The following is a 72,089-nucleotide window of genomic DNA, read 5'->3' on the forward strand; positions in this document are numbered from 1 at the left end:
GGTGCCCCTCATGTTCTCATGGAAAGATCTGATGATGCTGAGGAGCCTGGGTGGGCATCCGATCTTGAGGAGGATCTTGAACAGGCCATCCCTGCTGACGAGGTCGAAGGCCTTCGTCAGATCTATGAAGGCTACGAAGAGTGGCTGCTTCATTTCTCCTGCAGTTGTCTGAGGAAAAAGACCATGTCGATGGTGGACCTGCCAGCTCTGAATCCGCATTGTGATTCTGGATAGACTCTCTTTGCAAGTACTTGGAGCCTCTTCAATGCGACTCGAGCAAACAGCTTTCCGACAATACTGAGGAGGACGATTCCACGGTAGTTGTTGCAGTCGCCCCTGTCACCTTTATTCTTATACAGTGTGACGATGTTGGCATCCCTCATGTCCTGTGGCACCTCTCCTTCTTCCCAGCAGAGGCAGAGAATTTCATGCAGCTCCATGAGCAGGCTACCTCTGCAGCACTTCAAGGTCTCAGCAGGAATGCCATCTTTGCCAGGAGCTTTACCAGAAGCAAGGGAGTCTAGGGCATCGCTGAATTCTTCCAGGGTCGGTTCGCTGTCGAGCCCCATTAACACAGGCAGACACTCAATGGCGCTCAGGGCATCTTCGGTGACCACATTGTCCCTGGCGTATAGCTCAGAGTAGTGCTCGACCCAGCGCTTCAGCTGCAGTGTCTGGTCCTGAATCACCTCGCCAGTGGCAGATTTCAGAGGAGCGGTCTTCCTCTGGATTGGGCCGAGGGCCTGCTTGATGCCGTCATTCATTCCCCTTACATTGCCTGTATCCGCTGCAGTCTGTATCTGGGAGCAGAGCTGGAGCCAGTAGTTGTTGGCACATCGCCTGGCGCTCTGCTGCACTTTGCAGCGGACGGCCCGAAGGATCTGTAAGTTGCGCTGACTTGGGCAGGCTTTGTAGACTGCCAAGGCGTTTCTCTTCTCTTCGATTACAGGTGTCATCTCTTCCGAGTGAGCCTCGAACCAGTCCGCCGACCTGCTGGTCTTCTTGCCAAAGGTGGAAATGGCAGCGTTGAACACAGCGTCTCTGAAGTGCTCCCATCTTTTACAGGCAGTGACCCCAGCTGGGCCAGGGAGAGCTTCCTCGAGCACGTGTGCAAAATCTTCCACCTTGTCCTGGTTGCGGGTCTTGGTGGTGTCGATGCGAGGTCTGCCCGCCTTTTTCGAGTGATGAATCTTCTTTGGTTGCATCTTGACCCTGCTACATACCAGGGAGTGGTCGGTGTCACAGACAGCACTCTGGTAGCTACCCGTAATCTTGACGCTGGGTAGACTTGCACGCCTGGTAAGAATCAGGTCAAGCTGGTGCCAGTGCTTGGATCTGGGGTGTCTCCAAGATACTCGGTGTTGAGGCTTTGTGCCGAAGAACGTGTTGGTGACACAAAGACCATGAAGGCAGCAGAGTTCTAGCAGACGTTGCCCGTTCTCATTCATCCTTCCTATGCCGAGTTGACCCAGGCAAGAGGGCCAAATGTTGTGCTCGGCACCCACTCTGGCGTTGAAGTCGCCGAGGATGAACAGTGGCTCATTTACAGGGATTCTCGCTATGACTCTGTTGAGGTCATCGTAGAATTTTTCCTTTGCCTCTGCTGGAGAAGTCAGGGTTGGTGCATATGCACAAATTACATTGACTGGTCCTGTTTGGGAGTACAGTTGCAAACAGAATTTGTTCGGTTTCCCCCATCGGTGGCATAATGTGTCCCAACAGTGCATTCCTGACGGCAAATCCCACACCATGTTCTCTGGTCTCATCTGGAGGTTTTCCTTGCCAGAAGAAAGAGAAGGTCCTCTCTCTCACAGATCCTGATCCAGGGAGCCTGGTCTCTTGGAGAGCAACAATATCCATCTGCAGCTTGCTCAGCTCCCTATCGATGATTGCTGTTTTTCGGGCATCATTGATTTCTTGCAGGTCGTCAGAGAAACCTGGTGTCAGTGTCCTGACGTTCCATGTGCCCAGCTTTAGGGCAGTTGATATTTTCTTCTTTGGTTTGGTATTGCTTGGTGCAAAGTTGTCGGGCCGCTTGTCGGTTTTCACCCTAAACCTCACGCACCCAGTGAGGTTAACGGACCGTGGCGAGGCAACACCTTATTGGCTGGGGTTTGCCCAGCTTGAGGCGGGCGGTAGCTGCCCAGTGGGGCGCGATAACCCCTTCCACCGTTGGAAGCAACCCCTGGCGTCACACTCTTCGCCAATCGAGCAGAAGACTTAAAACTGGTAGACTGTCGCTTCCTGTGTTGGTCCGACGCTGTGAGGCGAAGCTGGAGTGTCCTCTCCAGGGCGCAAAGCCTGGGTAGGTAGATATGGAGGAGAAACTGTTACCCATGCAGCAGGTCCCCCCTCTCCACGTTGCTGAAATTATCCAATAGAAAGGCAAATGCCAATACGCATGGTTAAAGCAATGTCGCAGGAGCTGCCAGAACGAGGTCGACGTCAACAATGAACTGCCTTAGGGACTCCAACTCCGGATTTTTCCTCGAGGTTGACTCTTGAAGCCTTTCCCAAAAAAGGGGTATGGCCGCAAGGCAGCGGAGGTTTAAAATCAGGGTTTTCCTTCCCCTAGATGGGCTGCCTTCCCAGGCTATCGAGTCCCATCTACCCGGAGCAGCTGGTTTTAAGGAGCCAGAGGCACGCCCTCGCCCCTTCTCCTGTCAGTAAAAGCAGTTCCGCCGGACTTAGACTAAGCCACCCGGCCAGGAGTTGGACTTGGTTGTCAGAGGCTATTTGAGACGCATGCCGTATAGGAGCATTTTATAGGTCATGGGAGCTCGTCCCCCATTACCACCCCCTGGCTATGACAACCCCTTGGAACCCTATATATATATATATATATATATATATATATATATATATATATATATATATATATATATATATATATAACTGAAAAATCACACCCCAGAAGTGACTCGAACCCATACTCCCAGAAGCAACGCAACTGGTATGTACAAGACGCCTTAATCCACTTGACCATCACGACCGGACAAAATGAGGTGATAGCCGAGGCTATATGAACCACCCCACCGCCGGCACTCGGATAGTTATCTTGGGCATAGCATTTTACCAAATCACCTCATTCTTTGGGGCACACGTGAGGAACACAAATGCGAACAAGCCTGAATGGTCCCCAGGACATATGCAACTGAAAACTCACACCCCAGAAGTGACTCGAACCCATACTCCCAGAAGCAACGCAACTGGTATGTACAAGACGCCTTAATCCACTTGACCATCACGACCGGACAAAATGAGGTGATAGCCGAGGCTATATGAACCACCCCACCGCCGGCACTCGGATAGTTATCTTGGGCATAGCATTTTACCAAATCACCTCATTCTTTGGGGCACACGTGAGGAACACAAATGCGAACAAGCCTGAATGGTCCCCAGGACATATGCAACTGAAAACTCACACCCCAGAAGTGACTCGAACCCATACTCCCAGAAGCAACGCAACTGGTATGTACAAGACGCCTTAATCCACTTGACCATCACGACCGGACAAAATGAGGTGATAGCCGAGGCTATATGAACCACCCCACCGCCGGCACTCGGATAGTTATCTTGGGCATAGCATTTTACCAAATCACCTCATTCTTTGGGGCACACGTGAGGAACACAAATGCGAACAAGCCTGAATGGTCCCCAGGACATATGCAACTGAAAACTCACACCCCAGAAGTGACTCGAACCCATACTCCCAGAAGCAACGCAACTGGTATGTACAAGACGCCTTAATCCACTTGACCATCACGACCGGACAAAATGAGGTGATAGCCGAGGCTATATGAACCACCCCACCGCCGGCACTCGGATAGTTATCTTGGGCATAGCATTTTACCAAATCACCTCATTCTTTGGGGCACACGTGAGGAACACAAATGCGAACAAGCCTGAATGGTCCCCAGGACATATGCAACTGAAAACTCACACCCCAGAAGTGACTCGAACCCATACTCCCAGAAGCAACGCAACTGGTATGTACAAGACGCCTTAATCCACTTGACCATCACGACCGGACAAAATGAGGTGATAGCCGAGGCTATATGAACCACCCCACCGCCGGCACTCGGATAGTTATCTTGGGCATAGCATTTTACCAAATCACCTCATTCTTTGGGGCACACGTGAGGAACACAAATGCGAACAAGCCTGAATGGTCCCCAGGACATATGCAACTGAAAACTCACACCCCAGAAGTGACTCGAACCCATACTCCCAGAAGCAACGCAACTGGTATGTACAAGACGCCTTAATCCACTTGACCATCACGACCGGACAAAATGAGGTGATAGCCGAGGCTATATGAACCACCCCACCGCCGGCACTCGGATAGTTATCTTGGGCATAGCATTTTACCAAATCACCTCATTCTTTGGGGCACACGTGAGGAACACAAATGCGAACAAGCCTGAATGGTCCCCAGGACATATGCAACTGAAAACTCACACCCCAGAAGTGACTCGAACCCATACTCCCAGAAGCAACGCAACTGGTATGTACAAGACGCCTTAATCCACTTGACCATCACGACCGGACAAAATGAGGTGATAGCCGAGGCTATATGAACCACCCCACCGCCGGCACTCGGATAGTTATCTTGGGCATAGCATTTTACCAAATCACCTCATTCTTTGGGGCACACGTGAGGAACACAAATGCGAACAAGCCTGAATGGTCCCCAGGACATATGCAACTGAAAACTCACACCCCAGAAGTGACTCGAACCCATACTCCCAGAAGCAACGCAACTGGTATGTACAAGACGCCTTAATCCACTTGACCATCACGACCGGACAAAATGAGGTGATAGCCGAGGCTATATGAACCACCCCACCGCCGGCACTCGGATAGTTATCTTGGGCATAGCATTTTACCAAATCACCTCATTCTTATGTCCTGGGGACCATTCAGGCTTGTTCGCATTTGTGTTCCTCACGTGTGCCCCAAAGAATGAGGTGATTTGGTAAAATGCTATGCCCAAGATAACTATCCGAGTGCCGGCGGTGGGGTGGTTCATATAGCCTCGGCTATCACCTCATTTTGTCCGGTCGTGATGGTCAAGTGGATTAAGGCGTCTTGTACATACCAGTTGCGTTGCTTCTGGGAGTATGGGTTCGAGTCACTTCTGGGGTGTGAGTTTTCAGTTGCATATGTCCTGGGGACCATTCAGGCTTGTTCGCATTTGTGTTCCTCACGTGTGCCCCAAAGAATGAGGTGATTTGGTAAAATGCTATGCCCAAGATAACTATCCGAGTGCCGGCGGTGGGGTGGTTCATATAGCCTCGGCTATCACCTCATTTTGTCCGGTCGTGATGGTCAAGTGGATTAAGGCGTCTTGTACATACCAGTTGCGTTGCTTCTGGGAGTATGGGTTCGAGTCACTTCTCGGGTGTGAGTTTTCAGTTGCATATGTCCTGGGGACCATTCAGGCTTGTTCGCATTTGTGTTCCTCACGTGTGCCCGAAAGAATGAGGTGATTTGGTAAAATGCTATGCCCAAGATAACTATCCGAGTGCCGGCGGTGGGGTGGTTCATATAGCCTCGGCTATCACCTCATTTTGTCCGGTCGTGATGGTCAAGTGGATTAAGGCGTCTTGTACATACCAGTTGCGTTGCTTCTGGGAGTATGGGTTCGAGTCACTTCTGGGGTGTGAGTTTTCAGTTGCATATGTCCTGGGGACCATTCAGGCTTGTTCGCATATATATATATATATATATATATATATATATATATATATATATGTTTCATTGAATATGACCGCATATTCTGTATTTATTATTTTCTGGTTTAGGGCTTCTATCCCTCTAACTATTTTCTTAGCATCAGGGCTTAATTGGAATAGGAGTTCTCCAAAACTCATTTTCGTACTTTTAAGGTGAAGAAAAGAAGTGATTTACTATAGAGTGTATTACACTTATTTGTATAATTTGCACGACGTTTCGAACCTCCATGGTTCATTCTCAAGTGAACAGATCTTACAATACTAGTTGATTTTATACCCGCATTAGGTCAGGTGATAATACAATGAAGGTGAAAAACATGGGGGGATACATAAGGGATAAACATAGGGGCTGCAGAAGGATATATATATATATATATATATATATATATATATATATATATATATATATATATATATATATATATATATATATATATATATATATATATATGTCGTACCTAGTAGCCAGAATGCACTTGTCAGCCTACTATGCAAGGCCCGATTTGCCTAATAAGCCAAGTTTTCATGAATTAATTGTTTTTCGACTACCTAACCTACCTAACCTAACCTAACCTAACATTTTCGGCTACCTAACCTAACCTAACCTATAAAGATAGGTTAGGTTAGGTTAGGTAGGGGTGGTTAGGTTCGGTCATATATCTACGTTAATTTTAACTCCAATAGAAAAAAATTGACCTCATACATAATGAAATGGGTAGCTTTATCATTTCATAAGAAAAAAATTAGAGAAAATATATTAATTCCGGAAAACTTGGCTTATTAGGCAAATCGGGCCTTGCATAATAGGCTGAGAAGGGCGTTCTGGCTACTAGGTACGACATATATATATATATATATATATATATATATATATATATATATATATATATATATATATATATATATATATATATATATATATTGCCACATAGGCAATATATTGCCACATAGGCAAAATTAGAGAATTATTTTCTCTAATTTTTTTCTTATGAAATGATAAAGCTACCCATTTCATTATGTTTGAGGTCAATTTTTTTTTATTGGAGTCAAAATTAACGTAGATATATGACCGAACCTAACCAACCCTACCTAACCTAACCTAACCTATCATTATCGGTTAGGTTAGGTTAGGTAGCCGAGAAAGTTAGGTTAGGTTAGGTTAGGTAGGTTAGGTAGTCGAAAAACAATTAATTCATGAAAACTTGGCTTATTAGGCAAATCGGACCTTGCATAGTAGGCTGAGAAGTGAGTTCTGGCTACTAGGTACGACATATATATATATATATATATATATATATATATATATGTCGTACCTAATAGCCAGAACGCACTTCTCAGCCTACTATTCAATGCCCGATTTGCCTAATAAGCCAAGTTTTCATGAATTAATGTTTTTTCGTCTACCTAACCTACCTAACCTAACCTAACCTAGCTTTTTTTGGCTACCTAACCTAACCTTACCTATAAATATAGGTTAGGTTAGGTTAGGTAGGATTGGTTAGGTTCGGTCATATATCTACGTTAATTTTAACTCCAATAAAAAAAATTGACCTCATACATAGAGAAAAGGGTTGCTTTATCATTTCATAAGAAAAAAACTATAGTAAATATATTAATTCAGGAAAACTTGGCTTATTAGGCAAATCGGGCCTTGAATAGTAGGCTGAGAAGTGAGTTCTGGCTACTAGGTACGACATATATATATATATATCTATATATATATATATGTCGTACCTAGTAGCCAGAACTCACTTTTTGGCCTACTATTCAAGGCCCGATTTGCCTAATAAGCCAAGTTTTCATGAATTAATTGTTTTTCGACTACCTAACCTACCTAACTTAACCTAACCTAACTTTTTCGGCTACCTAACCAAACCTAACCTATAAAGATAGGTTAGGTTAGGTTAGGTAGGGTTGGTTAGGTTCGGTCATATATCTACGTTAATTTTAACTCCAATAAAAAAAAATTGACCTCATACATAATGAAATGGGTAGCTTTATCATTTCATAAGAAAAAAATTAGAAAAAATATATTAATTCAGGAAAACTTGGCTTATTAGGCAAATCGGGCCTTGAATAGTAGGCCAAAAAGTGAGTTCTGGCTACTAGGTACGACATATATATATATATATATATATATATATACATATATATATATATATATATATATATACATATATATATATATATATATATATATATATATATATATACATATATGTAAATATACATATATATATATATATATATATATATATATATATATATATATATATATATATATATATATATATATATATGTCGTACCTAATAGCCAGAACGCACTTCTCAGCCTACTATTCAAGGCCCGATTTGCCTAATAAGCCAAGTTTTCATGAATTTATGTTTTTTCGTCTACCTAACCTACCTAACCTAACCTAACCTAGCTTTTTTTGGCTACCTAACCTAACCTTACCTATAAATATAGGTTAGGTTAGGTTAGGTAGGGTTGGTTAGGTTCGGGCACATATCTACGTTAATTTTAACTCCAATAAAAAAAAATTGACCTCATACATAGAGAAAATGGTTGCTTTATCATTTCATAAGAAAAAAATTATAGTAAATATATTAATTCAGGAAAACTTGGCTTATTAGGCAAATCGGGCCTTGAATAGTAGGCTGAGAAGTGAGTTCTGGCTACTAGGTACGACATATATATATATATATATATATATATATATATATATATATATACATATATATATATATATACATATATATACACATATATATATATATATATATATATATATATATATATATATATATATATATATATGTATATATATATATATATATATATATATATATATATATATATATATATATATATATATATATATATATATATATATATATAAATGTACAATTTATTAGTGTAAGGTTGTGTGCCCGGAGTTACCTAGTTATTGTGAATATTGATAGAGTGATCTTTATATACTGGAGTTATTAAATAGTATATTCATATGTCTAGTGGTTTATCCCTTATGTATCCCCCCATGTTTTTCACCTTCATTGTATTATCACCTGACCTAATGCGGGTATAAAATCAACTAGTATTGTAAGATCTGTTCACTTGAGAATGAACCATGGAGGTTCGAAACGTCGTGCAAATTATACAAATAAGTGTAATACACTCTATAGTAAATCACTTCTTTTCTTCACCTTAAAAGTACGAAAATGAGTTTTGGAGAACTCCTATTCCAATTAAGCCCTGATGCTAAGAAAATAGTTAGAGGGATAGAAGCCCTAAACCAGAAAATAATAAATACAGAATATGCGGTCATATTCAATGAAACATGTTTGAAATAAAACCTGCTGCCAGTATACACCAATATATATATACATATATATATATATATATATATATATATATATATATATATATATATATATATATATATATATATATATATATATATATATATGTCGTACCTAGTAGCCAGAATGCACTTTTCAGCCTACTATGCAAGGCCTGATTTGCCTAATAAGCCAAGTTTTCTTGAATTAATATATTTTCTCTAATTGTTTTCTTATGAAATGATAAAGCTACCCATTTCATTATGTATGAGGTAAATTTTTTTGTATTGGAGTTAAAATTAATGTAGATATATGACCAAACCTAACCAACCCTACCTAACCTAACCTAACCTATCTTTATAGGTTAGGTTCGGTTAGGTAACAGAAAAAGTTAGGTTAGGTTAGGTTAGGTAGGTTAGGTAGTCGAAAAAACATTAATTCATGAAAACTTGGCTTATTAGGCAATTCAGGCCTTGCATTGTAGGCTGAGAAGTGCGTTCTGGCTACTAGGTACGACATATATATATATATACATATATATATATATATATATATATATATATATATATATATATATATATATATATATATATGTCGTTCCTAATAGCCAGAACGCACTTCTCAGCCTACTATGCATGGCCCGATTTGCCTAATAAGCCATGTTTTCCTGAATTAATATATTTTCTCTAATTTTTTTCTTATGAAATGATAAAGCTACCCATTTCATTATGTTTGAGGTCAATTTTTTTTTATTGGAGTCAAAATTAACGTAGATATATGACGGAACCTAACCAACCCTACCTAACCTAACCTAACCTATCATTATCGGTTAGGTTAGGTTAGGTAGCCGAGAAAGTTAGGTTAGGTTAGGTTAGGTAGGTTAGGTAGTCGAAAAACAATGAATTCATGAAAACTTGGCTTATTAGGCAAATCGGGCCTTGCATAGTAGGCTGAGAAGTGAGTTCTGGCTACTAGGTACGACATATATATATATATATATATATATATATATATATATATATATATATATATGTCGTACCTAATAGCCAGAACGCACTTCTCAGCCTACTATTCAAGGCCCGATTTGCCTAATAAGCCAAGTTTTCATGAATTAATGGTTTTTCGTCTACCTAACCTACCTAACCTAACCTAACCTAGCTTTTTTTGGCTACCTAACCTAACCTTATCTATAAATATAGGTTAGGTTAGGTTAGGTAGGGTTGGTTAGGTTCGGTCATATATCTACGTTAATTTTAACTCCAATAAAAAATAATTGACCTCATACATAGAGAAAAGGGTTGCTTTATCATTTCATAAGAAAAAAATTATAGTAAATATATTAATTCAGGAAAACTTGGCTTATTAGGCAAATCGGGCCTTGAATAGTAGGCTGAGAAGTGAGTTCTGGCTACTAGGTACGACATATATATATATATATATATATATATATATATATATATATATATATATATATATATATATACATATATATATATATATATATATACATATATGTAAATATACACATATATATATATTTATATATATATATATATATATATATATATGTATATATATATATATATACATACATATATATATATATATACATATATATACACACATATATATATATATATATATATATATATATATATATATATATATATATATATATATATATACATATATATATATAAATGTACAATTTATTAGTGTAAGGTTGTGTGCCCGGAGTTACCTAGTTATTGTGAATATTGATAGAGTGATCTTTATATACTGGAGTTATTAAATAGTATATTCATATGTCTAGTGGTCATCTGTGTTTATGTCAGTGTAGTGATATACTGTGATCATGAAGGAATAACAGGCGCCTCACGCCAAATAGTGAGTATAGTGAGATAGTGAGCGGGCGTGGCATATCGTGTGTTGCCAAACGTTCGATAATACTGCATGTGGAGCGTGGGAACGCTTGACAGAGGGGAGTGTTGCCATCTCCCTGAGTGTTCCAGAATTGAGAAGAGGCAGAGAGGAAGCTGCTCATTTGTTCCTTTGCCTTGTTGTTGATGCAGAGTTGTGATTCTTTAATCTTTATAGGTAACTACAAAACCACCGCTGTGTTTGTATCAACCCTTCATTACCTTGTTGCTATTGAGAGTGAATAATTTAAACATATACTTACCTGCTACCAACTTGATTAGTGTTCTATGGGGCCACTACTACTACATTATTACTATTTCCACTGAGGTGTTACTGGACACGGGAAACACCAGTTGGCGACTTTTAGTGAGCGGTAGAGCCCTCTGTCGGGGCGGGCACATGATCAAGTGAAGTAATCGTGTTCTCACTCGTCTTAGGCTACGAGGCCAGCCGGAGATAGACTGAGAGACTCTCCTTGGTGAACAGTGGCACCGTGAGGATTGAGTGAAGACCTGTGGAGCTACAGTAAGTAATGCTTTTCACTACTAATACTTGGTTGTGACTGGCTAGAGAGAGAGAGAGACACCCCGACAATACTCACACACATACATCTGCAGGAAGCAGCCCATAGCAGCTGTCTAACTCACAGGTATCTATTTACTGATTGGTGAACAGGTGCACCAGGAGTGAAAGAAACTCTGCCTATTTGGTTTCTGCCATCACTGGGGATTGAAGTTGGATTTTAGGATTATGAGTCCAGAGCGCTGTCCACTCAACTATCAGGCCCCCTCTGTGTGTGTGTGTGTGTGTGTGTGTGTGTGTATGTGTGTGTGTGTGTGCGTGTGTTTGTATGTGTGTGTAAAGTGTCCAACAATATGGCCTATGCCGTCGTATCTGACGCAGGTCAGGAAGAAAGCTTGCAAGACACGAACAATTAATCATCATCAAGAGAAAGGTCGCCAAGGCTAGCTGTCCAGCATAACGAGAACCACAACCGTACAGACTCAATGACTCAACCGTACAGTAATAAGCATCCACTTGGGGTCAACATCACGCCCCTGAAAGGCTGGTAACCAAGAAGTGCATCTAATTTGGTTAACACCTATCACCAGAACAGCAAAACCACAGGCGGCAGGGAAGCTGCAATGAAGAAAACTCACAAGACTAGCAAATGCCGAGGTCTTGTGCAGAGTTAAAGCTTCGTTACTATAAGCAGTAGGTTCATGGGGGTACAAGTGAACTTAAGTTCTTGAATGAATGACAAAGAAATTAGAACAACCACTTTTCTGATCTAATGCCATAACAATGCTCGTTAACCCGTCCTCTGAAAAATAACGTCGCTTTTCGCTCGTATGCGTGCTATGGCCAAAAGTGGATGTAATTTGAAATGAAATCGACTCACAAAAGTGACGTATGGTCCCGTTTTCTGTTTGAATCGTCCGGCTTACTCGGACAGGTTAGGAGAGGAAAGTTTCAATTAACATTTTTCATAAAAATTTGAAACTTTATGAGAATTTCCTGCCCACCTAACCTACCAGAGGACCTTTAACTTACTGTTGTTGAAAAAAATCCCAAATTTATTGTCATTTTTTTTAATTTTCAAATTACGTCCACTTTCGGCCATACAGGCAAACGGCCAAAAGCGACGTTATTTTTTAGAGGACAGGTTGCTTGAGCGCGAAAACGTTTGTCTAGGCACATATCCCACATCTGAGAAGCAGTAGAAATCTTCCATTTGCCCTATGTGTCAGGTATATTAACAAAATGTCATTTTGTATTTAATCCAACTTTTCCATTAAAATAAATTAATTTAGGAAAATTACAAGGTGTCTAGATGACACATTTCATTGAGGTTCTCAAGATCTTCAGAGCCAGAGGACATACAGGTTCAAAGGAGCAAGTTGGATTTCGTAAATACCATGTAAGATGACAACAAAGAGTGCTCGTGTACACATGCACCGGTTAATTTGAAGGTTGAAAAAACAGGACAAGAAAGTTGAAACTCAACCCATCGCAAACCCCTCTAGGTGAGTATAGAAGCGCACGCAACAAATGAGGGAAGAGAGATTAGATAGCGTGCGCCTCGCAGGGCTGGGCTGCACCCCACGTCCATCCTCATTAAAATAAGAGAGGCATCTGAAAAACGCCTCCTTGACATTGTCGCGGCTCCCATGTGCTATAATGCCTGGAATATAACTAGGAGCGTCCTCACCCCACCCATGTGAGGGAGGCTTCCAGTCTTTCATGGCACCAGCTCCGTCTCATACATGAGGCATCCTGGCTCTCATGCCAACAGATACTCCCCTCATATGAGGCTTATTGGCTCTACGTTCACTAGGTCAGTCATATTTCTGAGACTCGCCCGCGTCTCTCATCACGTCTGGTGTCTCACATACAACATTGCCTGCTCTCATTATGTCATAAACGTCTTAGATACAGCGTTTCCTCGTTCTCATTATATCCAGGACGTCAGAAATAGCGTTACCGCTCTCAGTATATCTTGAACGTTACACACACTGTTTTTCCCCACTCTCAACTTATCCCTTACCTTTCACATACTATCCGCACTCTCAGTATACCCGAAACGTCACACATACAATGGTTTCCAGCTCAAAATATATCGAGAAAGGTGTATGACATATAATTTATTTCAGGATAGACCAGGCATGACCAGTTGACCGAGAAGAATGATATGGAATATTGCAATGAGCGTACAATATTTTTAGAGAGAAAGTTAGCGTCAGAAATAATTTAAACAAGTGGAACCAATCATTTCATTCCTGCATATAGCTCCTGTTTCTTGTTATATTAGAAAAGAACATCGTAGTTTTCCTAAACATATTAATTAAAAAAAATTGTTTTCAGTTTATGTTCACCAATATTTATAGTATTGTAAACTATGTAAACCTTGAGATCCTTTATGCTTTTTCCTCAGATCTGGTGCTCATCTTTTCAAGTGTTCTTTTGATTCTTTGGGAATACCTCGAGAAACATAATAGATAAATAGATAGATAGATAGATAGATAGATAGATAGATAGATAGATAGATAGATAGATAGATAGATAGATAGATAGATAGATAGATAGATAGATTCATACATACATTCATACATACATACATACATACATACATACATACATACATACATACATACATACATACATACATACATACATACATACATACATACATAAATACATACATACATACATAGAAAGATAGATAGATGAAAGTAGTTTGATAGATAAATGGCTGGATATAAATTTAGATGGATAGAAAGTTGGATGGATAGACAGATAGATGGATGGATGGATGGATGGATGGATGGATGGATGGATGGATGGATGGATGGATGGATGGATAGATTGATAGATGGATGGATAGATGAATATTTGGATGAATGCAAAGATAGATGGATAGATAAAGGGATCGAAAGATGGATAAATATGTGGATAGATAGATTGTTGGCTAGAAGGTAGATAAATGGATAGATAACTGAATAGACAGATGAACACAAAGATGGAGAGATAGATTGATAGGTAGATAGATGAATAGATAAAGGGATGGATAGATAGATAAATTGATAGCTGGGAGAGAGACAGACAAACAGACTGACCCTGGTAACGCACATTACACACTCCTCTCCTCCGCTTCCAGTTTTAAATGTGAACAGTTCAGCTCCATGAGGAAACAAATGAAAATATTTGAGACACAAACATAAATCGAAGACTGCGACCAGAAACACCTAAATAAAATACCATCAACAGCATTGTAATGTTATACCATTGTCATTGTAATGTTGTACCATTACCAATGTAATGGTAATGGACAATGTAGAGTGTCCCGTATAATGACTACTCACAGACATAATAAAATAGGACAAAAACCTAACACTTATGCGTTAGTGAATTTTATGTAAAGATTTACACCAAGTCTCCCGCACCCTGCTGAGTGCTTTGTCAAGATTGGAATGAGTGATTAGGACGATAATTACATCTCAACGATTAATGCCAGCGATATGAAATGATAATTATTATCATTATTATCATATTATTATTAATATTATTATTATTATTATTATTATTATTATTATTATTATTATTATCATCATCATCATCATCATCATCATATTATTATTATTATTATTATTATTATCATTATTATTATTATAATAATAATAAAAATATATATTTATAATAATCGAGAGGACTGCAAATTAATTAATTCGCTTTTATAGTTCATCTCTTAGTTTTACCGAGGAGAATATTTTAATTTAAAATACAATCTCTTTAATAAAAATAAAGCATTATCTCCTAGGATATACCTGCACAATTATTGTAAAGACATGTCATTACTGCTATAGTTTTAATGGCAGGAATAAGCACTGTGAGAGCAGAGTGTATGGTAAGTGATAAAATATATAGGAAGGAGATAGCGAGGCCGTGGCGAGGCTTGTACTCAAGAGTCACTCGAGCGTTCACTCTGGCCTGTGAGGCGCTAATTAGTGCAAGTTCAGGTCACTGTAGTGTAATGTTACCTGCTGGCGGTGGGTGCGGTAGGAGGGGGGGGGGTGGCTTACCTGTGAGCTCCACTTGTGTTGTGGTGGTGAACATGTGTTGTGGTGGTGAACATGTGTTGTGGTGGTGAACATGTGTTGTGTTGGTGAACACGTGTTGTGTTGGTGAACATGTGTTGTGGTGGTGAACATGTGTTGTGTTGGTGAACATGTGTTGTGGTGGTGAACATGTGTTGTGTTGGTGAACATGTGTTGTGGTGGTGAACATGTGTTGTGTTGGTGAACATGTGTTGTGGTGGTGAACATGTGTTGTGGTGAACATGTGTTGTGGTGAACATGCGTTGTTGTGGTGAACATGTGTTGTTGTGGTGAACATGTGTTGTGTTGGTGAACATGTGTTGTGTTCGTGAACATGTGTTGTGGTGGTGGACATGTGTTGTGGTGGTGAACATGTGTTGTGGTGAACATGTGTTGTTGTGGTGAACATGTGTTGTGGTGGTGAACATGTGTTGTGGTGGTGAACATGTGTTGTGGTGGTGGACATGTGTTGTGGTGGTGAACATGTGTTGTGGTGAACATGTGTTGTGGTGGTGAACATGTGTTGTGGTGGTGAACATGTGTTGTGGTGGTGAACATGTGTTGTGGTGGTGAACATGTGTTGTGGTGGTGAACATGTGTTGTGGTGAACATGTGTTGTGGTGAACATGTGTTGTTGTGGTGAACATGTGTTGTGGTGAACATGTGTTGTTGTGGTGAACATGTGTTGTGGTGGTGAACATGTGTTGTGGTGAACATGTGTTGTGGTGAACATGTGTTGTTGTGGTGAACATGTGTTGTGGTGGTGAACATGTGTTGTGGTGGTGAACATGTGTTGTGTTGGTGATCATGTGTTGTGTTGGTGATCATGTGTTGTGTTGGTGAACATGTGTTGTGTTGGTGAACATGTGTTGTGTTGGTGATCATGTGTTGGTGAACATGTGTTGGTGAACATGTGTTGTGGTGGTGAACATGTGTTGTGTTGGTGATCATGTGTTGGTGAACATGTGTTGGTGAACATGTGTTGTGTTGGTGAACATGTGTTGTGTTGGTGATCATGTGTTGGTGAACATGTGTTGGTGAACATGTGTTGGTGAACATGTGTTGTGGTGAACATGTGTTGTTGTGGTGAACATGTGTTGTGGTGGTGAACATGTGTTGTGGTGGTGAACATGTGTTGTGGTGGTGGACATGTGTTGTGGTGGTGAACATGTGTTGTGGTGAACATGTGTTGTGGTGGTGAACATGTGTTGTGGTGGTGAACATGTGTTGTGGTGGTGAACATGTGTTGTGGTGGTGAACATGTGTTGTGGTGGTGAACATGTGTTGTGGTGAACATGTGTTGTGGTGAACATGTGTTGTTGTGGTGAACATGTGTTGTGGTGAACATGTGTTGTTGTGGTGAACATGTGTTGTGGTGGTGAACATGTGTTGTGGTGAACATGTGTTGTGGTGAACATGTGTTGTTGTGGTGAACATGTGTTGTGGTGGTGAACATGTGTTGTGGTGGTGAACATGTGTTGTGTTGGTGATCATGTGTTGTGTTGGTGATCATGTGTTGTGTTGGTGAACATGTGTTGTGTTGGTGAACATGTGTTGTGTTGGTGATCATGTGTTGGTGAACATGTGTTGGTGAACATGTGTTGTGGTGGTGAACATGTGTTGTGTTGGTGATCATGTGTTGGTGAACATGTGTTGGTGAACATGTGTTGTGTTGGTGAACATGTGTTGTGTTGGTGATCATGTGTTGGTGAACATGTGTTGGTGAACATGTGTTGGTGAACATGTGTTGTGTTGGTGAACATGTGTTGTGTTGGTGATCATGTGTTGGTGAACATGTGTTGGTGAACATGTGTTGTGGTGGTGAACATGTGTTGTGTTGGTGATCATGTGTTGGTGAACATGTGTTGTGTTTGTGATCATGTGTTGGTGAACATGTGTTGGTGAACATGTGTTGGTGAACATGTGTTGTGGTGGTAAACATGTGTTGTGTTGGTGAACATGTGTTGTGTTGGTGAACATGTGTTGTGGTGGTGAACATGTGTTGTGGTGGTGAACATGTGTTGTGTAGGTGAACATGTGTTGTGTTGGTGAACATGTGTTGTGTAGGTGAACATGTGTTGTGTAGGTGAACATGTGTTGTGGTGGTGAACATGTGTTGTGTAGGTGAACATGTGTTGTGGTGGTGAACATGTGTTGTGGTGGTGAACATGTGTTGTGTTGGTGAACATGTGTTGTGGTGGTAAACATGTGTTGTGGTGGTGAGCATATGTTGTGTTGGTGAACATGTGTTGTGTTGGTGAACATGTGTTGTTCTCCTGATCACCTGTGTTATCTTAATTCCATTTTTACTGTTCTACTGACCTGTGTTGTCTTCCTCTCCTGTGTTGTGTTGTGTTGTTCCTCTGTGTTGCCTCGCTTCCCTATGGGACATTTAGACATGAGTTGCTACATGTGATGTATAGCGTCTGGGAGTTTCGTGCAGTCTTCCTGCCTTGTGTTGCTCATTGTGTTACATCATATTGACAACAAAGACCGGTCTATAAAAATAACTTACAATGAAAATGAAATAAGTGGCATTCTAATTATAGTTCTTTGTTTCTGTATTTACGCGAGAAAATCTTGAAATTTCACTTAAACCTAAATAAATCTATGAAGGTAGTGAAGAAGGCAAGATAAGTTGTTTAGTCGTTGTCAGGGGAAAACCTTATTACACAGACGGGGAGATTAAACCCAAACAAGTTCCCAGGACAGACAAAGTCTTTGCCAGGGACCTGAAAGAAGATGAAGACGAGCTAAGTGAGCCTCTTGACATTTATGTTTAGTAAGTCATTACAGTGGAGCAAGGTACAGGGATCGTTGAGAGCTGCACATGTTGTGCCAGTCCTTAATATAAGTGATATAATCGGATCACTAGAACACTTGCGTCACCGTATCGGCCAATTAGTTTAACGTCTATTTGGAAAATTGCTTGAATCGATAATAACAAACGTCTTTCGTCTACATGTTGAAAAACATAGATTAATAAAGAATTCACAACTTTGTATTACTAAAGGCTGCTAATTACTAATGGTTTAACTTTCATTCTTATAAAGTATATTTCAAGCAGATGATGGTTGACGGATTGAAATGTGATCTTCGGCTTTATCAAAGATTTCGATAAAGTGCTTCACGAAAGACAGATATTAACAAAGAGGTGGTATAACTACAGTTAGGTGGAATGGTGAGCAATTGCTAGTGGAGTGCCCCAGGGTTACGGCCTGAGGCCTCGATTCTTTTCATCAAACAATCACCAGTAACACTGTAGAGATGAGTTAGGCTAACCCCAGGCGTCTGGTTTCCAGCTATGAACAAAGATTCTATGTTATCAATATGCGTAATTAATTAGAAGAGGTGAGAGAAAGAGAGTGAGAGAGAAAAAGAGAGAGAAAGAGAGAGAGAGTGAGAGAGAGAGAGAGAGAGAGAGAGAGAGAGAGAGAGAGAGAGAGAGAGAGAGAGAGACAGACAGACAGACAGACAGACAGACAGACAAACAGACAGACAGACAGACAGACAGACAGACAGACAGACAGACAGACAGACAAACAGACAGACAGACAGACAGACAGACAGACAGACAGATAGACAGATAGACAGACAGACAGACTGACAGACAGACAGACAGACAGACAGACAGACAGACAGACAGACAGACAGACAGACAGACAGACAGACAGACAGACAGACAGACAGACAGACAGACAGACATACCGACCGACCGACCGACCGACCGACCGACCGACAGACCGACAGACAGACAGACAGACAGACAGACAGACAGACAGACAGACAGACAGACAGACAGACAGACTGACAGACATACCGACCGACCGACCGACCGACCGACAGACAGACAGACAGACAGACAGACAGACAGACAGACAGACAGACAGACCGACAGACAGACCGACAGACAGACAGACAGACAGACAGACAGACAGACAGACAGACAGACAGACAGACAGACAGACAGACAGACAGACAGACAGACAGACAGACAGACCGACCGACCGACCGACCGACCGACCGACCGACCGACCGACAGACCGACAGACAGACAGACAGACAGACAGACAGACAGACAGACAGACAGACAGACAGACAGACAGACAGACAGACAGACAGACAGACAGACAGACAGACAGACAGACGAGCCACTCATAGGAGGAGGGCTGGGATGACGAGGTAGCATGGCGGGCCTCCTGATGAGTGTCCCGTGTTGGCAGGTAAAAATGTTCCACTCTCTGATCCTAGCAAATGGATTTCTGTTTGTGAATTAATATTCAGGACTACGATCAGTGAACATACTCTTTGGTGTTGGTGTGTGAGTGTTGGTATGCCTCTGTGTGTACTGGAGAAGCATATGCTTCTAGGTGTTAGTGAGTATGGGTATCAGTGCGTGCAGGATCCAGCTGTTAGCTCTTAAACCCCCGCCTGTCTGACTGCCAGGTGTCTTATGATATCTCATAGTCTACTGATATATTTCCTATATGATATCTACTACATATCTTTCTCTCTAACACACAAACACGACCCCCCCCCTCCACACACACACACACAAACGAGCCCCTCGCACACCTCATCATGCTGCGAAGAAAAGACGCTATTCGTCCTATTTCTGCAACAGAGGCCTGCCGCCCTTTGAATGAGAAAACACTCAACGTCTGCTGCGGATCCGATTGTCCCACAGACATGCAGCAAGCCGCCAGTTTCCACCCCTCCGTGGCCTGGATGGCACAACACAAGGCGACATGCGACATGCGTCGTCCAAAGATAGTGTGCCAGGGAACTTGAACGCCAACTAGTTGAGTAAACCGTATCACTAACAAGGATTCCCTGCAGTTGCAAGAGCGACTGATCCGAAACAGGTAACAAAAAACAAAAGTGGAACATTTTGAACAAATAAATTTTGTCTCAATGTAGCAGCATGATTTTATCCTTAAAAATGAAAATCATGCTTGACAAAGTTGATGGAGTTCTACGACAAGTTGACAGAAATGAAACAAGAGAGAGAGAGCGATGGGCTGACTGCATATTCCCTGACTGTCAGAAGACATTTGATACGGTCCCGGATGAAAGACTCCTAGTCAAACTAGAAAAGCAGGCTGGCATATGTGGAGGGTCAGAGAGTATCTCTCAGGAAGGACGCTGACGATTACAGTGAAAAGCAGAGACATCAGAATGGAGAGAGAGAGGTTATGAGTGGAGTACCCCAAGGGTCGGTTCTAGGGCCCATCCTGTTTCTAATATATGTCAGTAATGTGACAAAGCAAATTGACTTCTTCATATTAATGTTTGCAGATGATGCAAAACTAATGAGAAGAGTCAGGTCAGGGTTAGGTTATGATGCATTGCAAGCGGATTTGGAATCACTCCAGAAGTGGCCTGAAAAATGGCTACTATAATTTAACCCAGCCAAATGCAAAGTTATGAGGATTGGCATATGAGTGCGAAGACCAGTACAACAATATAGGATGAAGAGAAGACAAATTCTTCAATCAGAAAATGAGAAAGATCTGAAAGTGGACATAACTTCTAATCTGATGCCAGAAGCCCATATTAGCAGAATAAAAAAATGCATTTGACATAAGGCCAACATGTGTGTATCCTTCAGAAACTTAGACAAAGGATCTTTCTGAGTCCTATATCCAACGAAGGTGAGAGCCACTCTAGAATATGTATCCCCAACACGCAACCTTTACCTGGAAAAGGAAACATTGGAGTCTTTCTTACCTCACTGGAGGAAAATCTGGACTGTACTTTACTGTACTGGAGAAAAGTCTGGACTGGACCTTATTGCACTGGAGAAAAAGAGAGATAGGGAGGACATTAATATAACATATGATGTTATGTTAGATTCTAAAGATTCAATAAGAGTCTAAAGAAAATTGAGAAAGAAGATAATGCAGCGTTGTTCAAAGCTAGGAACAGCTTTGAACAATGCCGTCCATGATGATTTGTTCTGAACAGCAAAACAAAGGGGTCATAGATGGAAAAAAGATACGGAAATGAGTCACAGAGACATCAGGAAGATCTTTTCCAGTGTTAGAGCTGTCAGTAAATGGAATAGGTTTGAAGTAGAAGTCGTTAAGTTAATTCGATTTAAAGTTATATATGTATATATGATTAAGCGTAAGAAATGAGTCATTGCATTAATCCAAGAACGTTCAGAAGGCGGGGCTATGAGCCTAGCTCGACCCCTACAAGCACATGTAGGTGAGTACACAATACAAAATGGTGGTTCAGGGTATACAAAAATTTCCTGCAACACTGGTCTCATAATTTAGAAGCTGGTGTTACTGAAATAGATTAACAGAATATATCAAGTCAGTTGATGAAGGAGAAAGGAGAAATAAAGGGGGACATGATCAGGATATATAAAATGCTCAGGGGTAACGATGATGTAGATAGGTACATTAGGATTAGGTTGTGCAATAGAAAAGCTAGAGGATATACATTTACACATAATAATAAAAATGAAAACTAAATAATAAAGAAAACTTAAGATGCCGGATAATCCAATACGAAACAGTTCCTGTTTATAGTAATCCAAATTCATTTATATATATGTCTAACCTATGTTTGAAATAATGGAAGCCACACAATGGGAGGAGGAAGGGAGCTATCAGGGGAAAGGGCCAAGTCATTACGACTATGGGAGGAGACCACCCTTAGAATAAGGACAAAAACAAGTAGAATGTATAGCATGGAAAATACAGGTCACTACCAACATCTTCAGTTTTAAACGCAGATATGACAACACATAAAGGTGCGGGAAGTCATTCCATTATACGACCAACAGTTGGAGTCCAGGAGCTGGAGCTCGTACCTACAAACTCTTAGGTATTTTTAACTATTATAAATATTAGAGAAGTAAACTATTAGAAACTATTAAATTATAGTTATTAGAACTATTAGAAATAGTTATATATAGAACTATTAGAAAAGTAAACTCCCACACTGAGCATCATGGAGAATATCGGAAATTTTGGCGTCAAAAATTATACCTGATACTGAAAAAAATCCGTCCTCACCCACTCCAAGATTTTGCCTTCACAAGGAAGCAGTAGGAAGGAGGAGCAAGAAAAGAAGGGGGAAATGGGAGTAGTCAACACATGATAAAAAGAAAGAGAAAGAAATAAGAAAAGAATAAAAAAAGTGGGAGGAAACATGAAAGAAGAGATAGGGACCTGTAGGAGGCGGGGGAGTGAGGGAGGGTGGTAAGAGTAGTAAGACTCGAGGGAAGAGGAAACACAGCCGTGATTGGAGGTAGTCAAGCCTCACCAGCCTACATTGTCTTTTATTAAAAATCTCTGGAGAGTGTTTTGAGACTTTCTGATGCTCACACATCTGAGTCCCGGGTCACGTATCTTTACGACAGTGTTTTACATATATATATATATATATATATATATATATATATATATATATATATATATATATATATATATATATATATATATAATATAAATATATATATATATATATATATATATATATATATATATATATATATATATATATATATATATATTTATATTATACATATATATATATTTTGGTAGCAGTTTTTCCTGTAGACATATATTATTAAATATGACCGAAAAAGTAAGATTAATGATTCTAAGACGAATTTTCTCAATGTTTCTTACATTTCTTTTCACTGTTGTTGGTAACTGAAAAATCAATTCTCCAAAATTCATTTTTATTTCTAGTCTGACACGACACTTGAAGGCGTTTCGTAATAACTTATTACATTTTCAAAGACTTTAGCTTACACACACACAATTATAATTGAACAGAGTTTAAACAGCTTCAATTTTATACCTGCATTTGGGTGAGGTGATATGTTACAAGAGTTTTGGATGAGGTGAAAACAAACTTTCAACACAAGACAGAACACGAAACAAAGATAATAATATTTTGTTAGTTAAAGGGAAGAATGGAAGTAACTGCAAAGGGCCTATTGGCCCATATTTCTTGATGCTTCTATATTGGTGTGGAGTCTTGAAGTGGGTAGAATATAGTTGTGCATTAATTGGCTGTTGATTGCTGGTGTCGACTTCTTAATGTGTAGGGCCTCGCAGATATCAAGCCGCCTGCTATCGCTGTATCTATCGATGATATCTCTGTTTTTTGTTAAGACTTCTCTGGTGATGATCTGGTTGTGGGAAGAGATTATATGTTCCTTAATGGAGCCCTGTTGCTTATGCATCGTTAATCGCCTGGAAAGAGATGTTGTTGTCTTGCCTATATACTGAATTCTTTGAGACTTACAGTCCCCAAGAGGGCATTTGACGGCATAGACGACATTGGTCTCTTTTAAAGCGTTCTGCTTTATGTCTGGAGGGTTTCTCATCAGAAGGCTGGCCGTTTTTTTGGTTTTATAGTAAATCGTCAGTTGAATCTTCTGATATTTGTCTGTAGGGATAACGTTTCTATTAACAATATCTTTCAGGAGCCTTTCCTCCGTTTTATGAGCTGTGGAAAAGAAGTTGCTGTAAAATAGTCTAATAGGGGTTATAGGTGTTGTGTTAGTTGTCTCTTCAGATGTTGCATGGCGTTTCACTTTCCTTCTTATGATGTCTTCAACGAAACCATTGGAGAAGCCGTTGTTCACTAGGACCTGCCTTACCCTACAGAGTTCTTCGTCGACTTGCTTCCATCCAGAGCTGTGGCTGAGAGCACGGTCGACATAAGCGTTAACAACACTCCTCTTGTATCTGTCTGGGCAGTCACTGTTGGCATTCAGGCACATTCCTATGTTCGTTTCCTTAGTGTAGACTGCAGTGTGGAAACCTCCGCTCCTTTCCATGACTGTTGCATCTAGAAAGGGCAGCTTCTCATCCTTCTCCATCTCGTAAGTGAAACGCAACACAGAATTCTGCTCAAATGCCTCCTTCAGCTCCTGCAGATGTCTGACATCAGGTAAATGTGTAAAAATGTCGTCAACATACCTGCAGTATATGGCCGGTTTCAAGTTCATGTCGACTAAGACTTTTTGCTCGATGGTACCCATGTAGAAGTTCGCAAACAGGACACCTAGGGGAGAACCCATGGCGACCCCATCTACTTGCTTATACATGTGCCCATCCGGGCTCAAGAAGGGTGCCTCTTTAGTACAAGCATGGAGTAGTTTCCTTAAAAGAAAAGGAATGTATATAGTTTCTAAGGAAATTACTCCAAGCTTGTACTAAAGAGGCACCCTTCTTGAGCCCGGATGGGCACATGTATAAGCAAGTAGAGGGGGTCGCCATGGGTTCTCCCCTAGGTGTCCTGTTTGCGAACTTCTACATGGGTACCATCGAGCAAAAAGTCTTAGTCGACATGAACTTGAAACCGGCCATATACTGCAGGTATGTTGACGACATTTTTACACAGGTACCTGATGTCAGACATCTGCAGGAGCTGAAGGAGGTATTTGAGCAGAATTCTGTGTTGCGTTTCACTTACGAGATGGAGAAGGATGGGAAGCTGCCCTTTCTAGATGCAACATTCATGGAAAGGAGCGGAGGTTTCCACACTGCAGTCTACACTAAGGAAACGAACATAGGAATGTGCCTGAATGCCAACAGTGACTGCCCAGACAGATACAAGAGGAGTGTTGTTAACGCTTATGTCGACCGTGCTCTCAGCCACAGCTCTGGATGGAAGCAAGTCGACGAAGAACTCTGTAGGGTAAGGCAGGTCCTAGTGAACAACGGCTTCTCCAATGGTTTCGTTGAAGACATCATAAGAAGGAAAGTGAAACGCCATGCAACCTCTGAAGAGACAACTAACACAACACCTATAACCCCTATTAGACTATTTTACAGCAACTTCTTTTCCACAGCTCATAAAACGGAGGAAAGGGTCCTGAAAGATATTGTTAATAGAAACGTTATCCCTACAGACAAATATCAGAAGATTCAACTGACGATTTACTATAAAACCAAAAAAACGGCCAGCCTTCTGATGAGAAACACTCCAGACATAAAGCAGAACGCTTTAAAAGAGACCAATGTCGTCTATGCCTTCAAATGCCCTCTTGGGGACTGTAAGCCTCAAAAAACTCAGTATATAGGGAAGACAACAACATCTCTTTCCAGGCGATTAACGATGCATAACCAACAGGGCTCAACCCGTTCTCGCAAATAAAATAAGTCTAAATTGACTTATTAAATATGTGCATAGGTGACATACTTAACATAATAGTTTCCATTGAAAAGCTTCATAGAAAACAACGACCTTACCTAACCTACTTAGTATGTTAAGATAAGCATCTTATTGCTTTGTAATTACAATTATTACTTAACCTATACCTATAATAGGTTAAGTAACAATTGTAATTACGAAGTTATAAGATGCTTATTTTTACATACTAAGTAGGTTAGGTAATGTCGGTGTTGTCTATGAAGCTTTTCAAGGGAAACTATTATGTTTAGTATGTCACACAAGCACGCAACTAATAAGTCAATATTGACTTATTAAATTTGCGAGAACGGGTTGCAGGGCTCCATTAAGGAACATATAATCTCTTCCCACAATCAAACCATCACCAGAGAAATCTTAGCAAACAACACAGAAATCATTGATAGATACAGCGATAGCAGGCGGCATGACTTCTGCGAGGCACTACACATCAATAAGTCAACACCAGCAATCAACAGCCAATTAATGCACAACTATATTCTACCCACTTCAAGACACCACTCCAATATAGAAGCATCAAGAAAAATGGGCCACTAGGCCCTCTGCAATTACTTTCATTCTTACCTTTAATACCCATTGTTTCGTGTTCTATCCTGTGTTGAAAATTTGTTCACCTCATCCAAAACTGTTGTAACATATCACCTCACCCAAATGCGGGTATAAAGTGAAAAAATGAAAGCTGTTTAAATCATAGCATAAGTAAGAACTCTGTTTAGTGTTTGCAGGTAATAGTTGTGTGTGTGTAAACTAAAAGTCTTTGAAAATGTAATAAGTATTACGAAACGCGTTCAAGTGTCGCGTCAGACTAGAAATAAAAATGAATTTTGGAGAATTGATTTTTCAATTACCATCAACAGTGAAAAGAAACATAAGAAAGATCAAGAAAATTCGCGTTAGAATTATTAATCTTACTTTTTCGGTCATATTTAATAATATATGTCTACAGGAAAAACTGCTACCAAAATATACTAATACACACACACACACACACACACACACACACACACACACACACACACACACACACACACACACACACACACATATATATATATATATATATATATATATATATATATATATATATATATATATATATATATATATGTATATATGTCGTACCTAGTAGCCAGAACGCACTTTTTGGCCTACTATTCATGGCCCGATTTACCTAATAAGCCAAGTTTTCCTGAATTAATATATTTTCTCTAATTTTTTTCTTATGAAATGATAAATCTACCCTTTTCATTATGTATGAGGTCAATTTTTCTTTATTGGAGTTAAAATTAACGTAGATATATGACCGAACCTAACCAACCCTACCTAACCTAACCTAACCTATCTTTATAGGTTAGGTTAGGTTAGGTAGCCGGAAAAGGTAGGTTAGGTTAGGTTAGGTAGGTTAGGTAGTCGAAAAACAATTAATTCATGAAAACTTGGCTTATTAGGCAAATCGGGCCTTGCATAGTAGGCTGAGAAGTGCGTTCTGGCTACTAGGTACGACATATATTTATATATATATATATATATATATATATATATATATATATATATATATATATATATATATATATATATATGCGAACAAGCCTGAATGGTCCCCAGGACAATATGCAACTGAAAACTCACACCCCAGAAGTGACTCGAACCCATACTCTCAGAAGCAACGCAACTGGTATGTACAAGACGCCTTAATCCACTTGACCATCACGACCGGACATAATGAGGTGATAGCCGAGGCTATTTGAACCACCCCACCGCCGGCACTCGGATAGTAATCTTGGGCATAGCATTTTACCAAATCACCTCATTCTTTGGGGCACACGTGAGGAACACAAATGCGATATAAATAAAACAGTTTTCTGAGGCTCGATAGCGCTATATAGTCTGTTGTTGTACTGTTCAAGCGTGTTCACTTATCAACCATTTGGTATGGTTGGCCCTCGTTGTACATGATGGGGAGGTGGGGGAAGGTGGGGGGAGGGGGAGGGGGAAACCAAACACTTTTACAGTGTTACAGGGAGGCACTAATTCACCGTGATTACCTTACCTTGTGTTACCTTGCTGTTACCTTGTGGTGGGGCTCAAGCTCCCCGCGGCCCGGTCGCCGACCAGGCCTCCTGGTTGACGGTCTAGGGCCAGATTCAAGAAGCAGTTACGCAAGTACTTACGAACGTGTACATCTTTCCTCAATTTTTGACGACTTTGGTTACATTAATTAATCAGTTTACAAGCATGAAAACTTCCCAATGGGAGTATGGGTTCGAGCCACCACAACTGCACCACCACTACCTGTATACCACAGCAGCACCAGTATGCCGCCACAACTGCACCACTACCTGTATGGCACAGCAGCATCAATATGCCACCACAACTGCACCACCACTACCTGTATACCACAGCAGCACCAGTATGCCGCCACAACTGCACCACTACCTGTATGGCACAGCAGCATACATATATATATATATATTGTACCTAGTAGCCAGAACGTCGTATTCGGACAACTATGCAAGGTCCGATTTGCATAATAAGCCAAGTTTTCCTGAATTAATATATTTTCTCTAATTTTTTTCTTACGAAATGATAAAGCTACCCATTTCATTATGTATGAGGTCAATTTTTTTTTATTGGAGTAAAAATTAACGTAGATATATGACCGAACCTAACCAACCCTACCTAACCTAACCTAACCTATCTTTATAGGTTAGGTTAGGTTAGGTAGCAGAAAAAGTTAGGTTAGGTAAGGTTAGGTAGGTTAGGTAGTCTAAAAACAATTAATTCATGAAAACTTGGCTTATTAGGCAAATCGCGCCTTGCATAGTAGGCTGAGAAGTGTGTTCTGGCTACTAGGTACGACATATATATATATATATATATATATATATATATATGTCGTACCTAGTAGCCAGAACGCACTTCTCAGCCTACTTTGCAAGGCCTGATTTGCCTAATAAGCCAAGTTTTCCTGAATTAATATATTTTCTCAAATTTTTTTCTTATGAAATGATAAAGCTGCCCATTTCATTATGTTTGAGGTCAATTTTTTTTTATTGGAGTTAAAATTAACGTAGATATATGACCGAACCTAACCAACCCTACCTAACCTAACCTAACCTATTTTTATACGTTAGGTTAGGTTAGGTAGCAGAAAAAGTATGGTTAGGTTAGGTTAGGTAGGTTAGGTAGTCGAAAAACAATTAATTCATGAAAACTTGGCTTATTAGGCAAATCGGGCCTTGCATAGTAGGCTGAGAAGTGAGTTCTGGCAACTAGGTACGACATATATATATATATATATATATATATATATATATATATATATGTCGTACCTAGTAGCCAGAACTCACTTCTCAGCCTACTATGCGAGGCCCGATTTGCCTAATAAGCCTAGTTTTACTGAATTAATATATTTTCTCTAATTTTTTTCTTATGAAATGATAAAGCTACCCATTTCATTATGTATGAGATCAATTTTTTTTTATTGGAGTTAAAATTAACGTAGATATATGACCGAACCTAACCAACCCTACCTAACCTAACCTAACCTATCTTTATAGGTTAGGTTAGGTTAGGTAGCCGAAAACGTTAGGTTAGGTTAGGTTAGGTAGGTTAGGTTGTCGAAAAAACATTAATTCATGAAAACTAGGCTTATTAGGCAAATCAGGCCTTGCATATTAGGCTGAGAAGTGAGTTCTGGCTACTAGGTACGACATATATATATATATATATATATATATATATGTCGTACCTAATAGCCAGAACGCACTTCTCAGCCTACTATTCAAGGCCCGATTTGCCTAATAAGCCAAGTTTTCATGAATTAATGTTTTTTCGTCTACCTAACCTACCTAACCTAACCTAACCTAGCTTTTTTTGGCTACCTAACCTAACCTTACCTATAAATATAGGTTAGGTTAGGTTAGGTAGGGTTGGTTAGGTTCGGTCATATATCTACGTTAATTTTTACTCCAATAAAAAAAAATTGACCTCATACATAATGAAATGGGTAGCTTTATCATTTCGTAAGAAAAAAATTAGAGAAAATATATTAATTCAGGAAAACTTGGCTTATTAGGCAAATCGGGCCTTGAATAGTAGGCTGAGAAGTGAGTTCTGGCTACTAGGTACGACATATATATATATATATATATATATATGTCTATATATATATATATATATATATATATATATATATATATATATATGTCGTACCTAATAGCCAGAACGCACTTCTCAGCCTACTATTCAAGGCTCGATTTGCCTAATAAGCCAAGTTTTCATGAATTAATGTTTTTTCGTCTACCTAACCTACCTAACCTAACCTAACCTAGCTTTTTTTGGCTACCTAACCTAACCTTACCTATAAATATAGGTTAGGTTAGGTTAGGTAGGGTTGGTTAGGTTCGGTCATATATCTACGTTAATTTTAACTCCAATAACATAAAATTGACCTCATACATAGAGAAAAGGGTTGCTTTATCATTTCATAAGAAAAAAAATATAGTAAATATATTAATTCAGGAAAACTTGGCTTATTAGGCAAATCGGGCCTTGAATAGTAGGCTGAGAAGTGAGTTCTGGCTACTAGGTACGACATATATATATATATATATATATATATATATATATATATATATATATATATATATATATATATATATATGTCGTACCTAGTAGCCAGAACTCACTTTTTGGCCTACTATGCAAGGCCCGATTTGCCTAATAAGCCAAGTTTTCCTGAATTAATATATTTTTTCTAATTTTTTTCTTATGAAATGATAAAGCTACCCATTTCATTATGTATGAGGTCAATTTTTTTTTATTGGAGTTAAAATTAACTTAGATATATGACCGAACCTAACCAACCCTACCTAACCTAACCTAACCTATCTCTATAGGTTTGGTTTGGTTAGGTAGCCGAAAAAGTTAGGTTAGGTTAGGTTAGGTAGGTTAGGTAGTCGAAAAACAATTAATTCATGAAAACTTGGCTTATTAGGCAAATCGGGCCTTGCATAGTAGGCTGAGAAGTGCGTTCTGGCTACTAGGTACGACATATATATATATATATATATATGTCGTACCTAGTAGCCAGAACTCACTTTTCAGCCTACAATGCAAGGCCCGATTTGCCTAATAAGCCAAGTTTTCATTAATTAATATATTTTCTCTAATTTTTTTCTTATGAAATGATAAATTAACCCATTTCATTATGTAAGAGGTCAATTTTTTTTATTAGAGTTAAAATTAACGTAGATATATGACTGAACCTAACCAACCCTACCTAACCTAACCTAACCTATCTTTATAGGTTAGGTTAGGTTAGGTAGCCGAAAAAGTTAGGTTAGGTTAGGTTAGGTAGGTTAGGTAGTCAAAAAGCAATTAATTCATGAAAACTTGGCTTATTAGGCAAATCGGGCCTTGCATAGTAGGCTCAGAAGTGAGTTCTGGCTACTAGGTACGACATATATATATATATATAGATATGACAAAGTCAGACCACGGAGGAAAAATGAAACAGAAATTTCCTTAAGTACTTTCGTATATTAATACATCTTCAGAAGGCAATTATATAGTATTATATAGCCATGTATTATATAGCTTTCATGTATTATATAGCCTTCTGAAGATGTATTAATATACGAAAGTACTTAAGGAAATTTCTGTTTCATTTTTCCTCCGTGGTCTGACATTGTCACATTTTTAATCACGTGTTTATTTTCGTGATATACACACACACACACACACATATATATATATATATATATATATATATATATATATATATATATATATATATATATATATATATATATATATATATATATATATATATATATACGTATATATATATATATATATATATATATATATATATATATATATATATATATATATATATATATATATATATATATATATATATATAGTCGGGGTTCACCACCATAAGAGGGGCGAGTAACAGTATACCCAAGGTCACTCACCGTAGCCCTGCGGGTCTTCACTCTATCCTCGCGGCGCCACTGTACGCCAGGAGAGTATCCCAGTCAATCCGAACCGGCCTCTGATCGAGAATGAGTGAGAACACAGCTTGTTCTCTTTACAGCATGTGTGCCCGCCGCGACACTAGGCTCTACTACTAACCACAAGGTCGCCAACTGGTGTTTCCCGTGTCCAGTAACACGTCAGTGGTTTTGTTGAATTGTGGTAGCAGTGGCAAGAACACACTCAATAGATCTGATATCAGGCAGGTATTTATTTCTATCACTCTATTTAATTTCATGTATTATATAGCCACAAGAAATATGGAGGGGATGATATAAACACCAAGGTATTTTGTATTTTACTTAAAAATATTCAAAGTAATATATCCGTATCCATCAACAATCAAGTACACTGCAGAAATTCACTCCCTCTTCATATATATATATCGAGGTGCACCTAGAGGGTAACACTCGTCAATGTCATAATCAGCTGAGCCGCGCCCTTCTCGCCGTGTGAACGTTTATTGCTTGTTTTCCTAGCGTCACACGCTCTGTTTCTTTAAATTAGCATGAATCACTATATTTGTCATCAACACAATATTTCTATAATGGCAAATAGAACGCAATGCATCACCACACTGATCTCAAGTTCAATAACTCATTCCTACAGCAATCAACGTGATACTTCACTGTACTAGAGTAATGCACTGTACTTAATAATAATTACAATGAATGCACTTAATCACGGTACTGTTCTTAGATTCAGTAATTCCTCTCGTAGGCGATAACACAATTAATCACTGCACACATGAATGATTATTCAATACACAAGCATAGACTTATATATACATAGATAAATCATAGACATCAATAATGGTAATAACAGAGTTACTGGGCACATAGCCTAACACCAAATACTGGCACATTTATATATATATTCTCTCACTAAATGATCATATTAAAGTCTCATGAAAGACATTATCAACACAGTAAATTCATCAATTACTCCGGGTGTCTGCACACACCAATAATAGTAATGAATTTCGTGAGCACTCTATATAGCCCCACTCTGCACACTGGTGCCTTACTGTGACATGGGTGAGCCTTGCTCACGACATACAAAATACTCTGGCTAAATAATATAGCTGACTAAAGGGGAATTGGGAGGGAAACTAGAATCACCTACTTCCACCTATCCTCCGGTGAGAGTTGAGTTGTAGCTCCTGGTCCAGGCTCCTGCCTCGTGTAGGGAACGCCCCCACACACACCCTGTCATGTCCTCCAGGAACTCAATCAACGTCCCAAAATAAACGCGTCGTCTCCGTGTTCTGTCCTCCGCGGGTTCGTGCTCCTCCTCCACGTCTTGTAGGGATGGAGTCGGTCTCCCGGCCGTCAACTTCTCCTCCCAAATACGGCTGCCTGCCTACGTCTTGGCTGCAGTCGTTCGGATTCCCAATTAGTGTCTTCTTTCACTGCTTCCCAGTGGATTGGCCCAGCCGCTACGTCGTCACTGTGAAGCTATCAGACGTCCCAGACGATACTGCCTAGTCTTCACCTGCACAGCACCCGACCCTGGAGCACTTGATGCTGAATATTCCGTCAATTCCCTCTTCGGTCCACACATGGAATGAAGGAAGAGCTCCCGGCGTACTGGCAGACTACGGGTGACGCGTAAGATCCACGGGAGTGGCGTATTACTGTCAGATTGACAGGATCAAACTTCACACATCCGTCCACCTTGAAGTGTCGTGTCAGACAAATTCCCTCACGGAGGATTGGCCCAGCCACTACGTCATCACTGTGAAGCTATCAGCCGTCGCATACGTCGCTGCCTTGACTCCACTCTTGCACAACACCTGTCCCTGGAGCACTTGTTGCTCAATATTCTGTCAATTCCTTCTCTGGTCCAACACATGAACAAAGGAAGACCCCACAGGTGCCGGCAGACCACGGCTGATGCGTAAATCCTCCGGAGACGGGGTAAACTCTCCAACTGACAGGACCCCCCCCCCCAGCGCACGTCCGACCACCGTGACGTGCTGTCTTAGACTGATGGCAGCAGAGTCGCGCACTGACCGAACCCCCCTTCCTTCGTGACGTCATATTCGCCACGGGAGGTTTTCATTGGCTCCCTGTGCCACGTCGCTCTCGGTGACGAATCTGGTGTCACTGATGTCACACAGTTTTGGCTTCAAAACAGAGTAGCCAGCTCCATATGGGCTTCCTAAAGGGCCTAAACCACAGCCAAAATACTCTTCTTTTACAAATTTTTCGACACTTCGAGAACACTACATTCTCCCACATATATCAAACTGATGCCTGCGACGTAGAGAACGCTCCGGTAAAGTGGAAATGACTCTTACAGCAGGCGTGGGAGAAATATAAGGGGGGGAACACCGTCACAATATATATATATATATATATGTATATATATATATATATATATATATATATATATATATATTATATATAATATATATATATATTATATATATATATATATATATATATATGTATTATATATATTATATATATTATATATTATATATATATTATATATAATATATTATATATATTATTATATATATATATTACATATATATATGTATTATATATATATATTATATATATATATTATATATATTATATGTATATATATATATTACATATATATATGTATTATATATATATATTATATATATATATATTATATATATTATATGTATATATATATATTATATATGTTTTATGTTCCAGCCCCTCAGTGTCGCTGTTCAGAGGGGAAATGCGTGCTGTATCTTGGGTACGCACCCGACCCCCGAGGAGCTGGACGAGGTCTTCGAACACTGATTGGTATATTGTTATATAAGTGTGTGTTTTCTGTAAACTGTAGCACTGCAATAAAATCAAATAAAAAAAAATAATAGGGGTGGTAGGAGAGGAAAAGATTAAAGTATTCAGTGAGAATCCACAAGGTCTTCTCTGAACACTATTTATTTTCTTCTTCGAGGATGTGGGTCCCTTTAATTAAACCAGTGGTGGTACCCCTAAATATATATATATATATATATATATATATATATATATATATATATATATATATATATATATATATATTATTAAATATGACCGAAAAAGTAAGATTAATAATTCTAACACGAATTTTCTCAATCTTTCGTACATTACGCTTCACTGTTGGAGGTAAATCAAAAATCACTTCTCCAAAATTCATTTTTATTTCTAGTCTGACGCGACACGGGCGCGTTTCGTAAAACTTATTACATTTTCAAAGACTTCACAAATACACAACTGATTAGAACTTGCATTTCCCTGATTTTATATCTACATTTGAGTGAGGTGGGAAGGGTGATGTGGCATTACATTTGAGTGAGGTGGGAAGGGTGATGTGGCATTAACACAAGACAGAACACTAGGGGATATTAATAGGGTATTAAAAGTATCAACACAAGACAGAACAGAAACAATGGGTATTGAATAGAAGTGTTTGTAGAAAGCCTATTGGTCCATATTTCTTGATGCTTCTATATTGGAGCGGAGTCTTGAGGTGGGTAGAATATAGTTGTGCAATAATTGGCTGTTGATTGCTGGTGTTGACTTCTTGATGTGTAGTGCCTCGCAAACGTCAAGCCGCCTGCTATCGCTGTATCTATCGATGATTTCTGTGTTGTTTACTAGGATTTCTCTGGCGATGGTTTGGTTATGGGAAGAGATTATATGTTCCTTAATGGAGCCCTGTTGTTTATGCATCGTTAAACGCCTAGAAAGAGATGTTGTTGTCTTGCCTATATACTGGGTTTTTTGGAGCTTACAGTCCCCAAGTGGGCATTTGAAGGCATAGACGACGTTAGTCTCTTTTAAAGCGTTCTGTTTTGTGTCTGGAGAGTTTCTCATGAGTAGGCTGGCCGTTTTTCTGGTTTTATAGTAAATCGTCAGTTGTATCCTCTGATTTTTGTCTGTAGGGATGACGTTTCTATTAACAATATCTTTCAGGACCCTTTCCTCTGTTTTATGAGCTGTGGAAAAGAAGTTCCTGTAAAATAGTCTAATAGGGGGTATAGGTGTTGTGTTAGTTGTCTCTTCGGAGGTTGCATGGCTTTTCACTTTCCTTCTTATGATGTCTTCGATGAAACCATTGGAGAAGCCGTTATTGACTAGGACCTGCCTTACCCTACAGAGTTCTTCGTCGACTTGCTTCCATTCTGAGCTGTTGCTGAGAGCACGGTCGACGTATGCGTTAACAACACTCCTCTTGTACCTGTCAGGGCAGTCGCTGTTGGCATTTAGGCACATTCCTATGTTTGTTTCCTTTGTGTAGACTGCAGTGTGGAAACCTCCGCCCTTTTCCATGACTGTTACATCTAGAAAAGGCAGCTTCCCATCCTTTTCCGTCTCGTAAGTGAAACGCAGCACGGAACTCTGCTCAAATGCCTCCTTCAGCTCCTGCAGATGTCTGACATCAGGTACCTGTGTAAAAATGTCGTCAACATACCTGCAGTATATGGCCGGTTTCAAGTTCATGTCGACTAAGACTTTTTGCTCGATGGTACCCATGTAGAAGTTTGCAAACAGGACACCTAGGGGAGAACCCATGGCGACCCCATCTACTTGCTTGCGGAAAAGGGCGGAGGTTTCCACACTGCAGTCTACACAAAGGAAACAAACATAGGAATGTGCCTAAATGCCAACAGCGACTGCCCTGACAGGTACAAGAGGAGTGTTGTTAACGCATACGTCGACCGTGCTCTCAGCCACAGCTCAGAATGGAAGCAAGTCGACGAAGAACTCTGTAGGGTAAGGCAGGTCCTAGTCAATAACGGCTTCTCCAATGGTTTCATCGAAGACATCATAAGAAGGAAAGTGAAAAGCCATGCAACCTCCGAAGAGACAACTAACACAACACCTATACCCCCTATTAGACTATTTTACAGGAACTTCTTTTCCACAGCTCATAAAACAGAGGAAAGGGTCCTGAAAGATATTGTTAATAGAAACGTCATCCCTACAGACAAAAATCAGAGGATACAACTGACGATTTACTATAAAACCAGAAAAACGGCCAGCCTACTCATGAGAAACTCTCCAGACACAAAACAGAACGCTTTAAAAGAGACTAACGTCGTCTATGCCTTCAAATGCCCACTTGGGGACTGTAAGCTCCAAAAAACCCAGTATATAGGCAAGACAACAACATCTCTTTCTAGGCGTTTAACGATGCATAAACAACAGGGCTCCATTAAGGAACATATAATCTCTTCCCATAACCAAACCATCGCCAGAGAAATCCTAGTAAACAACACAGAAATCATCGATAGATAAAGCGATAGTAGGCGGCTTGACGTTTGCGAGGCACTACACATCAAGAAGTCAACACCAGCAATCAACAGCCAATTATTGCACAACTATATTCTACCCACCTCAAGACTCCGCTCCAATATAGAAGCATCAAGAAATATGGACCAATAGGCTTTCTACAAACACTTCTATTCAATACCCATTGTTTCTGTTCTGTCTTGTGTTGATACTTTTAATACCCTATTAATATCCCCTAGTGTTCTGTCTTGTGTTAATGCCACATCACCCTTCCCACCTCACTCAAATGTAATGCCACATCACCCTTCCCACCTCACTCAAATGTAGATATAAAATCAGGGAAATGCAAGTTCTAATCAGTTGTGTATTTGTGAAGTCTTTGAAAATGTAATAAGTTTTACGAAACGCGCCCGTGTCGCGTCAGACTAGAAATAAAAATGAATTTTGGAGAAGTGATTTTTGATTTACCTCCAACAGTGAAGCGTAATGTACGAAAGATTGAGAAAATTCGTGTTAGAATTATTAATCTTACTTTTTCGGTCATATTTAATAATATATGTCTACAGGAAAGACTGCTACCAAAATATACCTATATATATATATATATATATATATATATATATATATATATATATATATATATATATATATATATATATATATATATATATATATATATATATATCGTACCTAGTAGCCAGAACGCACTTCTCAGCCTACTATTCAAGGCCCGATTTGCCTAATAAGCCAAGTTTTCCTGTATTAATATATTTTCTCTAATTTTTTTCTTATGAAATGACAAAGCTACCCATTTCATTATGTATGAGGTCAATTTTTTTTTATTGGAGTTAAAATTAACGTCGATATATGACCGAACCTAACCAACCCTACCTAACCTAACCTAGCCTATCTTTATAGGTTAGGTAGCCGAAAAAGTTAGGTTAGGCTAGGTTAGGTAGGTTAGGTAGTCGAAAAAACATTAATTCATGAAAACTTGGCTTATTAGGCAAATCGGGCCTTGCATAGTAGGCTGAGAAGTGCGTTCTGGCTACTAGGTACGACATATATATATATATATATATATATATATATATATATATATATATATATATATATATATATATATATATATATGTCGTACCTAGTAGCCAGAACGCACTTCTCGGCCTACTATGCAAGGCCCGATTTGCTTAATAGGCCAAGTTTTCCTGAATTAATATATTTTCTCTATTTTTTTTCTTATGAAAGGATAAAGCTACCCATTTCATTACGTATGAGGTCAATTTTTTTTATTGGAGTTAAAATTAACGTAGATATATGACCAAACCTAACCAACCCTACCTAACCTAACCTAACCTATCTTTATAGGTTAGGTTAGATTAGGTAGCCGAAAAAGTTAGGTTAGGTTAGGTTAGGTAGGTTAGGTAGTCGAAAAACAACTAATTCATGAAAACTTAGCTTATTAGGCAAATCGGGCCTTGCATAGTAGGCATAGAAGTGAGTTCTGGCTACTAGGTACGACATATATATATATGTCGTACCTAGAAGCCAGAACGCACTTCTCTGCCTACTATGCAAGGCCCGATTTGCCTAATAAGCCAAGTTTTCATGAATTAATTGTTTTTCGACTACCTAACCTAACCTATCTTTTTCTGCTACCTAACCTAACCTAACCTATAAAGATAGGTTAGGTTAGGTTAGGTAGGGTTGGTTAGGTTCGGTCATATATCTACGTTAATTTTAACTCAAAAAAAAAATTGACTTCATACATAATGAAATGGGTAGCTTTATCATCTCATAAGAAAAAAATTTGAGAAAATATATTAATTCAGGGAAACTTGGCTTATTAGGCAAATCGGGCCTTGCATAGTAGACTGAGAAGTGCGTTCTGGCTACTAGGTACGACATATATATATATATATATATATATATATATATATATATATATATATGTCGTACCTAGTAGCCAGAACGCACTTCTCAGCCTACTATGCAAGGCCCAATTTGCCTAATATGCCAAGTTTTCATGAATTAATTGTTTTTCGACTACCTAACCTACCTAACCTAACCTAACCTAACTTTTTCGGCTACCTAACCAAACCTAACCTATAAAGATAGGTTAGGTTAGGTTAGGTAGGGTTGGTTAGGTTCGGTCATATATCTACGTTAATTTTAACTCCAATAAAAAAAAATTGACCTCATACATAATGAAATGGGTAGCTTTATCATTTCATAAGAAAAAAATTAGAAAAAATATATTAATTCAGGAAAACTTGGCTTATTAGACAAATCGGGCCTTGAATAGTAGGCCAAAAAGTGAGTTCTGGCTACTAGGTACGACATATATATATATATATATATATATATATATATGTCGTACCTAGTAGCCAGAACGCACTTCTCAGCCTACTATGCAAGGCCCGATTTACCTAATAAGCCAAGTTTTCACAAATTAATTGTTTTTCGACTACCTAACCTAACCTAACCTAACCTAACTTTTTTGGCTACCTAACCTAACCTAACCTATAAAGATAGGTTAGGGTAGGTTAGGTAGGGTTGGTTAGGTTCGGTCATATATCTACGTTAATTTTAACTCCAATAAAAAAAAAATTGACCTCATACATAATGAAATGGGTAGCTTTATCATTTCATAAGAAAAAATTTAGAGAAAATATATTAATTCAGGAAAACTTGGCCTATTAGGAAAATCGGGCCTTACATAGTAGGCTGAGAGGTGCGTTCTGGCCACTAGGTACGACATATATATATATATATATATATATATATATATATACATATATATATATGTCGTACCTAGTAGCCAGAACTCACTTCTCAGCCTACTATTCAAGGCCCGATTTGCCTAATAAGCCAAGTTTTCATGAATTAATGTTTTCTCGTCTACATAACCTACCTAACCTAACCTAACCTAGCTTTTTTGGCTACCTAACCTAACATTACCTATAAAGATAGGTTAGGTTAGGTTAGGTAGGGTTGGTTAGGTTCGATCATATATCTACGTTAATTTTAAATCCAATAAAAAAAAATTTACCTCATACATAATGAAATGGGTAGCTTTATCATTTCATAAGAACTCACTTCTCAGCCTACTATGCAAGGCATAATTTGCCTAATAAGCCAAATTTTCCTGAATTAATATATTTTCTCTATTTTTTTTCTTATGAAATGATAAAGCTACCCATTTCATTATGTATGAGGTCAATGTTTTTTTATTGGAGTTAAAATTAACGTAGATAATAACCTAACCAACCGTACCTAACCTAACCTAACCTATCTTTATAGGTTAGGTTCGGTTAGGTAGCCGAAAAAGTTAGGTTAGGTTAGGTTAGGTAGGTTAGGTAGTCGAAAAACAATTAATTCATGAAAACTTGGCTTATTAGGCAAATCGGGCCTAGCATAGTAGGCTGAGAAGTGCGTTCTGGCTACTAGGTACGACATATATATATATATATATATATATATATATATATATATATATATATATATATATATATATATATATATGCGAACAAGCCTGAATGGTCCCCAGGACAATATGCAACTGAAAACTCACACCCCAGAAGTGACTCGAACCCATACTCCCAGATGCCACGCAACTGGTATGTACAAGACGCCTTAATCCACTTGACCATCACGACCGGACATAATGAGGTGATAGCCGAGGCTATTTGAACCACCCCACCGCCGGCACTCGGATAGTAATCTTGGGCATAGCATTTTACCAAATCACCTCATTCTTTGGGGCACACGTGAGGAACACAAATGCGAACAAGCCTGAATGGTCCCCAGGACAATATGCAACTGAAAACTCACACCCCAGAAGTAACTCGAACCCATACTCCCAGATGCCACGCAACTGGTATGTACAAGACGCCTTAATCCACTTGACCATCACGACCGGACATAATGAGGTGATAGCCGAGGCTATTTGAACCACCCCACCGCCGGCACTCGGATAGTAATCTTGGGCATAGCATTTTACCAAATCACCTCATTCTTTGGGGCACACGTGAGGAACACAAATGCGAACAAGCCTGAATGGTCCCCAGGACAATATGCAACAGAAAACTGACACCCCAGAAGTGACTCGAACCCATACTCCCAGGAGCCACGCAACTGGTATGTACAAGACGCCTTAATCCACTTGACCATCACGACCGGACATAATGAGGTGATAGCCGAGGCTATTTGAACCACCCCACCGCCGGCACTCGGATAGTAATCATGGGCATAGCATTTTACCAAATCACCTCATTCTTTGGGGCACACGTGAGGAACACAAATGCGAACAAGCCTGAATGGTCCCCAGGACAATATGCAACTGAAAACTCACACCCCAGAAGTGACTCGAACCCATGTTTTCAGTTGCATATTGTCCTGGGGACCATTCAGGCTTGTTCGCATTTGTGTTCCTCACGTGTGCCCCAAAGAATGAGGTGATTTGGTAAAATGCTATGCCCAAGATTACTATCCGAGTGCCGGCGGTGGGGTGGTTCAAATAGCCTCGGCTATCACCTCATTATGTCCGGTCGTGATGGTCAAGTGGATTAAGGCGTCTTGTACATACCAGTTGCGTGGCTCCTGGGAGTATGGGTTCGAGTCACTTCTGGGGTGTGAGTTTTCAGTTATATATATATATATATATATATATATATATATATATATATATATATATATATATATATATATATATATATATATATATATATATATATATATATATATATATATATATATATATATATATATATATATATTTCGTTAGTTGTTGTTGTTGTTAATATAACTGTTTAATAAATATTTGTCTTAATCTCTTTACTATCTTGATAATCTGTGTTCCAATACTTTTGTGTCATTTCGTTTTCTTATCATGATATCATCCAAGTGCTACACAGTCGTTATGGCTTAGTGCTTTTCTCCTGGCATGCTTTCTCCATCGTCAGCATGCACGATGACGGTCCCAATAACAACTGTGGAACAATCTGTGTCATGCCCATGCAACAGGGGAGAGATGATGCTCAGCATTATCTGAGATTGACATTGGACCTTCCACTTCCGCTAGTCTGTCTCACACAATCGTCCGCTCACTTCAGGGGTTGTCATATGTGCAAGGAAGAGCCTTGCATCCTCGGCACTCACCTGCACCTTCCGTGTGTCTCAAAACAATGCACACGAGCGACGCTTTGCGTCACAATGCACTTAGACTGTCTAAAAGCATCACATTTTAGCCGAGGATTTGTGGATATACAGAGATTCATAAATCCATGTGTATTTCTGTATATACCCATACATTTAAACTGAGCGATGTGTCGTCATGCCGGCCTGGCGCTTTCTTCTCGTATCTTACCTAGAGCATCTACTATTGCTGTAGTCATGTAAAAATTACTTTCCTTTGCGGCAATATGAACTTATTTATATGACCGCATTGGGTTTGTGTGTGTGTACTCACCTAATTGTGCTTATGGGGGTTGAGATTTGTCTCTTTGAAAAAAAGAGAGATGAACCCCCAGGATCCAACCCGGACTCCTGGTATTACGAGTCTCTAGCGCTGTCCACTCACCCAAGGCCCCCTGTACTCAGCAATGGCCCCTGTGTGTGTGTGTGTGTGTGTGTGTGTGTGTGTGTGTGTGTGTGTGTGTGTGTGTGTGTGTGTGTGTGTGTGTGTGTGTGTGTACTCACCTAACTCACCTAATTGTGCTTGCGGGGGTTGAGCTCTGGCTCTTTGGTCCCGCCTCTCAACCGTCAATCAACTGGTGTACAGATTCCTGAGCCTATATTGTGTGTGTGTGTGTGTGTGTGTGTGTGTGTACTCACCTAATTGTGCTTGCGGGGGTTGAGCTTTGGCTCTTTGGTCCCGCCTCTCAACTGTCAATCAACTGGTGTACAGATTCCTGAGCCTACTGGGCTCTATCATATCTACATTTGAAACTGTGTATGGAGTCAGCCTCCACCACATCACTCCCTAGTGCATTCCATTTATTAACTACTCTGACACTGAAAAAATTCTTTCTAACGTCTCTGTGGCTCATCTGGGTACTAAGTTTCCACCTGTGTCCCCTTGTTCGTGTCCCACCCGTGCTGAAGAGTTTGTCTTTGTCCACCCTGTCAATTCCCCTGAGAATTTTGTAGGTGGTTATCATATCTCCCCTTACTCTTCTGTTTTCCAGGGATGTGATGTTCAGCTCCTTTAGCCTTTCCTCGTAGCTCAATCCTCTCAGTTCCGGGACGAGCCTGGTGGCATACCGCTGAATCTTCTCTAATTTTGTCTTGTGTTTAACTAGGTATGGACTCCAGGCTGGAGCTGCATACTCCAGGATTGGTCTTACATAAGTGGTATACAGGGTTCTGAAAGATTCCTTACACAAGTTTCTGGAGGCAGTTCTTATGTTGGCCAGTCTAGCATATGCCGCTGATGATATTCTTTTGATGTGGGCCTCTGGGGACAGGTTCGGTGTGATATCAACCCCCAGATCCTTCTCTCTATTTGATTCTTGCAGGATTTCCCCTCCCAGATGATACCTTGTGTTCAGCCTCCTGCTCCCTTCGCCTAATTTCATCACCTTACACTTTCCAGAGTTGAACTTCAGCAGCCATTTTCTAGACCATTCCTCCAGTTTATCCAGGTCATCCTGTAGTCTCTGTCTATCTTCATCCGTCTTGATTCTTCTTATAATTTTTGCATCATCAGCAAACATCGAGAGGAATGAGTCTATACCCTCTGGAAGATCGTTCACATATATTAGAAACAGGATGGGTCCAAGTAATGAGCCCTGTGGGACTCCGCTGGTGACATCTCGCCACTCTGATGTCTTCCCCCTCACCGTTACTCGCTGTTTCCTGTTGCTTAAGTACTCCCTTATCCACTGGAGCACCTTCCCTTTTACTCCTGCCTGTTGCTCCAACTTTTTTAACAGCCTTTTATGGGGTACTGTGTCAAAGGCTTTTTGGCAATCCAGGAAAATGCAGTCGGCCCACCCTTCTCTTTCCTGCCTAATTTTCGTTGCCTGGTCATAAAATTCTATTAAACTTGTGAGGCACGATTTACCATCTCTGAACCCATGTTGGTGGTGCGTTACAAAGTTATTTCCCTCCAGATGCTCTACGAGCCTTTTCCTCACGATCTTCTCCAGCACCTTGCATGGTATACAAGTTAAGGAAACTGGCCTGTAATTCATTGCCTCTTGCCTGTCACCCTTTTTGTATATTGGGACCACGTTAGCTGTCTTCCAACTTTCTGGTAAGTCTCCTGTTTCCAGTGACCTGTTATACACCATAGAGAGTGGCACACTTAGTGCTTCTGCACCTTCCTTTAGTATCCATGGTGAGATTCTATCAGGCCCAACAGCCTTTGTCACATCTAGCTCCAGCAGACACCTTTTGACCTCATCACTGGTGAGGTCAAATTCCTCCAAGGTTGCTTGGTTTGCCGCCTCCTCATTTAGTGCAGGGGCTTCTCCTTGTTCTATTGTGAAGACCTCCTGGAATCTCTTGTTGAGTTCTTCACACACCTCCTTGTCATTCTCTGTGTATCTGTTCTCCCCTTTCCGCAGCTTCATCACTTGTTCCTTCACTGCTGTTTTCCTCCTGATATGGCTGTGGAGCAGCTTTGGTTGGGTCTTGGCTTTACTCGCGATGTCATTTTCAAACTGTCTCTCTGCTTCCCTCCTCACTCTGATGTACTCATTTCTGGCCCTCTGGTATCTCTCCCTGCTCTCTGGTGTTCTGTTATTTCTGTAGTTTCTCCATGTTCTTTTACTCAGTTGTTTCGCTACCTTACATTCCTGGTTGAACCATGGGTTTTTCTGTTGTTTTTCGTTTTTCTCCTTTTGGACGGGGATAAACCTGTCTGCAGCTTCCTGGCACTTTTGGGTGACAAAATCCATCATGACCTGCACATTCTTGTCTCTAAGTTCTGTTTCCCATGGTATTCCCCTGAGGAAGTTCCTCATCTCGTCATATTTTCCTCTTCGGTAATTCAGTCTTTTCCCCTCCACTCCCATCCTTGGATAGGTTATCCCTACCTCCACCAAGTACTCAAAGGTCAGTACACTGTGGTCACTCATTCCTATGGGGGCTTCAACTTTGACTTCCCTTATTTCTGACTCATTCAGGGTGAATATTAAGTCGAGTCTAGCTGGTTCATCATTGCCTCTCATTCTTGTGGGTTCCTTGACAAGCTGGCTCAGAAAATTCCTTGTTGCCACTTCCAAGAGTTTAGCTCGCCACGTACCTGCACCACCATGTGGGTCCCATTCTCCCAGTCTATCTTTCCATGGTTTAAATCACCCATGATTAAGAGTCTTGAGCCATTCCTGCAGGCAACTGAAGCTGCTCTCTCTATTATATTAATGGTTGCCATGTTGTTCCTATCAAACTTTTGTCTAGGTCTTCTGTCATTTAGGGGAGGGTTGTAAATGACTGTCACTATTATCTTAGGTCCACCCATTGTTATAGTTCCTGTTATGTAATCTCTGAATCCGTCACAGCCCGGAATTTCCATCTCATCAAAACTCCAGTCCTTCCTTATCAGCAGGGCCACTCCTCCACCTCCTCTCCCTTCCCTCTCTTTCCTTACTGTATAGTAGTCCTTTGGAAACACAGCATCTGTGTTTCTTGGAAACACAGCATGTGTGTGTGTGTGTGTGTGTGTGTGTGTGTGTGTGTGTGTGTGTGTGTGTGTGTGTGTGTGTGTGTGTGTGTGTGTGTGTGTGTGTGTGTGTGTGTGTGTGTGTGTGTGTGTGTGTGTGTGTGTGTGTGTGTGTGTGTGTGTGTGTGTGTGTGTGTGTGTGTGTGTACTCACTTAGTTGTGTTTGCGGGGGTTGAGCTCTGGCTCTTTGGTCCCGCCTCTCAACCGTCAATCAACAGGTGTACAGATTCCTGAGCCTATCGGGCTCTGTCATATCTACATTTGAAACTGTGTATGGAGTCAGCCTCCACCACATCACCCCCTAATGCATTCCATTTGTCAACCACTCTGACACTAAAAAAGTTCTTTCTAATATCTCTGTGGCTCATTTGGGCACTCAAGTTTCCACCTGTGTCCCCTTGTGCGTGTTCCCCTTGTGTTAAATAGACTGTCTTTATCTACCCTATCAATTCCCTTCAGAATTTTGAATGTGGTGATCATGTCCCCCCCTAACTCTTCTGTCTTTCAGCGAAGTGAGGTTTAATTCCCGTAGTCTCTCCTCGTAGCTCATACCTCTCAGCTCGGGTACTAGTCTGGTGGCAAACCTTTGAACCTTTTCCAGCTTAGTCTTATCCTTGACTAGATATGGACTCCATGCTGGGGCTGCATACTCCAGGATTGGCCTGACATATGTGGTATACAAAATTCTGAATGATTCTTTACACAAGTTTCTGAATGCTGTTCGTATGCTGGCCAGCCTGGCATATGCCGCTGATGTTATCCGCTTGATATGTGCTGCAGGAGACAGGTCTGGCGTGATATCAACCCCCAAGTCTTTTTCCTTCTCTGAATCCTGAAGAATTTCCTCTCCCAGATTATACCTTGTATCTGGCCTCCTGCTCCCTACACCTATCTTCATTACATTACATTTGGTTGGGTTAAACTCTAACAACCATTTGTTCGACCATTCCTTCAGCTTGTCTAGGTCTTCTTGAAGCCTCAAACAGTCCTCTTCTGTTTTAATCCTTCTCATAATTTTAGCATCGTCCGCAAACATTGAGAGAAATGAATCGATACCCTCCGGGAGATCATTTACATATATCAGAAACAAGATAGAAACGAGTACAGAGCCCTGTGGGACTCCACTGGTGACTTCACGCCAATCGGAGGTCTCACCCCTCACCGTAACTCTCTGCTTCCTATTGCTTAGATACTCCCTTATCCACTGGAGCAACTTACGAGCTACACCTGCCTGTCTCTCCAGCTTATGTACCAGCCTCATATGCGGAACTGTTTCAAAGGCTTTCCGACAATCCAAGAAAATGCAGTCCGCCCAGCCCTCTCTTTCTTGCTTAATCTGTGTCACCTGATCGTAGAATTCTATCAAGCCTGTAAGGCAAGATTTACCCTCCCTGAACTCATGTTGGTGATTTGTCACGAAGTCCCTTCTCTCCAGATGTGTTACCAGGTTTTTTCTCACGATCTTCTCCATCACCTTGCATTGTATACAAGTCAAGGACACTGGCCTGTAGTTCAGTGCCTCTTGTCTGTCGCCCTTTTTGTATATTGGGACCACATTCGCCGTCTTCCATATTTCTGGTAGGTCTCCCATCTCTAGTGACTTACTATACAATATGGAGAGTGGCAAGCAAAGTGCCTCTGCACACTCTTTCAGTACCCATGGTGAGATCCCATCTGGACCACCAGCCTTTCTAACATCCAGATCCAGCAGGTGTCTCTTGACCTCTCTCGTAATTTCGAACTCCTCCAAGGCCGCCTGGTTTACCTCCCTTTCTCCTAGCACAGTGACCTCACCCTGTTCTATTGTGAAGACCTCCTGGAACCTCTTGTTGAGTTCCTCACACATCTCTCTGTCATTCTCTGTATACCTGTCCTCGCCTGTTCGAAGTTTCAATACCTGTGTGTGTGTGTGTGTGTGTGTGTGTGTGTGTGTGTGTGTGTGTGTGTGTGTGTGTGTGTGTGTGTGTGTGTGTGTGTGTGTGTGTGTGTGTGTATGTGTGTGTGTGTGTGTGTGTGTGTGTGTGTGTGTGTGTGTGTGTGTGTGTGTGTGTGTGTGTGTGTGTGTGTGTGTGTGTGTGTGTGTATGTGTGTGTGTGTGTGTGTACTCACCTAGTTGTACTCACCTTGTTGTGTCTGCAGGATCGAGCATTGACTCTCGGATCCCGCCTTTCGAGCATTGGTTGTTTACAGCAATGACTCCTGTCCCATTTCCCAATCATACCTGGTTTTAAAATTATGAATAGTATTTGCTTCCACAACCTGTTCCTGAAGTGCATTCCATTTCCCCACTACTCTCATGCTAAAAGAAAACTTCCTAACATCTCTGTGACTCATCTGAGTTTCAAGCTTCCATCCATGTCCTCTCGTTCTGTTACTATTCCGTGTGAACATTTCGTCTATGTCCACTCTGTCAATCCCTCTGAGTATCTTATACGTTCCTATCATGTCCTCCCTCTCCCTTCTTCTTTCTAGTGTCGTAAGGCACAGTTCCCTCAGGCGCTCCTCATACCCCATCCCTCGTAGCTCTGGGACGAGTCTCGTTGCAAACCTCTGAACCTTTTCCAGTTTCATTATATGCTTCTTCAGATGGGGACTCCATGATGAGGCGGCATACTCTAAGACTGGCCTTACATAGGCAGTGTAAAGCGCCCTAAATGCCTCCTTACTTAGGTTTCTGAATGATGTTCTAACTTTTGCCAGTGTAGAGTACGCTGCTGTCATTATCCTATTTATATGTGCCTCAGGAGATAGATTAGGTGTTACGTCCACCCCCAGGTCTCTTTCATGCGTCGTTTCAGGTAGGCTGTTCCCCTTCATTGTGTACTGTCCCTTTGGTCTCCTATCTCCTAGTCCCATTTCCATAACTTTACATTTGCTCGTGTTGTATTCTAGTAGCCATTTCTCTGACCATCTCTGCAACCTGTTCAGGTCCTCTTGGAGGATCCTGCAATCCTCATCTGTCACAACTCTTCTCATCAACTTTGCGTCATCCGCAAACATCGACATGTAGGACTCTACGCCTGTAAACATGTCGTTAACATATACAAGAAATAGAATTGGTCCCAGCACCGATCCTTGTGGTACTCCACTTGTTACTGTTCGCCAGTCCGACTTCTCGCCCCTTACCGTAACTCTTTGGCTCCTTCCTGTTAGGTAGTTCCTTATCCATGCTAGGACCTTTCCCCCCACCCCCGCCTGCCTCTCGAGCTTGAACAGCAGTCTCATGTGCAGTACTGTATTAAAGGCTTTTTGGCAGTCCAGAAATATGCAGTCTGCCCAACCATCTCTGTCCTGTCTTATCCTCGTTATTTTATCATAGAATTCCAGAAGGTTTGTTAGGCACGATTTCCCTGTCCAGAACCCATGTTGATGGTTGTTCACAAACCTAATGTTCTCCAGGTGTGCAACCAGTCGTAGCCTAATTATTCTTTCCAGTATTTTACAGGGGATGCTTGTCAGTGATACAGGTCTATAGTTAAGTGCCTCCTCCCTATCACCTTTCTTGAAGATCGGCACGACGTTTGCCTTCTTCCAGCAACTGGGCAACTCTCCTGACATAAGTGACTCATTAAAGATCATTGCCAGAGGCACGCTGAGGGCCTGTGCTGCTTCTTTTAGTATCCACGGTGATACTTTGTCTGGTCCAACTGCTTTAGTTGCATCTAGAGTTGTCAACTGTTTCATTACCTCCTCTGCTGTCACCTCTATATCTGATAGTCTTTCATCAAGGGTAACCCCTTCCAACAATGGGAGCTGCTCAGGCTCGGTAGTGAACACTCCATGGAAACTGGCATTCAGTGCCTCGCAGATTTCCTTGTCACTTTCAGTATATGCCCCTCTGTCTTCTTTAGTCTTGTCACTTGGTCGTTCACCGACATTTTTCTTCTTATATGACTGTGCAGTAACTTGGGTTGTTTTTTCGCTTTGATTGCAATATCGTTCTTATAGTCCCTTTCCGATGTTCGTCTTATGTTAATGTAATCGTTCCTAGCTCTTTTGTATCTGCTTCTGTTGTCCTCTGTTTTGTCTTCTGTACTTCCTCCACTCCCGCCTGCTGGACATTTTTGCTTCCTGACACTGCCTATTAAACCATGGGTTATTATATTCCTTCTTATTTTTTCCCTTTACCGTTGGTATAAATCTCTCTCTTCGGCCTCCTGGCATTTCTGTATGACTAGGTCCATCATATCTTGGACTGTTTTTCCTCTAATTTCTTCCTCCCACTGCACTTCATCCAGATAATCCCTTAACCTCTTATAGTCTCCTTTCCTGTATTCAGCTCTCCTTTCCCAGATCTCTTGTCCCATGGTCATAAGTTTGAATTCCATCATGTAGTCAAAGACTAGGACAGAATGGTCACTGGCCCCTAGAGGTATTTCATGCTCTAAATTCTCGATATCTTCTACGTTCTGGGTGAAAATCAGGTCTAATAGGCTCGGTGCATCTCCTCCTCTTTCCCTTGTGTCTTCCTTCACATGTTGTGTCAGGAAATTCCTGTCTATAACATCTACTAATTTTGCTCCCCACGTTTCGTCCCCTCCATGGGGATTCCTGATTCCCAATTTATCTCTCCATGATTTAGGTCCCCCATGATCAGCAGCTTCGCTCTCATTCTGTGGGCTAGTGTTGCTGCCTTCTGCAGTTCATCTATACATGCTTTGTTGTTGTCATCATACTCCTGCCTGGGTCTTCTACTGTTTGGTGGGGGATTGTAGATTACCAAGATCACAATCTTCCTCCCATCTACTGTCAGAGTTCCATGTATGAAGCTTGTGCACTCATTGGTAACTCAATTTCCCAGGTCTTCATACTTCCATTTCCGCTTTATTAGGAGTGCTACTCCCCCTCCCTGTCTCTGTGTCCTCTCTTTTCGTATCACCTGGTACCCTTCAGGAAAGATTGCATCTGAGATCATGTCATTAATTTTAGTTTCCACAATTGCAACTATGTCAGGATCTGCTTCACTTACTCTTTCTTTTATCTCTTCTGCTTTATTAGATACCCCATCAGCATTGGTGTACCAAACCTTGAGATTCTTCATGGAAACTCTTGTTCCAGAGTTCTCCCTTTCTCTGGGGGTCTGGGAGGATCTGGGGGGTGTCTGCTGGGTGACTGGGGGCAGGGTGGATCTGGGGGATCTGGGGGGTGTCTGGGGGATGACTGGGGGCGGGGAGGATCCGGGGGATGTCCGGGGGGATCCGGGGGGTGTCTGGGGGGGTCCGGGGGGTGTATGGGGGGTGAAAGAGGTCAGGAGGGGTGCTTGGGGGGCTACTGGGGGCTGGGCTTCTAGGAAGGTAGGTAGGAGGGTCTGGGGTAGGGCCTGGGTAGGTAGGTCTAGAGTAGGAAGGGCATACTGGGTCTGAAGATTAGGGAGGGCATAGAGGGGTTGGGAGATAGCGTACGGTTGGGAGTCAGATTGAGGTTGAGAGGTTGGGAGGGGGAAGGATAGAGGGGGTGGGGGGAACCTCCCACCCCCCTCGCAAGGGTGGGGGGTCACATGGAAGGAGAGGGGATGAGGAGGGGTGAGGGCTGGGTAGGCTTTGGGTGTTGAGGGGATGAGGGCTGCGTGGGTTCTTGGGGTTATCTTGAGGTTATCTTGAGATGATTTCGGGGCTTTAGTGTCCCCGCAGCCCGGTCCTCGACCAGGCCTCCACCCCCAGGAAGCAGCCCGTGACAGCTGACTAACTCCCAGGTACCTATTTGCTGCTAGGTAACAGGGGCATTCAGGGTGAAAGAAACTTTGCCCATTTGATTCTGCCTCGTGCGGGAATCGAACCTGCGCCACAGAATTACGAGTCCTGCGCGCTATCCACCAGGCAACTAGGCCCCTTCAGGGTTGAGGGGATGAGGGCTGAATGGGTTTTGGGGGTTGAGGGGATGAAGGCTGGGTGGGTTTTGGAGCTTGAGGGGATGAGGGCTGGACGGATTTTGGGGGTTGAGGTGATGGGGGGGTCCTTGGAATGTGGGATGAATTTGACTGCAGTGGGGTCAGAGGGGTCAAGGGATGTGTTGGGGAGATAAGCAGGGGCGGCTGATTTGGGGAAGGGGTGACCTGAGAAGCAAGTGTGAGCTGGTTAGCATGGGGTGGATTAGCACTGGGGTGTGTAGCTACTCTCAAATGGGAAGAGTTGTATTGTTGTTTGCTTGCTCTGTGGGCAATCTGTTCCTCCTTCGTCATGAAATTGTCAATTTATACGTTGTAGTAATTTTCGCTACCTCTGAGTAAGTGTTTGTGATGCAGTATGTAATCCACTGCCTCTTCGTTAGTGAACTGTACCAGGACAGGTCGTGTGTGTGTGTGTGTGTGTGTGTGTGTGTGTGTGTGTGTGTGTGTGTGTGTGTGTGTGTGTGTGTGTGTGTGTGTGTGTATTTACTATTTGAGTCTGCAGAATCGTCCTATTTGCTCTTGACTCCGCCCTTCTAACCAATTTGTTTTTCTTCTATTATATCTGCTTCATATATTGTTGTACAACAAGCACGCACACACACATCCGCAGGAAGCAGCCCGTAACAGCTCTCTAACTCCCAAGTACCGATTTACTGCTAGGAGAACGGAGCACCAGGGTGAAAGAAACTCTGTCCATTTGTTTCCGCCTCTGCCGGGAATCGAACTCGAGCCATTAGGACTACGGCCCCTAAGCTGGTCCACTCAGCTGCGAGGCCCCCTGTGTGTATTCACCTAGTTTTATTCCCCTAGTTTTATTCCATGAGGGGGGAGGGGGGGGGTTGAGCTCTGCTATTTCGACCTGCCTCTCAACTGTCAATCAATCAACTGTTACTAACTACTAACAATTTTTTTCACACACACACACACACACACACACACACACACACACACACACACACACACACACACACACACACACACACACACACACACACACACACACACACACACACACACACACACACACACACACACACACACACACACACACACACAAATAACTCTGAAGTAATGACTGCAGTGATGGAGGTGGCCATCAAAGCAGCCACCTCACAGGAGGCGGCATGCTCCACTAGCCAACTGCTGGAAAGGAACAGATCAGTGGTTGCTGTGGGTATTAAGGAGCAGGAAGGCTCTAATAGGACAGAGTGGAATGACAAGGACAAAGCAGCAGTGAATGAAGTACTAAAGGCACAAGACATGGAAGGGGCTGAGCATAGCATTGAGAAGGTTTTCAGGCTAGGTTGGTAGAACAAAGACCGAGATCGAGTGATAAAGATAGTGTATGCAAACGAGAGCACAAAGGAAAAGATTCTATCAAGGAAGAGCTCCATGAAAAACATGGGAAAATTTAAAAATGCATTCCTCTAGAGAGACATGACAAGGGAGGAGAGAGCCGTGGCGGCAGAAGCAAGGAAGAGGCGCAGGGCGAGAGGGGAAAACCAGGAAGTCACAGCTCCCAACACAACACCCCCCAGAGGCGAGGGGGGCAACCCACAACCAGCTACCCAGTAACACCAGAGGGGAGGACAACCCCGCCACCCTCCTCTGCATAGAAAACCCCCCTACCCCAAACCCTCCCTGCTCCCACTCAAATGTTCAGCCAAATCTCCCTCCCCCTCACCCAATCCCCACCCTTCAACCCCTCCACTCCTCCCGCCGAATCCTCCCTCCCACCCTTTCTTTCCTGTCCTCCCTCCCCTTTCACCCCATACCCTCCCTGTCCATCCCCCTTCACTGGATCCCTCGCCCCTCATCCCAGTATCCTCTGAGACCCTGTTATCCACCTCACAGGTCCACACACCCATGGAACAGCTTCCCCCACCAGCAGAACACTCACCAAGGAGGCGATTTGAGAAGGAACAGAGGAAAGTGAGCCTCAAAGCAATGTACACTAACATAGATGGAATTACAAATAAAGCAAAGGAGCTTGGAGAACGGGTACTAGAGGAAAACCCAGACATAATAGCCCTCACAGAAACAAAGCTAACGAAAACGATAACAAGTGCAGTGTTCCCTCAGGACTATTATGTTATGAGGAAAGAGAGGGAAGGAAGAGGTGGGGGTGGTGTAACTCTGCTGGTAAGAAAAGGCTGGGATTTTGAGGACATGGTTACTCAGGGCTGTGAAGGTTTCAGTGACTACAAAGGAGGTACCATAACAAATGGAGGGGAAAAAAATATAGTCGTAGTCATATATAATCCACCACCAAATGACAGAAGACCTAGACAGGAATATGATAGAAACAACAGGGCCACCATTAACATAATAGAAAGAGCAGCTTCTGTTGCTAGCAGGAATTGATCTGGACTACTAATTATGGGAGACTTCAACCATGGGAAGATAGATCGGGAGAACAGAGACCCACATGGAGGACCAGCAACATGGAGAGCTAAGCTGCTGGACGTGGCAACAAGAAACTTTCTAAGCCAGCACATCAAAGAACCAACAAGAATGAGAGGAGAAGATGAACCAGCAATGCTTGATTTGATATTTACCCTAAATGAGTGGGATATAAGGGAAGTTACGATGGAAGCGCCCTTGGGAATGAGTGACCAGAGTGTATTGAACTTTGAGTACCTGGTAGAGGTAGAAATTTTCTCCCCCCAAAAAGAACTAGGAATCAAAAGGCTGGCATACCGAAGGGGAATTATGAACAGATGAGAAGTTTCCTAAGTGAAATACCTTGGTACACAGACCTCAGAGATAAGTCTGTACAGGGTATGATGGACTATGTTACCCAAAAGTGTCAGGAGGCAGTAAACAGGTTCATCCCAGCCAAAAGGGAAAAATCCGAGAAGCAACAGAAGAATCCATGGTATAATAGGGCATGTATGGAAGCGAAGAAACTGAACAAAAGGGCGTGGAGGAACTTCCGGAATAACAGAACACCAGAAAGCAGAGAGAGATACCAGAGAACCAGGAATGAGTTAGTCAGGGTGAGAAGAGAAGCAGATAAAAATTTTGAAAATGATATAGCAAACAAAGCCAAGACCGAAGCAAAGCTACTCCACAGTCACATCAGAAGGAAAACAACAGTGAATGAACAGGTATTGAAACTTCGAACAGGCGAGGACAGGTATACAGAGAATGACAGAGAGGTGTGTGAAGAACTCAACAAGAGGTTCCAGGAGGTCTTCACAATAGAACAAGGTGAGGTCACTGTGCTAGGAGAAAGGGAGGTAAACCAGGCGGCCTTGGAAGAGTTCGAAATTACGAGAGAGGAGGTCAAGAGACACCTGCTGGACCTGGATGTTAGAAAGGCTATAGGTCCAGACCGGATCTCACCATGGATAATGAAGGAGTGTGCAGAAGCATTTTGCTTGCCACTCTCCATAGTGTATAGTAAATCACTGGAGATGGGAGACCTACCGGAAATATGGAAGACAGCGAATGTGGTCCCAATATACAAAAAGGGCGACAGGCAAGAGGCACTGAACTACAGGCCAGTGTCCTTGACTTGTATACCATGCAAGGTGATGGAGAAGATCGTGAGAAAAAAACCTGGTAACACATCTGGAGAGAAGGGACTTCGTGACAAATCGCCAACATGGGTTCAGGGAGGGTAGATCTTGCCTTACAGGCTTGATAGAATTCTACGATCAGGTGACAAAGATTAAGCAAGAAAGAGAGTGCTGGGCGGACTGCATTTTCTTGGATTGTCGGAAAGCCTTTGACATAGTACCGCATTAGAGGCTGGTACATAAGCTGGAGAGACAGGAAGGTGTAGCTGGTAAGGTGCTCCAGTGGATAAGGGAGTACCCAAGTATTAGCAAGCAGAGAGTTACGGTGTGGGGTGAGACCTCCGATTGGCGTGAAGTCACCAGTGGAGTCCCAAGGGGCTCTGTACTCGGTCCTACCTTGTTTCTGATATATGTAAATGATCTCCCGGAGGGTATCGATTCATTTCTCTCAATGTTTGCGGACGATGCTAAAATTATGAGAAGGATTAAACCAGATAGGACTGTTTGAGGCTTCATGAAGACCTAAACAAGCTGAAGGAATGGTCGAACAAATGGTTTTTATAGTTTAACCCAACCAAATGTACTGTAATGAAGATAGGTGTAGGGAGCAGGAGGCCAGATACAAGGTATCATTTGGGAGAGGAAATTCTTCAGGAGTCAGAGAAAGAAAAAGACTTGGGGGTTGATATCACGCCAGACCTGTCTCCTGCAGCACATATCAAGAGGATAACATCAGCGGCATATGCCAGGCTGGCCAACATACGAACGGCATTCAGAAAGTTGTGTAATGAATCATTCAGAACTTTGTATACCACATATGTCAGGCCAATCCTGGAGTATGCAGCCCCAGCATGGAGTTCATATCTAGTCAAGAATAAGACTAAACTGGAAAAAGGTTCAAAGGTTTGCCACCAGACTAGTACCCAAGCTGAGAGGTATGAGCTACGAGGAGAGACTAAGGGAATTAAACCTCACTTCGCTGGAAGACAGAAGAGTTAGGTGGGACATGATCACCACATTCAAGATTCTGAAGGGAATTGATAGGGTAGATAAAGACAGGCTATTTAACACAAGGGGCACAGGTGGAAACTGAGTGCCCAAATGAGCCACAGAGATATTAGGAAGAACTTTTTTAGTGTCAGAGTGGTTGACAAAAGGAATGCATTAGGAAGTGATGTGGTGGAGGATGACTCCAAACACAGTTTCAAGTGTAGATATGTTAGAGCCCAATAGGCTCAGGAATCTGTACACCTGTTGATTGACGGTTGAAAGGCGGAACCAAAGAGCCAGAGCTCAACCCCCGCAAACACAACTAGGTGAGTACAACTAGGTGAGTACACACACACACACACACACCCACACACACACACACACACACACACACACACACACACACACACACACACACACACACACACACACACACACACACACACACACACACACACACACACACACACACACAAGACCAATCCTGGAGTATGCGGCCCCAGCATGGAGCCCGTACCCTGTCAAGCACAAGACGAAGCTGGAAAAAGTCCAAAGGTATGCTACTAGACTAGTCCCAGAACTAAGAGGCATGAGTTATGAGGAAAGGCTGCGGGAAATGCACCTTTCGACACTGGAAGACAGAAGAGTAAGGGGAGACATGATCACAACCTACAAAATCCTCAGGGGAATCGACCGGGTAAACAAGGATGAACTATTCAACACTGGTGGGACGCGAACAAGGGGACACAGGTGGAAGCTGAGTGCCCAAATGAGTCACAGAGACGTTAGAAAGAACTTTTTCAGTGTCAGAGTAGTTAGTAAATGGAATGCATTAGGAAGTGATGTGGTGGAGGCTGACTCCATACACAGCTTCAAATGTAGATATGATAGAGCCCAATAGGCTCAGGAATCTGTACACCAGTTGATTGACGGTTGAGAGGCGGGACCAAAGAGCCAGAGCTCAACCCCCGCAAGCACAATTAGGTGAGCACAATTAGGTGAGTACACACACACACACACACACACACGCACACACACACAGGAGGAGGCAGAGTGGCCCTTCTCATGAGAAAGGAATGGAGTTTTAAGGAGATGGCCATCCCGGGCTGTGAGGAGTTCAGAGACTACATAGCAGGCCCCATAACAATGGGAGGACCAAGAATAGTAGTAGCAGTAATATACAACACTGCACCAAATGACAGAAGACCGAGTCAAGAGTATGAAAACAAAAACATTGCAGTTAACACTATAATTAAGAGGGCAGCCTCTGCTGCCTGTAGAAATAGATCCCACCTGCTCATCATGGGCGACTTCAATCACGGAAGGATTGACTGGGAGAACAAGGAACGGCATGGAGGCGAGGATACGTGGAGAGCCAAACTATTGGAGGTGGTGACAAGCAACTTTTTAACCCAGCATGTCGGAGAACCCACAAGGATGAGAGGCAATGATGAACAAGCGAGACTCGACCTAGTCTTCACTCTGAACGACTCTGACATAAGAAAAATCGGTTTTGAGGCCCCAGTAGGAATGAGCGACCACAGTGTATTGGTGTTTGAGTACTTGATTGAAGAAGGGTTATTGAACTCGAGGAGGGATACCGAAACCAAAAGGTTAGCATACCGAAAGGGAAACTATGAGGGGATAAGAAAATTCCTAACAGATATAGCATGGGAAACAGAGCTCAGGGGAAAGACGGCCCAAGATATGATGGATTACATCACACAGAAGTGCAAGGACGCAGCAAACAGGTTTGTCCCAGTCCAAAAGGAAAACTGAGAAATGAAAATGAGAAACCCATGGTTTAATCAGAGATGTGGGCTAGCTAAGCAGCAAAGTAAAAGGGCATGGAGAAACTATAGGAATAACAGGACACTGGAGAGCAGAGAGAGATACCAGAATGCCAGGAATGAATATGTCAGGATGAGAAGAGAGGCAGGAAGACAATACGAAAATGACATCGCAAGCAAAGCAAAGATTCAGCCTAAATTGCTGCATAGCCACATCAGGAGAAAAACAACAGTAAAGGAACAGGTTATGAAATTAAGGATAGGGGAAGAAGGATTCACTACAAATGACAAAGAAGTGTGTGAGGAATTGAATAAGAAATTCCAGGAGGTCTTCACCTTAGAGCAAGGAGAAATTCCAGAGGTAAGTGTGGGAATAGCTAACCAGGAACCACTGGAAGAGTTTGAGATTACCAGCGGGGAAGTAAGGAACTGTTTACTAGAGTCGGATGTGACAAAGGCTATAGGCCCAGATGGAATCTCCCCTTGGGTTCTAAAGGAAGGAGCAGGAGAACTGTGCCTACCACTCTCCATAGTGTATAACAAATCACTGGCAACAGGGAAACTGCCAGATATTTGGAAAGCAGCTAACGTAGTCCCGATATACAAGAAAGGGGATAGACAGGAGGCACTGAACTACAGGCCAGTGTCCCTAACCTACATACCATGCAAGCTGATGGAGAAGATTGTGCGAAAAAAACTAGTGGAGCATTTGGAGCGAAGGAACTTTGTAACACAGCATCAACATGGTTTCAGGGATGGCAGGTCCTGCCTCACAGGGTTACTTGAATTCTACGACCAGGCAACAAAAATAAGGCAAGAAAGAGAAGGGTGGGCAGACTGCATATTTTTGGATTGTCAGAAAGCCTTTGATACAGTGCCACACAAGAGGCTAGTGCGAAAGTTGGAGACGCAGGCTGGAGTGAAAGGGAAGGTACTCCGGTGGATAGAGGAGTACCTAAGCAACAGAAGACAACGAGTCTGTGTGAGGGGTGAGGTCTCAGATTGGCGAGACGTTACAAGTGGAGTCCCGCAGGGGTCAGTCCTTGGACCTATACTGTTTCTGGTATGTGTAAATGATCTCCCAGAGGGTATAGATTCGTTCCTCTCAATGTTTGCCGACGATGCAAAAATTATGAGGAGGATTGAAACAGAGAATGATAGTAGGAGGCTACGAGATGACCTAGATAGACTGAGTGAATGGTCCAACAAATGGCTGTTGAAGTTCAACCCGAGTAAATGCAAAGTAATGAAACTAGGCAGTGGAAACAGGAGGCCAGACACAGGATACAGAACAGGAGATGAATTACTTAATGAAACAGACAGAGAGAAAGATCTAGGAGTTGATATCACACCAAACCTGTCTCCTGAAGCCCACATAAAGAGAATAACGTCCGCGGCATATGCGAGGCTGGCTAACATCAGAACGGCGTTCAGGAACCTGTGTAAGGAATCATTCAGAATCTTGTACACACCATATGTAAGACCAATCCTGGAGTATGCGGCCCCAGCATGGAACCCGTACCTTGTCAAGCACAAGACGAAGCTGGAAAAAGTCCAAAGGTATGCTACTAGACTAGTCCCAAAACTAAGAGGCATGAGTTATGAGGAAAGGCTGCGGGAAATGCACCTTACGAATCTGGAAGAGAGAAGAGTAATGGGGGACATGATCACAACCTACACAATCCTCAGGGGAATCGACCGGGTAAACAAGGATGAACTTTTCAACACTGGAGGGACTCGAACAAGGGGACACAGGTGGAAGCTGAGTACCCAAATGAGCCACAGAGACATTAGAAAGAACTTTTTCAGTGTGAACGTACTTAGTAAATGGAATGCACTAGGAAGTGATGTGGTGAAGGCAGACTCCATACACAGTTTCAAATGTAGATATGATAGAGCCCAGTAGGCTCAGGAATCTGTAAACCAGTTGATTGACGGTTGAGAGGCGGGACCAAAGAGCCAAAGCTCAACCCCCGCAATCACAATTAGGTGAGTACACACACACACACACACACACACACACACACACACACACACACACACACACACACACACACACACACACTTTGCAAGACGGCGAATGTGGTCCCAATATACAAAAAGGGCGACAGGCAAGAGGCATTGAACTACAGGCTAGTGTCCTTGACTTGTATACCATGCAAGGTGATGGAGAAGATCGTGAGAAAAAACCTGGTAACACATCTGGAGAGAAGGGACTTCGTGACAAATCGCCAACATGGGTTCAGGGAGGGTAAATCTTGCCTTACAGGCTTGATAGAATTCTATGATCAGGTGACAAAGATTAAGCAAGAAAGAGAGGGCTGGGCGGACTGCATTTTCTTGGATTGTCGGAAAGCCTTTGACACAGTACCGCATAAGAGGCTGGTACATAAGCTGGAGAGACAGGCAGGTGTAGCTGGTAAGGTGCTCCAGTGGATAAGGGAGTATCTAAGCAATAGGAAGCAGAGAGTTACGGTGAGGGAGTGAGACCTCCGATTGGCGTGAAGTCACCAGTGGAGTCCCACAGGGCTCTGTACTCGGTCCTATCTTGTTTCTGATATATGTAAATGATCTCCCGGAGGGTATCCATTCATTTCTCTCAATGTTTGCGGACGATGCTAAAATTATGAGAAGGATTAAAACAGAAGAGGACTGTTTGAGGCTTCAAGAATACCTAGACAAGCTGAAGGAATGGTCGAACAAATGGTTGTTAGAGTTTAACCCAACCAAATGTAATGTAATGAAGATAGGTGTAGGGAGCAGGAGGCCAGATACAAGGTATCATCTGGGAGAGGAAATTCTTCAGAAGTCAGAGAAGGAAAAAGACTTGGGGGTTGATATCACGCCAGACCTGTCTCCTGCAGCACATATCAAGTGGATAACATCAGCGGCATATGCCAGGCTGGCCTACATACGAACGGCATTCAGAAACTTGTGTAAAGAATCATTTAGAACTTTGTATACCACATATGTCAGGCCAATCCTGGAGTATGCAGCCCCAGCATGGAGTCCATATCTAGTCAAGGATAAGACTAAACTGGAAAAGGTTCAAAGGTTTGCCACCAGACTAGTACCCGAGCTGAGAGGTATGAGCTACGAGAAGAGACTACGGGAATTAAACCTCACTTCGCTGGAAGACAGAAGAGTTAGGGGGGACATGATCACCACATTCAAGATTCTGAAGGGAAGTGATAGGGTAGATAAAGACAGTCTATTTAACACAAGGGGAACACGCACAAGGGGACACAGGTGGAAACTGAGTGCCCAAATGAGCCACAGAGATATTAGAAAGAACTTTTTTAGTGTCAGAGTGGTTGACAAATGGAATGCATTAGGGGGTGATGTGGTGGAGGCTGACTCCATACACAGTTTCAAATGTAGATATGATAGAGCCCGATAGGCTCAGGAATCTGTACACCTGTTGATTGACGGTTGAGAGGCGGGACCAAAGAGCCAGAGCTCAACCCCCGCAAACACAACTAGGTGAGTACAACTAAGTGAGTACACACACACACACACACACAGGGCACCAGAGTTTCCAAGAATAGTCTCAAGGTTTGGTACACCAATGCTGATGGGGTATCCAACAAAGCAGAAGAGATAAAAGAAAGAGTAAGAGAGACAGACCCAGACATAGTGGCAATAGTGGAAACTAAAATAAATGGCATGATCTCAGACGCAATCTTTCCAGAGGGGTACCAAGTGATAAGAAAAGAAAGGACATAGAGACAGGGAGGAGGAGTTGCACTCCTAATAAAGCAGAAATGAAAGTGTGATGAGTTGGAAAATCCGGGTACCACTGAAAGCACGAACTCCATATATGGAACTCTGACAGTGGATGGGAAGAAGATTGTAATCTTGTTACTCTACAATCCCCCACCAAACAGTAGAAGGCCCAGGCAGGAGTATGAGGACAGCAACAAAGTGTGTATAGATAAACTGCAGAGGGCATCAGCTATAGCGCATACAATGAGAGCAAAGCTGCTGGTTATGGGGGACCTAAATCATGGAGAGATAGATTGGGAAACGAAGAATCCCCATGGCTGGGAGGAGACCTGGGGAGCGAAGCTAGTAGACGTTATTGACAGGAATTTCCTAACACAGCATGTGAAGGAAGACTCTAGGGAATGAGGAGGGGATTCGCCCAGCCTATTAGACCTCGTTTTCAGAAAGAATGTAGAAGACATTGAGCATTTAGAACATGAAATACCACTAGGAGCCAGTGACCATTGTGTCCTAGTCTTTGACTACATGATGGAGCTTAAAATTGTGACCAAAGGACAAGAGGTCCGAGTAAGGAGACTTGATTACAGAAGAGGGGACCACAGAAGGATAAGGGACTACTTGGGAGAAGTGCAGTGGGAGGAAGAAATTAGAGGAAAAACAGTGCAAGATATGATGAACCAAGTCATATGGCAATGCAAAGAGGCTGAAGAGAGATTTATTCCAACAGTAAAGGAAAAAAGCAGGAGGGAATATAACTACCCAGGGTTTAATAGACAGTGTCAGGAAGCAAATGTCAGAAGCAGGAGGGCGTGGAGGAAGTACAGAAGACAAAGGACAGAGGACAACAGGATTAGATGTAACAGAGCTAGGAACAATTACATTAACATAAGACGAGTGTCGGAAATAAATTATGAGAATGATATTGCAATCAAAGCGAAAATAGCAACCTAAATTACTACATAGCCATATAAGAAGGAAGATGTCGGTAAATGACCAAGTGAAATGCCTTCGTTTTCCTCAGATGACTGAGGAAAACAGAAGGGGCATATACAGAAAGCGACAAGGAAGTCTATGAGGTACTGAATGCCAGTTTCCATGGAGTGTTCACAACCGAGCCTGAGCTGCTCCCATTGTTAGAAGAGATTACCCTAGATGAAAGACTATCAGATATAGAGGTGACAGCAGAGGATGTAATGAAACAGTTCACAACACTGGATGCAACTAAAGCGATTGTACCAGACAAAGTATCTCCGTGGATACTAAAAGAGGCAACCCAGGCTTTCAGCGTGCCTCTGGCAATGATCTTTAATGAGTCATTTAGGTCGGGAGAATTGCCCAGTTGCTGGAAGGAGGCAAATGTCGTACCGATTTTCAAGAAAGGTGATAGGGAGGAGGCACTTAACTACAGACCCGTATCACTGACAAGCATCCCCTGCAAAATACTTGAAAGAATAATTAGGCTAAGACTTGTTGAACACCTGGAGAACATTGGGTTTGTAAAAAAGCACCAACATGGGTTCTGGACAGGGAAATCATGCCTAACAAACCTCTTAGAATTCTATGACAAAGTAACAAGGATAAGGCAGGATAGAGAAGGCTGGGCAGACTGCATATTTCTTGACTGCCAAAAGGCCTTTCATACAGTACCGCACATGAGACTGCTTTACAAACCTGAGAGGCAGGCAGCAGCAGTAAGCGGAAAGGCCCTAGCATTGGTGAGGAACTACCTAACAGGAAGGAGCCAGAGGGTAATGGTAAGGGGCGAGAAGTCGGACTGGCGAACAGTAACGAGTGGAGTACCTCAAGGATCGGTGCTGGGCCCAATCCTCTTTCTAATTTACGTAAATGATATGTTTACAGGAGTGGAATCATACATGTCAATGTTTGCGGATGACGCCAAATTAATGAGAAGAGTTGTGACAGATGAGGATTGTAGGATCCTCCAAGAGGACTTAAACAGGTTGCAGATATGGTCAGGGAAATGGCTACTGGAGTTCAACACCAGTAAATGTAAAGTTAAGGAAATGGGATCAGGTGATAGACGACCAAAACGACAGTACACAATGAAGGAGAAATGCCTACCTGTAACGTTTCGAGAAAGAGACCAGGGAGTGGATGTGACACCTAATCTAACTCCTGAGGCACATATAAATAGGATAACGACAGCAGCGTACTCTACACTGGCGAAAATTAGAATTTAATTCAGAAACCTAAGTGAGGAGGCTTTTAGGGCGCTTTACACTGCCTTCGTGAGACCAGTCTTAGAGTATGCCGCGCCATCATGGAGCCCCCACCTGAAGAAACACATAAGGAAACTAGAGAAGGTTCAGAGGTTTGTCCCAAAGTTACGAGGGATGGGATATGAAGAACGTCTGAGGGAACTGAACCTTACGACACTAGAGAAAAGAAGGGAAAGAGGAGATATGATAGGAACTTATAAAATATTCAGAGGAATTGACAAAGTGGAAATAGATGAAATGTTCACTCGTAATAATAACAGAACGAGGGGACATGAGTGGAAACTGGAAACTCAGATGAGTCACAAAGATGTTAGGAAGTTTTATTTTAGCGTGAGAGTAGTGGGAAAATAGAATGCACTTTGGGAACATGTTGTGGAAGCAAACTCTATTCATAATTTAAAAATTAGGTATGATAGGGAAATGGGACAGGAGTCACTGCTGTAAACAACCGATGGCTGGAAAGGCGGATCCAAGAGCCAATTCTCGATCCTACAAGCACAAAAAAGTGAGTACAAATAGGTGAGTACACACACACACACACACACTCCCAGGAAGCAGCTCGGAACAACTGTCTAACTCCCAGGTACCTATTTACTGCTAGGTAGCAGGGGCATCAGGGTGAAAGAAACTCTGACCATCTGTTTCCGCTGGCGCCTGGGATCGAACCCGGACCCTGGTATTACGAGTTCCAAGCGCTGTCCACTCACCCACGGCCCCCTGTACTCAGCAATGGCCTTTGTGTGTGTGTGTGTGTGTGTGTGTACTCACCTATTTGTACTCACCTATTTGTGCTTGCGGGGGTTGAGCTTTGGCTCTTTGGTCCCGCCTCTCAACTGTCAATCAACTGGTGTACGGATTCCTGAGCCTACTGGGCTCTATCATATCTACATTTAAAACTGTGTATGGAGTCTGCCTCCACCACATAACTGCCTAATGCATTCCATCCATTAACTACTCTGACACTGAAAAAGTTCCTTCTAACGTCTCTGTGGCTCATGTGGGTACTCAGTTTCCACCTGTGTCCCCTTGTTCGCGTCCCACCAGTGTTGAATAGTTTATCCTTGTTTACCCGGTCGATTCCTCCGAGGATTTTGTAGGTTGTGATCATGTCTTCCCTTACTCTTCTGTCTTCCAGTGTCGTAAGATGCATTTCCCGCAGCCTTTCCTCGTAACTCATGCCTCTTAGTTCTGGGACTAGTCTAGTGGCATACCTTTGGACTTTTTCCAGCTTCGTCTTGTGCTTGACAAGGTACGGGCTCCATGCTGGGGCCGCATACTCCAGGATTGGTCTTACATATGTGGTGTACAAGATTCTGAATGATTCCTTACACAGGTTCCTGAACGCTGTTCTGATGTTAGCCAGCCTCGCATATGCCGCAGACGTTATTCTTTTCATGTGGGCTTCAGGAGACAGGTTTGGTGTGATATCAACTCCTAGATCTTTCTCTCTGTTCGTTTCATTAAGTACTTCATCTCCTATTCTGTATCCTGTATCTGGCCTCCTATTTCCACTGCCTATTTTCATTACTTTGCATTTACTCGGGTTGAAGTTCAACAGCCATTTGTTGGACCATTCACTCAGTCTGTCTAGGTCATCTTGTAGCCTCTTACTATCGTCCTCAGTTTCAATCCTCCTCATAATTTTTGCATCATCGGCAAACATTGAGAGAAACGATTCTATACCCTCTGGGAGATCATTTACATATATCAGAAACAGTATAGGTCCAAGGACCGACCCCTGCGGTACTCCACTCGTAACGTTTCGCCAATCTGAGACCTCACCCCTCACACTGACTCGTTGTCTCCTGTTACTTAGGTACTCCTGTATCCAACGGAGTACCTTCCCTTTCACTCCAGCCTGCATCTCCAGTTTTTTCACTAGCCTCTTGTGTGGCACTGTATCAAAGGCTTTCTGACAATCCAAAAATATGCAGTCTGCCCACCCTTCTCTTTCTTGCCTTATTTTTGTTGCCTGGTCGTAGAATTCTAGTAACCCTGTGAGGCAGGACCTGCTATCCCTGAATCCATGTTGATGCTGTGTTACAAAGTTCTTTCGCTCCAGGTGCTCCACTAGCTTTCTTCGCACAATCTTCTCCATCATCTTGCATGGTATGCAGGTTAGGGGCACTGGTCTGTAATTCAGTGCCTCCTGTCTATCCCCGTTCTTGTATATCGGGACTACGTTATCTGCTTTCCAAATTTCTGGCAGTTCCCCTGTTGCCAGTGATTTGTTATACACTATGGAGAGTGGGAGGCACAGTTCTCACACACACACACACACAGGGGGAGGCACACACACACACACACACAGTGCGTGTGTGTGTGTGTGTGTGTGTGTGTGTGTGTGTGTGTGTGTGTGTGTGTGTGTGTGTGTGTGTGTCTGTGTGTGTGTGTGTGTGTGTGTGTGTGTGTGTGTGTGTGTGTGTGTGTGTGTGTGTGTGTGTGTGTGTGTGTGTGTGTGTGTGTGTGTGTGTGTGTGTGTGTGTGTGTGTGTGTGTGTGTACTTACCTATTTGTTATTGCGGGGGTTGAGCTTTGGCTCTTTGGTCCCGCCTCTCAACCATCAATCAACAGGTGTACAGGTTCCTGAGCCTACTGGGCTCTATCATATCTACACTTGAAACAGTGTATGGAGTCAGCCTCCACCACATCACTTCTTAATGCATTCCATTTGTCAACCACTTTGACACTAAAAAAGTTCTTTCTAAAATCTCTGTGGCTCTTTTGGGCACTCAGTTTCCACCTGTGTACTCACCTAATTGTGCTTGTGGGGTTGAGCTTTGGCTTTTTGGTCCTGCCTCTCAACTGTCAATCAACCGGTGTACACATTCCTGAGCCTACTGGGCTCTATCATATCTACATTTAAATCTGTGTATGGAGTAGGCTTCCACCACATCACTGCCTAATGCATTCCATCCGTAAACTACTCTGACACTGAAAAAGTTCCTTCTAACGTCCCTGTGGCTCATGTGAGTATTCAGTTTCCACCTGTGTCCCCTTGTTCGCGTACCACCAGTGTTGAATAATTTATCCTTGTTTACCCGGTCGATTCCCCTGAGGATTTTGTAGGTTGTGATTATGTCTCCCCTTACTCTTCCTGTCCTCCATGGTCGTAAGGTGCATTTCCCGCAGCCTTTCCTCGTAACTCATGCCTCTTAGTTCTGGGACTAGTCATAGTGGCATATATATATATATATATATATATATATATATATATATATATATATATATATATATATATATATATATATATATATATATATGTATATATATATATATATATATATATATATATATATATATATATGTATATATATATATATATATATATATATATATATATATATATATATATATATATATATATATATATATATATATGCGAACAAGCCTGAATGGTCCCCAGGACAATATGCGAATGAAAACTCACACCCCAGAAGTGACTCGAACCCATACTCCCAGGAGCAACGCAACTGGTAACTACAGGGCACCTTAATCTACTTGACCATCACGGCCGTCAAAAGGAAGTGATAGCCGAGGCTATTTGAGCCACTTCCCCGACGGCAACTCGGATGGTAATCTTGGGCATAGCATTTCATCAAATCACCTCATTCTTTGGGGCACACGTGAGGAACACAAATGCGAACAAGCCTGAATGGTCCGCAGGACTATATGCGAATGAAAACTCACACCCCAGAAGTGACTCGAACCCATACTCCCAGAAGCAACGCAACTGGTAACTACAGGGCGCCTTAATCCACTTGACCATCACGGCCGTCAAAAGGAAGTGATAGCCGAGGCTATTTGAGCCACTTCCCCGATGGCAACTCGGATGGTAATCTTGGGCATAGCATTTCACCAAATCACCTCATTCTTTGGGGCACACGTGAGGAACACAAATGCGAACAAGCCTGAATGGTCCCCAGGACTATATGCGAATGAAAACTCACACCCCAGAAGTGACTCGAACCCATACTCCCAGGAGCAACGCAACTGGTAACTACAGGGCGCCTTAATCCACTTGACCATCACGGCCGTCAAAAGGAAGTGATAGCCGAGGCTATTTGAGCCACTTCCCCGATGGCAACTCGGATGGTAATCTTGGGCATAGCATTTCACCAAATCACCTCATTCTTTGGGGCACACGTGAGGAACACAAATGCGAACAAGCCTGAATGGTCCCCAGGACTCGGGACCATTCAGGACTCGGAATAGCCTCGGCTATCACTTCCTTTTGACGGCCGTGATGGTCAAGTGGATTAAGGCGCCCTGTAGTTACCAGTTGCGTTGCTCCTGGGAGTATGGGTTCGAGTCACTTCTGGGGTGTGAGTTTTCATTCGCATATAGCCCTGGGGACCATTCAGGCTTGTTCGCATTTGTGTTCCTCACGTGTGCCCCAAAGAATGAGGTGATTTGGTGAAATGCTATGCCCAAGATTACCATCCGAGTTGCCGTCGGGGAAGTGGCTCAAATAGCCTCGGCTATCACTTCCTTTTAACGGCCGTGATGGTCAAGTGGATTAAGGCGCCCTGTAGTTACCAGTTGCGTTGCTCCTGGGAGTATGGGTTCGAGTCACTTCTGGGGTGTGAGTTTTCATTCATATATATATATATATATATATATATATATATATATATATATATATATATATATATATATATATATATATATATATATATATATATATATATATATATATATATATATACATATATATATATATATGTATATATATATGTATATATATATATTGTTGGGGTTTCACCTCTCTACCCTTACTCTGGGGTGAGCAATAGTTATGCTCAAGGTCACTCACCGTAGCCCTGCGGGTCTTCACTCGATCCTCACGGCGCCACTGCACGCCAGGAGAGTCTCCCAGTCAATCTTAACGGCCTCTTATTAAGAAAGAGTGAGAACACGACTCGTTCACTTGACTATCGTGTGCCCTCCCCAACAATCGGGCTCTACGGTTAACCACAAGGTCGCCAACTGGTGTTTTAGGTGGCCAGTAACACCATCAGTGGACTGGTGGAATTAGTGGTAGCCTTGGCAAGGTCACACTCAAAAAATCAGGAATCAGGCAGGTACTTATTGTTATCACTCCATGCTTACCAGTATAACATAGCCACAAGATCAATGGAGGGGATGATATAAACACAAAGATGGTTTTGTATTTTACTTAAAATGTATGAAAGATGTCACAAGGCCAAACAATAACAAATAAATCAGCGGATCCTGACGCGGCCGGAAGTTCCCACGAATAGTCTGCGATCATTAGGTGGCAACACCTCCCCCTCCTCATCAAGTGTCAAGAACAGCTGATCGCCTGGCCCCCGCGCGGAAGCTTTGCTTGTTTTCTAGATTCACGCGCGCTGTTTCTTTAAGTTCTCCAATATTACTATGAACTCGCACACACGATATTGGCTACAATAGCACGTATCACTTGGTTACACTGTACTCAGGCTCAAACAGTCTTTTCTACAATCAATGCTACAATGACTCACTGTAATGATCTTACACTGTTATTCATCCAACAATATATTATGAAATATTAACACTGGAGTTTTCAGTACTTTCTCTCGTGGGCGATAACGCAATAATTCACTGTACTCACGAATGACTCATCACTGCATAAACATAGCATATATAATGTAGATACATCAAATATCAATACATGGAAAATAAATGATTTCTGGGCACACAGCCTAACTTTCAAATACTGGCATAATATTATATATAATTTACCACTACATGTTCATATCAAAATCTATAGAAAGATATACACAACACAGTAAATTTATCACTTGTTCCTGGCGCCTGTACACACCAATAATCAACATGAATATTACAAGTACTCTTGATAGTACTGTCTAGCACACTGGTGCTTTATCGAGACATGGGTGAGAATTGCTCACGACATATAAAATCCTCAGGCTAGATAATATAGCCGAATAACATAGCTAACTAAAGGGGAATGGGGAGGGAACTAGAAACACCTACTTCACCCTATCCTCCGATGAGAGTCGAGATGTAGCTCCTGGTCCTCGTGTCGGGAACGCCCCCACACTACACGTCGTCGTGTCCTACCGGAGCCTCTCGTCGTCCCACCGTTTAGCGCATCGTCTCCGTGCCTCCTCACTGCAGGTCCGTCCTCCTTCTTGACTTCTTTAAGGTTGGAGTCGGTCTCCTGGCCGTCGTCTTCTCCCAGCAACGGCTGTCGCCTACGTCTCAGCTACAGTCGTCCGGTTTCCCCAAATAGTCCTCTCTTCCTCAGCTACCCAGTGGCTCTGTCTGCCACTATGCTGTCACGAACTGGTGAATTGCCACAGACGCCACATACGTCACTGCACGGCTTCACTGCTACTGGCACAGTACCTGACTGGAGCACTTGTTGCTCAAATAACCGTCAATTCCCTCTTCTGGTTCAACACATGAACTAGGGAAGACTTCTCAGAGTACTGGCGGACTTCAGGTGACGCGTAAATCCACGGGAGCGGGAAACAACTGTCCAACTGACAGGACCAACCATCGCACGTCCGACCTCTATGATGTGTCGTCTCTATGATGTGTCGTGTCTGACTGCTGGCGCCAGAGTGGCACGCGGCCTGGACCCCCTTCCTTCGTGACGTCACTTTCGCTACGGGAAGTTTTCATTGGCTCCCGGTGCCACATTGCTGTCGGTGACCAATCCGGTGCCACTGACGTCACACGGTTTTGGCGGGAGATCAGGGAGGCAAGCGCCATCTTGGCTCCCTAAAGGGCCTAAACCACAGGCCAAAATATTACTATTTCACAAATTTCTCGGCTCTCCGAGAACACTTCACTCTCTCCCATATATCAAATTGTAGCCTGCAACGTAGAGAACGCTTGGGAAAAGTAGACATGACTCTTACTGCAGGCGTGGGAGAAATATAAGGGGGGGAACTCCGTCACATACCCCTCCCCTTAAAATAAGAGTCATGTCTGGTTAGTGCATGCAGGATAGGGCATCCGCTACTACGTCGTCCTTCCCCTTGATGTGCTTGACCTTGATCCTTGTCAGACTCTCAGTGCGAGTGAGACTGGTGATGTCCGCCCTGGACCACTTACTTTCCTCCTCCGGGAGTTCTCGGTCCCTCGGTACACTCAGACACGTCTTCCGCTGGGTTTCTCGGGACATCGTTCCGTCCTGCCTGTCGGCTCTTCCTTCCACAGTGAAGAAAGGTCTTAGGCAGTCTGCGTGACACACCTGTTTCTTCCGGGGTCCATCCGGCTTCCCAATCTCGTTCGACACTGGACCCAACCGTCGCAGCACTCGGTACGGTCTCTTGAACCGCGACTTGGTCCCCCTACCTTTACCTGGCAGCACAACCATTACTTGGGATCCGGCCTGAAAATCCCTCTGCGCAGCTCTCCTGTCGTACCACTCCGACATCTTACGTTGCGCCTTCTTCAGGAGTTTCCTAGCCAGTCCCTTCGCTTGAGTGAGACGTTCTTTGAACTGCTGGACATATTTAATCACCGTTCCCACGGTCGCTCCTGGTGTCCATCGTTCCTTCACCATGGATAGCATGGCATATATAATATAGATAAATGGAAAGTAAGCCTTCTCAGGACCCACACGTCCTCCTTCGGCCTTACTAACCAATTCGGGGAACTCCTCCAGCTGTAACTCTCCGAGACGAGCGCGGTTTACCCCTAGAGAACCGGTGAGTGTCACCTGCAACTCACCATTCGGGCTACTTTCGCCCTCCACTCGTTCTCTGGGTCCTACGCAGAGGTGATCTGTTCCCAGGCTGTCAGTCGTCTCCTCAGCCCCATCAGATCCACAACCTCCTGGTTCTTCGCGTTGTCTCGGTGTCACAGTACAAACGGGGATCGCTACCGGTGCGATTCCCTTCTCGTCCCCACAGACGTTCAACTCTCCGCCTGTCTTCTTGTATTGTTCTAGGCACTCTTCGCCCTTCACGAGATGCGGGAGGACATATCCTCCACACGCGTCATTCCCCAAGATGACCTGTGCCTCCATCTTGGGCATTGATGTACAGACTCCCACCACTAGGGTCTGGCAGCCATATTCGGAATTTAAAGTTACCTGGTGTAGGGGCATCCTCACTGGGCCTCCCACAGTGGTCACACTTGCCACCCCCACACTGGTATTCCTGTAACCCTCGGGGAACAGGGTTTCACT

The sequence above is a fragment of the Procambarus clarkii genome, unplaced genomic scaffold (assembly GCF_040958095.1).
Source record: "Procambarus clarkii isolate CNS0578487 unplaced genomic scaffold, FALCON_Pclarkii_2.0 HiC_scaffold_140, whole genome shotgun sequence".
In the NCBI taxonomy this organism is placed as follows: Eukaryota; Metazoa; Arthropoda; class Malacostraca; order Decapoda; family Cambaridae; genus Procambarus; species Procambarus clarkii.